General features: G+C 35.8%; 3 protein-coding genes and 1 long non-coding RNA gene across 10 annotated transcripts; 1 reads left to right on the top strand and 3 right to left on the bottom strand.

Moving 5' to 3' along the window:
- The first annotated feature begins 21,561 nt into the window (after positions 1-21,561).
- LOC120082219 (nuclear pore complex protein) lies at positions 21,562-26,177 on the top strand. Its single transcript, XM_039037498.2, has 9 exons — positions 21,562-22,270; positions 22,365-22,418; positions 22,567-22,626; positions 22,736-22,846; positions 24,377-24,442; positions 24,514-24,600; positions 24,751-24,852; positions 25,289-25,438; positions 25,669-26,177. Exons 1-9 carry the CDS (start codon positions 21,848-21,850, stop codon positions 25,783-25,785), a joined length of 1,170 nt encoding a protein of 389 aa, XP_038893426.1. The 5' UTR covers positions 21,562-21,847; the 3' UTR covers positions 25,786-26,177.
- A 4,405-nt stretch (positions 26,178-30,582) lies between these two features.
- GCS1 (glucosidase 1) lies at positions 30,583-52,206 on the bottom strand. 7 transcript variants are annotated; one of them, XR_016530777.1, is made up of 22 exons: positions 51,652-52,205; positions 51,442-51,515; positions 50,611-50,862; positions 49,603-49,789; positions 48,906-48,992; positions 48,691-48,759; positions 48,475-48,571; positions 47,944-48,026; positions 47,469-47,576; positions 46,886-47,007; positions 46,616-46,723; positions 46,456-46,529; positions 45,538-45,663; positions 45,326-45,393; positions 33,912-34,061; positions 33,730-33,780; positions 33,297-33,353; positions 32,288-32,863; positions 32,101-32,192; positions 31,881-31,990; positions 31,723-31,786; positions 30,583-31,037 (listed from the first exon to the last, which is right to left on the bottom strand). XR_016530777.1 is itself a non-coding variant. In XM_039036159.2 (22 exons), the coding sequence occupies exons 1-22, from the start codon at positions 51,949-51,951 to the stop codon at positions 30,893-30,895; spliced, it is 2,562 nt and encodes an 853-aa protein (XP_038892087.1). In that variant the 5' UTR covers positions 51,952-52,206; the 3' UTR covers positions 30,583-30,892. The 7 variants fall into 7 exon arrangements, 4 of the variants coding, with proteins under 4 accessions (XP_038892087.1, XP_038892086.1, XP_090171865.1 ...); XR_016530775.1 differs by having other exon boundaries at positions 32,288-32,859; XR_016530776.1 differs by having other exon boundaries at positions 32,288-32,859; positions 49,603-49,777.
- Positions 52,207-57,106: 4,900 nt separating this feature from the next.
- LOC120081155 (uncharacterized protein At3g27210-like) lies at positions 57,107-61,244 on the bottom strand. Its single transcript, XM_039035838.2, has 3 exons — positions 60,716-61,244; positions 59,056-59,133; positions 57,107-57,580 (listed from the first exon to the last, which is right to left on the bottom strand). Exons 1-3 carry the CDS (start codon positions 60,906-60,908, stop codon positions 57,219-57,221), a joined length of 633 nt encoding a protein of 210 aa, XP_038891766.1. The 5' UTR covers positions 60,909-61,244; the 3' UTR covers positions 57,107-57,218.
- A 3,434-nt stretch (positions 61,245-64,678) lies between these two features.
- On the bottom strand, positions 64,679-65,681 carry LOC150035306 (uncharacterized). Its single transcript, XR_016530970.1, has 2 exons — positions 65,553-65,681; positions 64,679-65,141 (listed from the first exon to the last, which is right to left on the bottom strand). It is a non-coding gene; the product is annotated as an uncharacterized LOC150035306 (long non-coding RNA).
- Positions 65,682-72,089: the final 6,408 nt, after the last annotated feature.

Here is a 72,089-nt window from a genome sequence, read left to right as displayed (position 1 = left end):
TAAGTTTCCTAGGTCATCGTTGTGAAATAATCAGTCTTAAAACGTAAACAACGTTATAAAGTAAGAGTGAATTATTTCATGGTCTGATCTTGTGCAAACTTATTACACAAGACGTCTTCACTCCTCATGTCATTACTATACGAATCGGGATCACTTCGTCTATAGAACTTTACAACTCCTTGTTGTTGAGGTTGATGTCCTAAATCTCGTAGGGTCCTATAGCTTGCAAACCTTGTATGAACAAATGTTTATATGATTGATAATATTTGATATTTTATTCACTTTGTCTATGAAATATATGATATTTTAGTTGCATTAACCACAAACCAATAAACTAACATCCAAGGTTATTGTTGTAACTTAAACATGTATGTAGAGACATACAGGTGGATCATGTTGAAGTGATAACCTAAATGGTATGTAGTATATGGATAAGGTTGGATTGAAGGAACACTTACTCAAGAGTACCTACGAGCGAAAGCGGATCTTTCCAATTCATTGTGATAGAATTACCGCATATACATTCAAACATACATTAATGCTAAAGTGATCAAGAAATCATACCAGATGAAGATTTCTCAAGTCTGAAGTCCAACCGTCTACCTCAAACAGTCACCACTCAAACAGAAGGAATCGGAGAAGACAACACCACTTAGAGCCCTCAGTATCCTTGGAGTGAGAATCCAAAGTGTGAGCTTTTTTCGGATTTGGTAGAGGGAAGGAGGAAGAGCAACCGTACACAACGATCAAGCAAGTGGGAGATGCGGTTGTCTATCGCATAGACAATATGCTTAATCGTTTAGGTTAGTAAAAGTAAGTGATCGTCTAAACGGTCGTGTAAGAAAATTTAAACTATCATCTACACGATCGTGTAGGAAAAGGGTGAGCGATCATCTAAAACGATCGCATAGGAAAAACTAAGCGATCGTCTATACGATCGTTTAGTAAATATCGAGAGTTAAACGATCGCTTAGGAAAAAGGTAAACGATCATTTAGATAATAGCGTGCGACGGTGTAATCGGTATGCGATCGCTTAGCAATATCGTATATGTAAGCGATCGTGCAATCCTATCGTATAAGCACTGATTTTCTAAACGATGACACTATCTTTTTCACAATACCCGTGCACACCGAGATCAACATACCGTCTGTTATTTATAATGCAATTGTCCGTAATTTTAAATGAAGAGGCGCCTTCCCATTTCCTTTTAAAATCGTCCAATTAATGTGAACTTATCATATTCATAACTTATAAATTAATATCAAATATTAATTATAATATTTTTCCTCTACTAGATATAAATCATATTTATATCCAATTTTCTCCAAATTAATATATCTCATACATAAAGTTAATTATATCATATTTAATTAACTCGTTCAATTATATCATATATAATCAAACTCCCTTTTGTCAATTTGAACATTTCAAATTGACCCAAAAACTGACTCTCAGCTTGTATCCAAGCTACCAAGGGGACCTTATGGATCTATGGCTCAAAGCTCCAACGGTACGTGAATAGCTGACTAAACTCTTTAGTCACGACATCCACTATCCGTTAACTGCCAGACATTCCACTAAAGACCGATAATTGAACTCTTCTTGCCATATATATATTTCTATGTCTATTGGATATAACCAATCATGAGTACGATGACCCTTCATAGATGTTCGTAAGTACAGCCGGCCTTGTAGTTACATCTTACTCTTTAAGTACCATTGATTCCTCTAATGAACAATACAACATAGTCCAACTATGTGTGAACACCTCTTGAGCCATGAAAAGGTGCGTGGGTCCACATCGTTCAAGCCCTGAAATCAGCCCTTAAATGAGCTATCTATCTACTTGCCCCTGCCTCGGGGAAGAAGTGAATTCCATCTTGTGTAGCTGAATTCCCAGCTCCCAAATTAGACGAATCTCCAAAATGGTAGGTTCGAGTCAACGTTTTGGCCACTCGCACCCATGCAAATCAAAGGACCGCCCTCAATGGCAAGAGTTCCCGACTCACTCAGGATTGAGGTCATATTACCTATGGCTATCCTAATGAAGTAAAGTCTCAGTTATAAACGGTGTTATATAACGAGACGTTAACACTTCGTGGTCAGGTCTTATACAAACTCTTTGTATAGGACGTTCCCCTACACGAATGATTAGGATTATATCATCTGTGACAAGTCACAACACTTGTGACCATTCCACAAAGCGGGCCGCATTCGTAGCGTTACCAGGATAAGTTTTTCCTCCTATATCCATATACTACAGACCATTTTGGTTATCGCTCAAGACATGATCCACTTGTATGTCACCACATACATGCTTGAGTCACATACAGATAACCAAGGATTTTATGTTTATTGGTTTGTGGTAAAATCTAAATATGCAAAGTCAAGTAGTGAAATGCCTCCTCCTCCTCCTCCTCCCCCTCCTAATGTTAGCCAAAATCCTAAAAATATACCACATTTACCTCCCAAATCCAATCGAAAGAGACCTAATAAACCAACCTCATCTGTGTGGGATCATTTCACAAAAATGGAAGCAAGTGGTCATGATGGAGCTAGGTGCAAGTGTAACTATTGTGGTAAAGATTACGCATGTGATAGTAATACTTGTGGAACTAGTACTTATGGAAGCACTTAAGAAATCAATGTAAAAAGTACTCATATAAAGAAAAAGAAAAAGGAAAAACCACTCTAACTCTCGTACCTTCAAATGATGGAAAATGAGTCGATGCTTGTAACTTTGTGACGACATTGTTTAGCCAACAAGCGTGTAGACTAGCATGCGCTAAGATGATAATTATGAATGAGTTATCGTTCAAATTTGTTGAGACAGAGGGTTTTAGACACTTTTGTAGTGTTTCGTGTCCTAAGTTTGATGTTCCATCAAGGTCACAATCGCTAGAGATGTATATCAACTTTATCTTGAGGAGAAAAAAAAGTTGAAATCATTTCTAATTAAAAGCTCTCAAAGAGTTTGTCTTACTACCGACACATGGACTTCGCTACAAAATGTGAACTACATGGTCATCACTGCACATTTTATTGATTCTGAATGGGTTTTGCATAAGAAGATTTTGAGCTTTTGTCAAGTTGCTAATCATAAGGGGGAGACTATTGGGAAGATGATTGAGAGTTGTTTGTTGGAATGGGGGATTGAAAAAAAAAATCCATTACCGTTGATAATGCAAGTTCTAATGATATGGCTATCTCTTATGTTAAGAAAAGACTTAAAAGTTGGAAATCGGTTGTTTTAGATGGAGAACTATTACACATGAGGTGTTGTGCCCACATTATTAATCTTATTGTGAATGATGGACTGAAAGATATGCATGATTCTATTGCTAGTGTTCGTAATGCTATGAGATATGTTCGATCATCACCTAGGAGAATGGAAAAGTTTAAAGCTTGCGTGAAACAAGAAAAAATTCAGTGTAAGGCTCTTATTTGTTTAGATGTGGCAACTAGGTGGATTTCTACTTATTTAATGCTTGAACATGCAATTAAATTTGAGAAAGCTTTTAGAACTTTAGAGGAGGAGAAAGAAGACTCAGATTTTGTTGATTACTTCAAGGAAGATGATCGTGGAAATAAAAGATTGGGGCCCCCAAGTACATCTGATTGGTTGACTGTAGTGTGTTTATTAAGTTTTTAAAGAGGTTTTATGATACCACCACAACGATAAGTGGATCTTCATATGTGACTTCTAATGTTGGTTATAAGGAAATTAATAAAATTCAATTTGCTTTAAACAAATGGAGCAACAATATCAACTCTGTTCTAAGTATGATGGCTATAAATATGAAGACCAAGTTTGATAAGTATTGGGGTTCGCTTGAAAAAATGAATAAATTGATGTTTCTAGCTATGGTCATTGATCCTCCGTATAAGTTAAAGTATTTGAATTATTGTCTTTCCAATGTTTATGACAGTGATGTGGTTAAGGATATGGTTGAGAGTGTGAAATTATATTTGTATCGTCTATATGACTTTTACAAATCACATAACACTTCACTTCGAGGTAGTCGTAATACCAATGATTCTCAATAATAAAAAACTGTCAATATAAATGAAAATGATCATGGGGTGGATGAAGATATAGATGATCTGTGGATAACTTTTAAGAGGTTGAGAGAAGAAAAAAGTTCTTTGGAAGTGGAGAATAATTTGTCTTCTTATTTGTCTGACAAGGTTATAGAAGATAAAGATGATTTTGAGATATTGTATTGGTGGAAGATGAATAGCTACAAATATCCCATTTTATCAAAAATTGTTCGAGATGTTTTGGCAGTTCCGATATCTACAGTCACTCTTGAATCTGTGTTTAGTATAGGAGGGAGGATTCTTGATTCCTTTCGAAGTTCTTTGACTCCAAAAACAGTGGAGGTCTTGATATGTACACAAAATTAGATTCGTGGCGGCTCAGTGTTACTAGATCTCCATCCACAACTTGAAGAGTTAGAGACTTGGGAAAATATTGAATCAGGTAATTAAATGAATTTTTTATTGTACATATCTAACCTGTTTAATGCTCATAATTAAAGAGAGTCCATCTCCTCTGGTGTTTTGAAATAAGGAATTGAATTTGGAGCATAATGATGATTTTAGTGGTAAGTTTTATTACCATAAGATCAAATATTATTATTACTTATAAATGATCCTCTTGGTCCTCTTGGTTTAATGTATTTGTAATTTTTTTAGGAATTGAGAAGTGAAGAGACCAAAGAATCAAAGATGAAGAAGAAAACTCAATGGAAAAGTCATTCTTCATGCTCATGGTGCTTTTGAATGATTTGGAATTTTATGTAACAAACCAATAGTTATTATTAAACTTGGACTTTTTATTGAACTTGGAATTATTATTATTGAACTTTGTGTCTTTGAGTAGAGATTTTGAACTTGAACATTTGAATTGAATTATTTGAGGAAGTTTCTTGAAGTTTATATTGAATCAATGAATTTATGGTGGTTGTATTTTAATGTCAATGCTAAAATTTCACAAAGATTACATGTTTTTTATTATTAAATTTTTATTAATTGATTTGATATAATATATTTAGAATTAGTTCACTTTTTTAAATATGAAGGTTTATTGATCCACAAAAATCAAAGAGAGAATGAGAAGAGAACGATTAAGGAAGTAACGGAAAAAACAGTCAAATTTAAAAAAATTTTAAAAAAAACACACACACACACACACAAAACCAGTGACCCAACCCGAAAATTTTGGGTTGGGTTGGGTTGGGTTGACCCTCCAAAAAAGAACTCATAGGGTTCATTATTAGCCAACCCGAATTTTTGGGTTGGTCCACAAAAATCTTCTAATCCGGACTATGTACACCCCTACCAAACGCCACCAGATTTTCGCGTTACCAGATAGTATGAAGACTACGCATTGTAGTTTGTGCTCTTCCGGGCACCTCATAAAACGGAATATTGTCTTGATAGATGACAACCACATTTCTGCCTTGGTGGGGTCCCCCAACAATCCATCAAAGGGGCAAGGGTCATACTTCCGGAAATCCCTCAAAATAATAATAATAATAATAATAATAATAATAATAATGAATAATAATAACAAACATTGATAATACCTACGTATGCGTGACTACTCATATATCCTGGATACCATCGTACCTTAGGTATCAAGGGACCTAGATACATTCTCCTAGTCCTTCAGTATCAGATTTCCTCAATAACACCATCATTATAAAACTTTTCACCTAACTCATAAATCTCATTAAAACGTTCCATTAGAAGCATATAAACAGTAAAGTCATTTAAGAAATGCTAATGCAGGGAATGCTTATGCCTTTCAACATGTTTAAGTTTTCCTAAAGACTAGAGTTAAACACATAAGGGTTTTATGGAGACTAGGTATCACACTCATATTCTATTTACGGCATCAAAGTTTTAGAGGTTGTTAAAGCATGAACTTCTTAATAAAGCTAGATGATGTTTTACCTAAACACATGACCTAGTATCAAACATCATGTTAACCCAAGGTTTGAAGTTATATGAGTTGATGTTCTCAAAGCATACTAATCAATGAGTTAGTCTTTCACGAGCCTTGTGCTTCAAATCTTTAAAGTATGTTTATGTACAAATATTTCTTAGTTGAGCTAGAAGCTCTTATGTTTTCAAACATTTTAAATGCATGAATGATTTCAAAGGGAAACTTATGAACCATGAGTTGGAAAATAATAATTATCTGTTCATTTGCCACGATCATGACCTCGACCTCGACCATGATTATTAATATTTGTAACATTCACTTCAGGGAATGGTGTTGTTCCAGTTGATCAAGATTCATGATTTTTTATCAATAATTCGTTATCTTGTTCGGCCACAAGAAGACATGAAATTAGTTTAAAATATTGTTTAAAACTTTTCTCTCCCTTTCTCTCAACATTGCTAATGCATAAGCATATCCGAAATATAGAAAAATGTCTTCTCTAACATATTGATTTAAAATTTTGGAGCCTCAAGTGCATCCATTTATGACGAGCTTTAGGAAGAAAAGTTGTTTTCAGATGATCACATTTTTATGGCGTCCAGATATATTTTGGCATCAAGCACTAATTATAAATAATTATTATCATTGATATTAAATGCCACAAATTCCAATTTTATAATATTTTCATGGTAACACTATTACAAAATATTATATTTACATTAAAATTTAATATATATCAAATATGTACAATAACATTTAATTTATTAATTATAACGAAGGAGCTCGTGCTGATAACGTGTTATGAACTTGAGGAATACAACGGGAACACAGATACCAATAAAATATAATATTAAAATGAATATAAAATAATATCATATAATAATAAAATAAATAAATATTAAAACAAATTAAACATAATATATAAATAAAATAACAAAATATGAAATAAAATTTTTCTCTAAAGTTTCCATTTTCTCCAATTTTCATGGATTTTGGTTAATGTGTATTCCAAAACCCACCAGATGTCACTATTTATAGGCAATTTGGCAAATAGGGGCGGATTTCATGGATACTAATAATGGACACTAATAATGTATAATGTTAAGATACATGGACAATACCTTATGAAATGAGGGTATGACACATGATCAATGGACACTAAGTATAACATATAATGAGCATCTATTATCATAATCTTTATAATAATATATTCATACTCTTTAAATTCTACCTTCTAAGTTTAAAATTAAAAATAAATAAAAAAAAAAAGTCCTCTACGAAGAATAAGCAGAGTAGGCCGTCTCCTCCCCTTTCACGTCGTTTATGGAGTTCTGACTATTGGGGCACTGAGATGATATAGAATGTGGAGAGTTCTGATGTCTGGAGAGTTCTGATGTATGGGGAGTTCTGATTGAGTACGATCAAGTATGTTCAAGCACAGAGATAATATACGATAAACGGAAAGAAAATTATACAAAACACGTTTCGAAAATAGGCCCACAAACAATTAAAATCGGTGAGATAGGATAATGAGACTCCAAACACTGAGATAATATAGGATATAGGGATATACCATCTCATGTTGGGCCTCCAAATACCCCTAAAAGACGTAATAAAAAATGATGAGAGCCTTGTGAACTAAAATAACTTGTAATTGATGATGTTTCAAATAGCGAATAAAAGAAGTACGTACTATTGTTTCAATTAAATAAGAGTAATATTTGGGTGTGTGGTAAATAAGATGGGTATAAACTATGGTGAATCAAAGTATTTTTATTAAATAATAATAATATTTCATATCAATAAGCTTGAATCTGTTTCTACTTTGTTTTATTTTTTTTTTCTAATAATAAACTTAAGTAATTGATATGAAAAAGTATTATTAAATAGTTAAGAGCCTATTTGGTAGGTAACCAAGATTCTATTTTATGTTTTCAAATTAACTAACTTCAGCAAATATGTATTTGGTTGGCAGCCTGAATTCTATTTTCGAAAATTGTTTTCAGATGGTGGATCCCTCACGTACCGTTGGAGCTTCGAGCTATGAGTCCATGAGGTCCTCTTGGTACCTCAATGGATTCAGTTGAGGATCAGTTCTTGGTGTTGATTTAAAATGTTTAAATTGACAAGAGGTATTTTGATTATATATGATATAATCGGTATGATTTATGAGATACGTCTAGTGGAGGATTGATGTAAATGAGATTTACATTAAGTACTATGGAATAGAAAAAGAACTATGGTTTATATGTTTCATGAGATGAAATATTAAAACTATAGGTTATAAATATAGTATGATAAGTTGGTTATCATTTATATTTATAATAATATTAATTATTAGATAATTAATTCTTTTTCTTTAATAACCAAATGAGTGGGTGGTTATTAAAATCATGGTAACCGTGAGTTTAAAAGGAAAGTGGTTTTCCTATTTTGAAAAGAAGTTTTACAAAAGGTTGATAAAAGTTTTTGAGATTTATCTCGGCGAAAAAAAAAGGGATCTCATAGACTTACTAAACGATGGTTGGGCGAGCTAAACGATCGTGTAGTATTTACTAAACGATCGCATAGTTTTGCTAGACGATTGCTTGCCCTGAGTAAATAATCGTGTAGAGTTTGTAGGTGACAGACCGAGCTAAGCGATGAGCTAAACAATCGCATAGCTTTAGCTAAACGATCGTATAGCTTTTGCTAGACGGTCGCTTAGCTTTATCTAAATGATTGGGCATCGACCTATACGATAGGTTTCCTCCATCTCCCACTTGCTCAATCGTGTACGCGATCGATGTTTCCTCCTTCGTCTGCCTTATACCAAGTCCGAACAGAGTCCACCCTCTGGATTCTCACACCGAGAATACCAAGGTAGTCTTGTTGGTAGTGTCAGACTCAACTCAACACCATCGAGGTTTTCTAGAGGCCGTTCGTGCTGTTGCTGAGGAGTTCGCTACTTAGGCGATCATTGAGGACGAGTGCGAAGAGTTCATGTTGTGTTGCGGTCGTGTAGATCGAGCGTTTGAGGTTGTTGTTGTTCGAGTGGTCGTGTGCAACAGAGCGTGGAGACGCATCTTCAAATGTTCGTAGAGTTTCTCTCTTTGTTCATTTGAGTTTTTCATGTTGTAATTTCTGTATGAATTATAGACCTCTAATTCCATAAATATATGATAGAACATGGGATTGTGTCCCAACTCTCGGCCCTTGGTACACATCAGCAGAATGGTGTATCAGAAAGAAGAAACAGAACCTTGTTGGACATGGTTCGGTCTATGATGAGTTATGCTAATTTTTCAGACTCGTTTTGGGATTATACAGTACAGACTGCATGTTATATCCTAAACAACATTCCTTTGAAAAGTGTTTCTGAAACACCTTTTTGAGTTATGGAGAGGTTGTAAAGGTAGTTTACGCCACTTCAGGATTTGGGGTTGTCCGGCACATATGCTAGCGACTAACCCAAAGAAGTTGGAACTGCATTTGAAGATTTTCCTCTTTGTAGGCTACCCCAAGGAAACGAGAGGAGGATACTTCTATGATCCGAGTGAGAACAAAGTGTTTATTTCCACAAATGCTATCTTCTTGGAAGAAAATCACATGAGAGATCATAAGCCACGAAGTAAGCTCGTTTTACGTGAGATCTCTAGTGAGACTGAGACTGCTAAGGGTTCGACAAGAGTTGTTGAACAGGCCGACAGATCAACAAGAGTTGTTAAGGTCGGAACATCTAGTCAACCAGCTCAAGAGTTGAGACTGCCTCGATGTAGTAGGAGGGTTATGAACCCACCGGATCGATACATGGGTTTAACTGAAGCCCAAAATGTCATTACGAATGATGGGGTCAAGGAATCGTTGTCTTTTAAGAAAGCAATGAAGGATGTTGACAAAGATGAATGGGTTAAGGTCATGAACCAGAAAATGGAGTCTATGTACTTCAATAACATCTGGGACTTGTTGATCCACCTAATGGGATAAGATCTATTGGGTGTAAGTGGATCTTTAAGTGAAAGAGAGGTGTAGATGGAAAGGTGCAAACCTTTCAGGCTAGACTCGTGGCAAAGGGTTATAACCAGGTTGAGGGAGTAGATTCTCCTGTCCATTACCACGTTTTATGATTATGAAATATGGCAAATGAACGTCAAGACTGCCTTTCTTAATGGTGATCTTGAGGAGACCATCTATATGACTCAACCAATGGGATTCATCGTTCTAGATAAAGAGCAAAGGGTTTGCAAGCCTAAAAGGTCCATTTATGGGCTGAAATAAGCAGCTAGATCTTGGAAAATCAGATTTGACACTGCTGTCAAGTCATTTGGCTTTGATCAGAATGTTGATGAGCCTTGTTTTATAAGAAGATCATCAACAGCTCAATAGCTTTCCTAGTACTGTATGTAGATGATATCCTACTCATTGAGAATGGTGTAGGGTATCTGCCTGATATTAGAGAGTGGCTAGCTGCCCAGTTCCAAATGAAAGATTTAGGTAAGGCACAATATGTTCTCGGGATCCAGATCATTCGGTATTGCAAGAACAAACGGTTAGCTCTATCCCAGACATCGTACATTGATCAAATATTGATCAGGTACAGGATGCAGGATTCCAAGAGGGGTTTGTTACCCTTCAGACATGAAATCATTATGTCTAAGGATCAATGTCCTAAGACACCTCAAGAAGTTGAGGAAATGAGACAGATTCCCTATGTTTCTGCTGTAAGAAGCTTGATGTCTGCAATGTTGTATACTAGACCCGACATTTGCTATGCAGTAGAGATTTTCAGTCGGTATTAGTCCAATCCAGGATTTGATCACTGGATGGCGGTCAAGACGATCCTCAAGTATCTTCGGAGAATGAGGGACTACATGCTTGTGTATGGAGATAAGGATCTGATCCTTACAGGATACATGAACTCTGACTTTCAGACCGATAGAAATTCTCGCAAATCGACATAGGGGTCAGTGTTTACTCTGAATGGAGGGGTTGTAGTTTGGCGAAACATCAAGCAAGGATGTATCACGGACTCCACTATGGAAGTCAAATACGTAGCGGCTTATGAAGCAGATAAATAGGTTATTTGGCTGAGGAAGTTCCTTTCAGATTTGGAAGTTATTCCAAATATGGATTTACCTATCACTCTTTATTGTGATAACAGTAGGGCTGTGGCAAGTTCGAAGGAGCCTCGGAGTCATCATCGGGGTAAGCACATAGAACAAAAATATCACCTGATCAGGGAGATTGTGTATCGCGGTGATGTGATAGTCACGAAGATCGCATCGGAGCACAACATTGTTGATCCCTTTACAAAAGCCCTCACAACTAAAGTGTTCGAGGGTCACCTGGAGAGTCGGGTCTGCAGGACATGCGACATCTTGTCTAAGACAAGTAGGAGATGATACTGGGGTATGCCCTAGTTGATTGTATATTGCACATTTTTATATTGTATTGTACATTAGTCTCCTGAGTCATTAGGACAAGTGGGAGATTGTTAGAATTGGTGTCCTAATTCTCCCGGAGTCTCGTTATTTTGTAAAGATACACATTTTTCAATGAATAAAATAAGTGTTATTTAATTCTGGCATTTACTCATATCCAATAAACAAAACTCCTTGGTTATCTTATGTGAACTTAAGCATATATATGTGATAGTGATACACAAGTGGATCATGCCTTAAGTGATAACCTAATTAGGTCTGTAGTATAAGGATTAAGGTAGGATACCTGATCTTGGTAACACAACGGATACGACCCGCTTTGTAGAGATTTGTAAGTATTATAAACTATTACAGATGGTAGATCCTAACCATTCATGTGGAGACGTGCGAGCGGGGGTGTCCTATACAAAGAGTTTGTATAAGACCTAGACCATGAGATGACTAGACTCTGTATATAACGTCGTTGATACTAAAGACTTACATCTCACCTAAACGACCATAGGTGACACCATCTCAATCCTGAATGTTTTTGGAACTTCTGCCTTTGAGGGCGGTCCTTTGATTAGTATGGGTGAGAGTGGCCATATTGCCAACTCAACATGCCTACCTTTTTGGGGACTTATCTGATCTGGGAGCTGAGAACTCAATCCACAAGATGGAATTCACTCCTTTCCTAAAGCAGGGATAAGTAGAGAGATTGTTCCCTTAAAGGCTGATTCTGAGGCTTGAACATAGTGGTCACAGCTTCTCTTTGGAAGAGAAGACTCAGTCATAGTAGGACTATGACATATGTACATTAGAGGGATCAGTGGTACTTAAGGAGACATGTGTAACTACAGGGGCATAACGTTTATTGGCCCAGCTGTACTTACAAGCAATCTGTGAAGGGTTGTCGCACTGTTGATTGGTTAAGTTGGACACATAATATATATATATATATGGTAAGGAAAGTTCAGTTGTCGATCTTTAGTGGAGTGTCTGGTAGTTAATGGATGGTGGATCCCGTGTCTAAAGAGTTCAATCAGTTATTTACATACCGTAGGAGCTTCGAGCTACGGGTCCATGAGGTTTCCTTGGTAGCTCAATGGATGCAGTTGAGGATCAGTTCTTGGTGTTGATTTAAAATGTTCAAATTGACAAGAGGTATTTTGATTATATATGATATAATCGGTATGATTTATGAGATACATCTAGTAGAGGATTGATGTAAATGAGATTTACATTAAGTACTATGGAATAGAAAAAGAACTATGGTTTATATGTTTCATGAGATGAAATATTAAAACTATAGGTTATAAATATAGTATGATAAGTTGGTTATCATTTATATTTATAATAATATTAATTATTAGATAATTAATTCTTTTTCTTTAATAACCAAATGAGTGGATGATTATTAAATTCATGGTAACCGTGAGTTTAAAAGGAAAGTGGTTTTCCTATTTTGAAAAGAAGTTTTACAAAAGGTTGATAAAAGTTTTTGAGATTTCTCTCGACGAAAAAAAAAAGGATCTCACGGTAGTCATCAAGTAAATACAGACTTACTAAACGACAGTTGGGCGAGCTAAACGATCGTGCAGTATTTACTAAACGATCGCATAGTTTTGCTAGACGATCACTTGCCCTAATAAACGATCATGTAAAGTTTGTAGGCGACAGACCGAGCTAAGCGATGAACTAAACGATCGCATTACTTTTGCTAGACGATTGCTTAGCTTTATCTAAATGATTGGGCATCGACCTATACGATAGGTCTCCGCCATCTCCCACTTGCCCAGTCGTGTACGTGATCGGTGTTTCCTCCTTCATCTACCTCATACCAAGTTTGAACATAGCCCACCCTCTGGATTCTCACACCGAGAATACCAAGGTAGCCTTGTTGGTGGTGTCATACTCAACTCGAAACCATCGAGATTTTCTGGAGGTCATTCGTGTTGTTGCTGAGGAGTTCGCGACCGAGGCGATTGTTGAGTACGAGTGGGAAGAGTTTGTGTTGTGTTTCGGTCGTGTAGAACGAGCGTTCGAGGATGCTGTTGTTTGAGCGATTGTGCGCAACAGAGCATGGAGACGCATCTTCAAATGTTCGTAGAGTTTTTCTCTTTGTTCATTTGAGTTTTTCATGCTGTAATGTCTATATGAATTGTATAATCGTTTGTTTGAAGTCAACTGTAAATGTAAATTGTTCATTCATGATTGTGATTTGGAATTATCTTTCTTCCGCTCTCATGGAAATCACGAATCCGATTTCCTTCATCAAGCACTTTTTGAAAAAATTGTTTAAACTGGAATTTAATTTCTAAATATACTACCAAACGTGAAATACAACTTTGTTTTCATTGAATCCTTTGTTTTCAAATTACCTACCAAACAGGCCATAAATTTATGAGTAGTTCTTTTATATAATTAACTTCACATTGACAATTTGAGTTTAAAGGTGATTTACTCAAAATTTATAGTAGAAGGAAATAAGTTAGTCTAACAAATTATTCATATATATAATTTAAATTTAAATATTCATTTCAAACATGTTCATTAATTTAATTATTAAACAATTATAATTGTAAAAAGGTTTGAAATTTGAATCTACATCATGTTAAAGAAATATTATGTTAACGATTCTTAAGACTTGTTTGGAAGTATTTTGAAAACTAATTTTATGCCTTTTATAATAAAGATGTGGTAAAATTATGTTTTCAAATATAGTAAAACGAAGCAATTTATTTATAAATATAACAAAATATCACTAAAAGACAAATGACATATTACTATATTTAAAGAAACTTACTATTTATATAAACTGTGTGTTATTTTTTACAAATTAAGAGTGAGAGAATTCGAGAAAATTAAAGTAATATTATTGTTTTAAAAAGTATTTATAAAAATATTGTTGTTTTCAAACTATTTATAAAAATGTTGTAATTTTTTTTTAAGGTTTCGAGTCTTCAAAATTCGATCTAACCAATAGGTCGAATTTTTAAGATTCGAGGTCGAATTTTGAAGATTCAACCTTCATTATATATTTTTTTAATTTTCCATTAATTCGACCTCCATTTTTTCTTTTTTCTTTTTCCTTTTTCTTTTTTTTTTAATTTTCCATTATGTTATTATTTGGTATATTCAAATTTACATTATTTTATTATTTTATTATTTTTTAAACCATCTTAAAATTTACATTATTTTATTATTTTTTAAACCAAAAATTTACATTATTTTATTATTTTTCAAACCATCTTAATTTAACTTTAAAAAGAAAAAAATTAAAAAAATAATATCTCATAAAAACAATAAAGTGTGAATTAAAATATCCCATTTATATAAAAATAATTATAAAAATCAATGTGTCCCACAAGGCGGACGTCGATTTCGAGCTGGTTGTCGTCATCGACTTCGAACTTGAGGTTGTTCTCGTTCTTCTTGATGTTGCTCTGGTACCTCTACAGGCGCTTCATAATATAAATATTCATTATGCTCTCCACGACCCCAACTGTGTCCATGCACGTATGAAGACGAAGGGCCAGCCTCTAAGTCATAAAGTCCTGTACCAAATGCTAGCATCATCATCAGACTAACATAATCAGTTTGACTCTGCGTCTACATCAAGGGCAACTCTTCCACATTGTGGGCAACCTCATCAAACTCATCCTCTTCCCAAACAAGTCCTCGACGTCTAGGAGCTGGTGGAGGAATAATAGGTATATGGTACATATAATGTATCTCCTCCATATAGCTCTGGTTGTCACTACATATAGCAAGAACCTGGTTCGGATCATTCGCAACATCACGGAGTCTACTATTGTTCAATCTCTGTGAATTATAAAATAATTAGTTAATATTTAAAATAAATTCAAATTAAAAATAATTAAATAATATTTAAAATAAATTTAGATTAAAAATAATTTGATAATACTTAAAATAAATTTAAATTAAAAATAATTAGATAATATTCATTTATTTACTAGATGACTCACAATTGCTCCCGGACGAGTAACGCAGCGCCTTGTGATATTATTATATCAATGAATGTAGTCTTGAGTGACATCCCCGTCAAACTGTTCAATAGAAACCCTCACTGCAATAAACCTTGCACGATAGTGCCATCGCACTACCAAATGTGCAACTTTTTTCGGATCAATCTCCAGTCAAGTCAATATCATGCAGTAGGGGTTCAGTATTAGAAGACGATGGGACATCCTGCTGAAAACTGAATTGTCTCATCACCCTGTCAGGAAGATATCACCCACCAATGTGAAAACATATGAGATGACTCATTGTGACCATTCATACAGAAATGGAGCAAAGTGTGCATAATAATTTTGTAGGGCTCCCAAATAACCTGAAACACAAAATATTATATTAGAAAACATTAAAGACAAATACAATAAAAATGTATATAAAATAATCAATTTGGTTCAGTGTTAATGTACCTAATCAGGTTGAAGCAAATCAAACATGTATCTGTACTGGCTGACTATATGTGTGGTTGTCCTAGTCACACAAAATTTGTCTCTCCACCTAAATTTTCAAATTGACAATTTAGATTCTAAATTAACTAGATCAGTCATATAAAAATTAAATTGAATTAAAATAACATACCAAGAATCGTAGGCTCGTCCAGCTAACTGAGTATCATTTACATGTTGTAGCTGTGGAGCCATTGTTGGAAATCGCTCCCAAGCCTATAGTTGCAAAAGTATGAGAGACCCAGCTATCTCACGAACCTCAAATCTTGTTGCTTTGCATATTTGCCTATACAACCATGCCAAACATGACCCACCCCACGAATACCGCCCCGCATCATAGAGGTTAGCTAATAGTGGCAGGAACATCGAGTGAACAAAATGACCTGATTTGTCGGAAAACAGACTTCCACCCATCATTTGTATTATATATGCTCGTGCATATCTTATGACGGTTTCCTCGTCTGCATCATCTGTGAGCTCACGAAATTGTGTCCCTAACCATATCAAACTTAACCTTGATCCTTTAATTTTATCGGCATGTGGGGACACACTGAGGTATAGTTGACAAACTTGTGACCAGTCATCATACATCACTCCGGTGACTGACTCACCCTTAACAGGTAACCCCAACAACATTTCTATGTCTTGTAGAGTGATAATGTACTCTCCAACACACAGGTCTTCATCTCTCGATCAAGGTTGTGATCAAATGTTAGTCCAACTGAATAAATCACAATCTGGCAACCCTATAGAATCTAGATGTATGGAGTAGCGGTAGTATTTTAGGGTGGAGTGGGATAGTGCATTGGACAACTGTCTCTCGACACCTGCAAGATATTTCTCCAATAGTACGATATCGCCAAAGATGATCGATGAAAGGATTGGTCGTACAAAATATCAGGATCAATAGGTCTTGGGTTTAAAGCCATGATATGAAAGAAAAAAATATTTTTTTCTCAATTAAAAAAATATTTTTTTCTCAATTAGAAGAATAATGTACAACTTAATTAACTAATGGATCAACATAATCTGAATATACAATAAAAGTATCATCTACACTTAATTAAATATACATGATGAAAAAAATTATTTATTTCTCAATTAAATAATGTACAACTTAATTAAAAGAATAATGTACAACTTTATAAATTATAATAAAAAATTGAATATACAATAAAAGCATCTACACTTAATTAAATATACATGATAAAAAAAAAGTATTTATTTATCAATTAAAAGAACAATGTACAACTTTATAAATTATAATAAAAAATTGAATATACAATAAATGTGTAATCTACATTCTCAATCTAACTGTCTGGAGCCCGTCTTAGTAACGAATAACACTTCCTTCGATTATGGCATAATTGATTACAAAATCCACATCGTTGTTGAGTGACTGGTCTATCAGGTTTTCTCAACAACGATGGATCAGGATGTAAGGCAAACATATTAGAGTGCATGATCTAGTAATCTTCATGTGGTACAGGTTAAAACTGAGGAGAGTAACATTTAGCATACGTTGACAATTTATAATAGTCCTCAATAAAGTCTTCGTAGTTCATGTTAAAATGTGAGCAAACTGCCATAAAATGCGAACATGGAATGTCGAACGCTTGCCACTTGTTACATGAACAGTACCGCTCGGACCTGTTTAGCCTAAATATTTGAACATTTCCTCATTTAGCATTGAGACTATGACGTCCGATTTTCACATGAAACACACCTGTCAATCGTATGATTGTACTTCATGTTTACTGGATCTTGCAGCCCATTTATTTATTTTTTCATGTGCATACCTGAATATGCTTGAAACAAATTGTTTATAACACACATATATATAGATATATATATATATTACAAGATGTATTTATCTTGATGCTCCAATGCATTCCTTATTTCTTCTCTTATTTTCTCAAAATAATTCACACACTTGAAGAATGTTATTTGAGCAAGAGCATTTATCGGCAACATCCGAGCTCATTTGAGGACACCATTTATGCACTTTGATAGATTTGTCATCATCCACCCATATCTGAACCCTCCATCATGTGCTTGAGTCCATTGCTCTATACCAATGTTGTAAAAAAAAACTCATACAACTCCGATTTATTCCTTTGATATCTTCGATGAACTTCCGAATTTGAAACTGACACCCGACACGATAAACATAATTTTTCATTGTATTAAATTTGTACTTTTTATTAAAGTTGCAGATGATATGTTGTAAGCAGAAACGGCAGTGACATTTCGGTCCCATCCAACCATTTGCTAGATTATTCACTATTGCGATTATGTCAACATGTCGATCTAAAATTAAACACACCTCTTCATGTATTACAATTTATCTCAAGTGTTTCAGGAACCATCACATGAGTCTGCAAACTCTTCATTTGCAACAACAAATGCAAGTGGAAGAAGATGCCCGTTCGAGTCAATTGATGTAGCAATTGACAATTTTCTTCGATATTTTCCATATTAAAAGCTTCTATACAAGGAGCAAAAGCCCAAAATACAAAAGTTAAAATAACATGGCCTTCAATAAACGTTTCTTTCGCTCTCCACTCTACACATGTTCCGGGATTGGTCTGCTTAATCATATACAACCACCTGGATAACAATTTGTAAGACTCATTCTAATCACCAAATAATTTAGCCAACACTTTTCTTTTGCCTTCCCGTACCTTATGATAAGGAACATGATATCCGATGTCGGACTGCAGTTGTGCCACGCTGATAGATGGTTTTTCTATTACGACATCACAGAACTCTAATGCAATCATTGATGAATCCAATTACACATGACTTTGACTCATTCTGAATAAAACACATGTATGCTGCTCATCGTACTTAGTGATCTCGAACAAGCCATGCAATTTTTTCTTTATTGCACGAAGTCTCCATTTGCAACATTCTTCCCACTTCTTACACCGAATTGTCCAAATTGTTGGTGTCGATTCCACAACCTCATATGGTGCGTGACATTTAATAGCAAAACATTTGACCGCGTGTTGTAGCATTTCTTTGTCTTGACAAATCATCCTTTTATACAACTAAGTATTGTCAACGTCTACATGGGTTATAATTAGGTCATGTTCTCGAATGCTATCTAGTACATTCATATCCAAATCGTTGAATGTATCTGAAGGTAACTCATGTTCACGACCATCGAAATCCAACTCTTCAAATTCATCGTCCGTTTCTGTTTTGAAATCTTTATACTGATTGTTAGTCGTCATATCTTCATTATCACATGGTGATGCAACTGGCTCCGGATTAGGATCAATACATTCGATTGGATCTTCAAATTGACTAAATGGTGCATTCCAGTTTGTATCCAACCTTATCCTATTTACATAAAAAATACACTAAATTTGGCAGTGACATCGCGATTGAGAACATCAAGTTCATAGCTTGTGCATTCGAAATAGGGAATGACATAAACCTTATTGATCCTCATGGTTCTAAGTTAGGATGTCTATATATTATTTCTAACTGATTTGTTCCCATATCTACACTAAGTGACATCCCAACCATTTCAAGGAATTGTAACAATTCACTGTTCACATTTGTACTAAAACCCCTACTTGGTGGTTGGTCATAGTCAACTCCATCAATACCATAAATCATATTACTAGTTGTAAACAACATAAACCCCAAACATTTGTCCGCCATTTTCTTAAAAAAAAAAAAAAAAGACAAACAATACATTACTAATTGTTTTATTAATTATCAAACTTAAACAAAAATAAATCATAATAAAAATCACAATAAGAAATATAAGAAATATATTAAAAAAATCACAATAAAAATCATAGTAAGGTAAACTTTTTAAAACTATTTTTAAACATAACAATAAATTAAACTTTTTATAACTATTTTTAAACATAACAATAAATTAAACTTTTCAAATATCATAAGAAATATATACAAAAAATCATAATAATTTTGTATTAAACTAAAAATATTAAAGTTTTTAAACTATAAACATCAACTTTTTAAACATAACAATGAGGTAAACTTTTTAAAACTATTTTTTCAAATTCAATACAATAAAATAAAATAAAATATTATAAGAAATATATTAAAAAAATCACAATAATTTTGTATTAAACTTTTAAAATTATAAACATCAACTTTTTAAACATAATAATAAGACAAACTTTTTAAACCTATGTTTTCAAATTTAATACTAAAAAAATAAAATATCATGAAAAATATATTAAAAAAAATCACAATAATTTTGTATTAAATTAAAAATATTAAGGTTTATGAACATCAACTTCTTAAACATAAAAATAGATTAAACTTTTAAAAGCTATTTTAAGCTATATTTTCAAAGTTAATACTAAAAAAATCAAATATCATAAGAAATATATTTCAAAAAATCATAATAATTTTGTATTAAACTAAAAATATTAAAGCATAAACATTAACTTTTTAAACATAACAATAAACTAGACTTAAATACAAACGAAAGCAAACAAAATATAAATAAGACTAACATGTTGGTATAGCATAATATAAATGAGATTAATACTAATATAATAAAGAAATAACTACTAACATCAATATCAATATGTAAATATTATTAAATTCAACAACTATTAAAAAATTAACATGATAGATATACTAAATATAGAAAAACTAGTAATAAATAAACAGTAAACTCACAAATTGAATAGTGGTTTTATTTTTTCCCCAAAGTGACAATGGTATGTTATTCGGCAACAAAAACTACGAAAAAAACAAAATATTATGAGAATATGGATCTACAACAAAAACAATGAAAAAAAAACAAAATATTATGAGAATATATGAATTTTGTTAACGTTACCTTTTTTTGTTATTTGTTTCTCAAACAGCAACAAAAACTATAAAAAGAATATAATAGTATGAGAATAGAAACAAAATTTACAATTTTTTTTTTAAATGAAATTTTGTATAGTAAAGGTACAAACCTCACAATTTAATGGACGAATGTGGGAGAATAAGAAGATATGCCGATGAAGAAATGAAGAAGGCAAAAGCAAATTTTTAGAAGTTTTAATTAGGTTCGAAGAAGTAGGCAGAAATGAAGAAATAAAGAAATGAAGAAACGAAGAAATGAAAAAGGCAGAAGCGAGCTGTGATGTGAGAAATGAGAAATGAGGAGGAGAGGGTTAAAAAGTTGTAGGTCGAGTTTTCGCGGGACTTAAATTCGGCACGACGAGCGTTGGGAAATTGAAGACGATGGGACGAGATGCTGACGAATCGCTGCACTTTCTGCACGTTGATGGAAATCTATGCACCCTCTGCCCGCTTTAATGAAGTCAAGGATTGAACCCTCGACATGCGTAGTATGCAAAAAGATGGTTTTAGGTCGATCTTCTTTAATTTTTGTTGGTCGAGGGTCTCTTCTTTAATTTTTGTATGTCGAACGTTCAACCCTCGACATCTTCTTTAACTTCTTTTAGGTTGAGGGTTGAACCCTCGACACACTATTGCAACTTCGAAAACTCCCAAACAATCTTAAATCTTTAAATACTTTTCCTAACTACAATATTTTTTTAAAAAAAAAACTCCAGATAATTTGATCCACGGACCTTTTAATCTTCAACAACTTTTTGTTTGTTTGTTTGTTTGTTTTTTTTTTTTTTTTTGGCAACTTTTAGTACTAATTCCAAGCTAACATTTGCATCATTTTATATTTATATAAATGAAAATGGGGCGGGTCGCGCACTCGCGCTGTTCACCTTTTTTTTTTTTTTAAGGGTCCCAAAAATGCTCTTATAAATTGAGAATTGGACGGGTGGGTCGGGTTGTTCATCTTTATTCATTTTAAAAACAATTCCAATTAATTCGCGGCAAATAGATTCAATGCCCTAGACTACTTTTGTCATCAGTATCACCATCCCCAACTCCAAAAATCCGATAGAATCACCATTTCGTCGAGCACAAGTCTCAGAGTCTCGAATGGCGATTTCGATTTGAGACGTTAGGGTTCCTCTTTGATCCTCCAGTGCAAATACAATGTTCGGAGCTCAACCGTCCTCCTCCGCCTTCGGCACTCCACAATCAACTCCGGCCTTCGGCACTCCGCAATCAACTCCGGCATTTGGCACGCCGGCGTCCACTCCTGCCTTCGGAACTCCATCGGCGTCTCCTGCATTTGGCAACCTTTCCTCAACTCCTGCCTTCGGAACTCCATCTACGTCGTCGTTTGCTACCGGCTTTGGCTCATCGCTTTTCTCCACTCCATTCTCTTCTCAGCCTTCACAACCGCAGCAGCAGTTGCAGCAATCGCCGCTATTTCCGCAACCAGCCGCCACTGGGTTCGGTTTCCAGACTCCGTTTGCTGCGCCTCAGTCCACTCCATTTCCAAATGCTCAACTGACTACTCAGATGGCCCCGGTCGCACCGCTTCCTTTCTCCCTCGCAGATCGAGATATTCAAGTATGTTCCTAAAAGTAATCGGCAAGAAATAGTAATATCTCCTTTCTCCGTTTATATCCGCGCCTATTTATTTTGTTTTTATTGAGTGCACCAGGCAATTGTTGAGGCTTACAAGGACGACGCAGGAAACCCTAAGTATGCTTTCAAGGTTCGTTTCCCCAATCTTGACTGGAAATCGGAATGCCTCGTGTTTTTACCCTCACTAACACTTGAGAATTGTTGATAATCGTGAGGTAATATACGATAAGCTTTCTTGTCCAGTTGCTCCAATGTTAACGCTTGTGTTTATTTTGCAGCATTTGTTGTTCAGTGTAACTGATCCTCAATATAGGGTGAAGCCTGCTGGTGTATCGGATGTGAGTTCAATATGTCGCGTTTTTACGTCTGAAGAATTCTCATCTCCTTGTATGTATTTTCTTTTTCACGGATTCTACACTAAATGCGGATAATAGTTTGCATTGCCAGATAATGTGGGCTGAGGCAATGGCAAAGCTTGAAGGCATGGAAAGTGCTGATAGAGAGCGATTGTGGCCGCAGCTTGTTCAAGGTTTTAAGGATTTGTCTCAGCGCTTGAAGGTATTTCAATTCACTGCAAAATGTGTGGTTAAATTAATTGATTGTGTTTTAAGATATTTGTCTCAATGCATGAAGGTTGTGTGTCATTCGTATTTATGCATATTCAATTATGTTGTATGATTTTTTGCATATCTTTTGTTATAGCTTAAAAATTTGTTATTCGTCATAAGCATTGGTGGATTTGCAGGCGTGTTCTTTAGCAACCTTAACCATATGTTAATTAACTTAGAGCTGCTATTTAACGTCATGGATCTAATTTGATGCCTTGAGCTTTTGAATATATGGATATGAGTGGGTGATCCAAAGTTACATTAGAGAAATGGCACTCATGAATATAGAATTTTATGTTTAGTCTGCCTGTTTCACAATTTTAAGAGTTAATTTTACTTCAAACTGAATTATGGTATTGCCTGTATTACATCAATTTCAATTTTCCAGAAATAGAATTTTAAATGAAGAAATATTTGTCTATCTACACAATATTCTAATGTTTGACATTCCATTTGAATTAGATATTTAAGTTCTACAATTATTGCTTCACGTATTATTTTTCTTTTGATGATTTATTACCTAAATAATAAATATAAAATAAAATGAAAGCAATCAAGTCAGTACTTGCTGAATGGTTAAAAATTATTATTATTATTATTAAATAATGAAAATGTACTTTCAATTGTGATGGTGAAAAAAAGATTAAATTTATGAAAACTATACAATAGAGAGTAAGCATCATTAGTGAAATAAAATTCAAACAATAACCAAGATTTTCATAAATGTTTGTATATATAATTTTTTTCCCCTTATGTATATTGTTAAATTTCAAATGTCTCGAGGACATTGCCTCCTCTGTGCCTGTACTGTGTCGACCCCTCCGGGATGTTATTTATTGTGACAAATGCTAATGCACGCGGTTGGGAAGTAGTCTTTTCTTTTCCCTTTCCAAATAATGATAATGCAGGGTATGCCAGTCTCTAGTCCATATATTATTGCCATTCAAAACTGTGAAGTAGGAAAACACAACTTATATTTGATAGGATGGCAATTATGTTTTGTTCCATCTACCAATGTTGGTGAAACAAATGCAATAGCCTAGTGACCAGTTTTATGTTTCCATTTAAGATTATTAATATGTTGTTCTTCGGTAAATATAATCATCTTTATGTCCAAGTTGTGAGAGTACATAAATTGAGAACATCCATGATGTATCAATATCACATATGCTGAAACTGAAAGTTATAATCTGCTGAGCCTTAATAGCTTCTGCATTTGCTTCCAGCATTCCTTGTGAATGTAAATGTTCCGGAAAGTTGTCACATAAAGAATGCGTTTTGTTTCAGTTATTGTTTATAAAAATAATTTTAACAACTCTACGTATCTTAAATTTCAATGACATTAGCTCATTTTTTTGTTGTTGCTGCATGCTTTTCTGCTTTTTTTTTTTTTAAAGTGATTTTCTTTTTCACACGTTCTGGTATTTGCGAGTGAAGTAACACAGTTTCTTGCACTGACGCTCCAGTGGAATTAATGCAGATTCAAGATGAAGTCATTCTCTCTGATTCTGATAGACTTCGGATGACCCAAAGCAATGTCAAAATGGTAATCTTATGCTTCCTTAATGATATATTTTAAATTTCCTATTTCTAATTGATGCTTGATGTATTTTGCAGCTTCAAAGGCATTTTCTAGCCGATACTCTACCTTGGGTTCAAAGATTGAAACAGAAGGAGCAAGGTCTTCAAAGGCGTCTGTTGAGAGTATGTTTTTATTTTTTTAAATCAGTGGACTAATATGGAAAAAAAAAAGTGGTATGGATGTGATCTTCAAGCTTTCTTCCCTCTTGCCTCCTCACCCCCTACCGGTTCCAAACTGCTGCTATTTTAATTTGATGTTTTCTTCAATAAAAGGTTATGAGAATTGTGGAAGCGCTAGAAAGTAAAGGTTGCCGAGTGCCTGTAATGAAAGGAGAGGCTGAATTGGCAGAGAAGTTAGCTTTGATAACGAGGCAGGTACGTATCATTCACCACATTTACTTTAAATGGAGGAAGAGATACTGAAGAACCTCCTCAGTTCCTAGGGCCTTCCCGTCTAGTTCTACTTCTTTATCCTAATTGTCAAACATATAAATTATTTCAAAATTTAAGTAACTCGATACAAAATTTTGAATTATCATTTTGGAAGAAGAGAAACTTTAATGATTGTAATGAATGCTTATTTTTCCTTTTAAAGAGCATCACATAAAGATTATTATCATCATCATTATTTTTCTTTATTTATTTTTTATAATATGATATTATTGTCATTTTGCCTGTGTTGAAATTTGAAAGAATTTGGCCATGTGCACATTCTGATCGACGGGGGAAGAATGAACTAAACTTATAACTAGGGAGAAATATCTTACATGTCCCAAAAAGTTGCATCATAATATTCTTCAACGATTTTCAGTTGAAAGGATCTGGAGCAGAACTTTCAAGGAGGGTGCAAAATTTGCTTACAATTACTCGTGGTCAAGCAAATGGCTCCAGTGCTGGTAACTCCATCTATCTTCAAGGATCAGCAAAAATACACGAGCAGAGTCTTGCTGATATGCAGGAGGTGCGAACATATTTGTGTTTGGAGTCTGCTTTTTGACTTGTAGTTTTGCTGGAAATGAACTTTATGAGATTTACCAAAATTCTGTTAACAGTCTTTCAAAAAGGAAAAAAAGACGTGTAATAATTATACAAGCGAGAATTTTGGTAAATGCAGTTAATTTTGGTAAGTGCAGTTATGTTATTGTCAAATTTATTAACCAACTTCCTCTACGTCTACACGTCATGTGCCAGGTTTTGCAGCAACAGACTGAGGCCATTGCTAGACTTGGAAATGTTTTAAAGCGGGATGTTAGAGACATGGAAATCATAATGGCTGAAGACAGAGAAATGACAGATGATGCGAGCTAAATGAAATTGAGTTCACATTTCTAGCCATTGTTCTGTTTGTTATTAGATATACTTGGCTTGATTTTTCCAAATGGAAAAATTAATATTCGTTTTCAAAACTTTTATGTACTGCTCAAGGTGCTAGCCGGGATCTCTTTTGAGAGACGTGGGTTAGTACTTGGTTAAGGTCAACTTTTAACTGCTTAATACCTATACAATTTTGATTTGATGCAGTGTTAAAGGCTAATAAGGCAGCATGAACAGTTGCTATGTTGGTCTCTTAACGTAGCCAGCATCATCAGAGAAAGGCCTTGGACTCATCTTTTCCTCGTCAGGTGAATGAGGTGGTTCTCTCACTTATGAATATACTTTACCTCTTAGCATTTGGGGATGTTAGTCCTCTAATTATAAAAGCTCATGCGAGTTGTTAGGTATGCTTTATTTATATATAAATATATACATATAGTTGAGAAATATGACTTTCATTAATAAGAGTGATAATACAAAAGAGGATAATGAGTTGGGCATAGTTTATAGTTGTTGGGGCTGGGGCAATATTTTAGAGAAAGGACAATGATCACAGATGCACCTTAGTCATCAAAATTTTTGTGAGAATTTGACTTCGTATATCCATTGGGGCAGTGTTGTTGAAATATCGGTGTAGTCACAGGTTATTTAAGCTTTCGTACAATTAGCATTAGGGGTTTAGTTTTATTTAGGGGTTAAAAGTTAAAAAATAATGTAAGTAATGGCAAAAATAGGGTATCTAAGAAAGAAATTTCAAAAGTAAAGTGGTTAAAGAAATAAATCGTGTACTCGGTACACGATTTTCATTAATATAGTCATCAGCCTCATGGTCGGTAGATAGCTGCCATGTTAGCATATGCGTAGGCTTGATCAGTGAAGGAAGACCAAACTTTGTGGACATACTTTTTTTTTTACTTCTAATGAACAATTTTCTTCCTTACCTGTTTTTTTTTCTTATTCTTTTATATCATATTCATTTATTAGATTTAGTGTCAAGATAAAATATAATTTTATTAGTTTTTTATTTTTTTATTTTTTTTATTTTTTTTATTTCAAGATAGAAGTTCATATGGCGTTAAAAGATTGAATTGCAAATCACTCAAGATTTCATATGATGGTCGTCTTCATGTTCCTTTGGATTAGTTTTGCCTTGTTGGTGTTGTCGTTTTGACGAGTACATCTTCGATTAGTGTTAGCAACATTGAGTTGTGTTGTCTGCTGAATAATATTTTCTATATTTACTAAGTTTTGGTCACATATTGAGTTCAGCTCTGGTAAATTGTGTATTGGTGTACATCTTGGGCAAAATTATTGTGTGATGAAAAATATTAATATTAAATAATGTTCATATCATATATTTGAAAAATGTAAGATAATAAAATTCTTACTGTGTAGTAATGGTAAGTGTCATCAAGTGATAAATTGTCTCATGATTTAATTGTACTAGGAAAAGTAGTTATGTTGGCCCATTTGTTATTTCTTCTTGTGCACAATGACCATGATGTGCACGTCAAACGATATACATTATGCATGACTTCGATGTCAATTGTGTTCGTGCTTATCTCAAATCAATTCGATTTAGTGTCGAGAGAATGGCACAAGGGTATCGTTTGTTGCAAACAAATTGGTTCAACACACGATTTGGTTGATGCCATTCTATGATTAGGAGGGCTAACCGTCAATCAAATATCTTGACCGTCACAACAATAATCAGATAGTAATAACAAAATATCGTGTGTATGACATCCATTTAATCTGAAAAAAAAAAAGATAATTTGACATCCAAAAAGTATGTTATATTCATTTGTATATTTGCTGATTGTGTATCAATTGGTCAAGTATTAGTCGAAATTTATTAACATATTTGTTGACTGGTCAGATGTAGTTTATACACCACTTTATCTAAAATTTAAAAAAAAAAAACAAATAATATATTTTATTACATAAAATAATAACAAAATAAATATATAAATAAAATAATACATGATATTGAGTGAATGATGATACGGAGTCTGTAATTGAGAATTTGTGGTGCTACAACTATTTGTAGCAGTTATTTTAATCTCAGTTTGGTGTTAAAATAATGAGCAATCCTAAACTCCAGGGAAATATATGCAACTGGGTACTGTTATTTAAGACTATATAGATTTAAGAAGACCTATTCAATAAAGAAGATAGAGTGTAGATCAAGTATGTCACGCTTTTCCTTGGTGTGAAGTAGTTTGTAGCAGTAATAACAAAATGGTGACCATGACTAGAAGAAGAATTGGATGATTGAAAGCGGTTGTGAAAGAAAAGCTAGACTTCTTGAAAGGATAGCCAGATTTGTTGATAATCTGACAATTATTGATGACTCAGAAATAAAGTTGGGCTAGGTCTTCTTCCCTGAGCTAAAAAAGGAGCAATTAGTCTCGAGGTTTTTCATCCACTGGTAATTCAAACTGAATTGCAACGTAATTAGGCATCCCCACAATATGTTATGCAGATGTCTCCCTTACCAAGATCCATGTTGCACCATGACTGAAAGAATATAAACAAAATTAAATAACAAAATCCATTACATAACAAAGTCAGTTACATAACAAATATAGTTACATAACGAAGTCAATTCCATAACCAAATCCATTAGATAACAAAGTTAATTACATAACAATCTTAAAACAAAATTTCAAATCCAATCTAATGGTAAAACAAATACTAGATCTTAGACAAAACAAATTTCACACTAGATTTTCAAAATTTTCAACAAAATAAGTTCAAAACAATAGATTTTTCATCGATACATCTAAACAAAATACTAGAACTATGGATATTCAAAGAACAATCTCATATACTTGGGAAAAAATTGCCTAGGGTCAACTACGGTATGGTAGGGGCAGCAGCAGCGGAGAATGACAAGCAATAGAGAACACGACGGGCAGTGAATTAGAAGAGAGGAATAAAGAAAACTGGAAGAGTGAGGAAGAAAGTGATTGGAGAGGGTGGTGGGAAGAATTTTGGAACCACTAACTCGTGTACCGAGTACACGAGTATGGTGGACCCAGTCCACGACTTTTTGGTCAATACAACATGTTAGACGTGTAAAAATTGCCAGGTGGCAGGTCAGCATCAAGTCAGCATCAGGTCATGTGAAGCTGGTGATATGGAGGGAAGTTGTGAATTCCATCGTGGCTTTAAATCATGGATTAGGTACACGTGTTATTTGCTTACTCATAACTCATGCACCCGGTCCACAATTTCACTACCTTATATTTGTCATTTCTTTCAATCCAACTTTATTTTTGTCAGTAAATATTAAAACAACATTATTTTTAAAAACCATTATTTAGGTTAGAAGATAATTAATCAGAAGTTCTATTAAAATTCATTAATTAGAGCCTCGTAGAATAATATAATTATTTATTTTGGTCATTGGTGTTTCTGTTTTTGATCTCTAGTCTTTTAGAAATAATTTTATTTTTTTTAAAAAAAATCAGATTTTGCATCCATTGACCATTGTTTTATTCTGTCATTCTTGAGGATTGTTTGATCATCTTTTATATATATACATATAGTTGTAAATGAACTTTTTAAATTAAAAAAATATGAATTATTTTTGGTTCAGTATAGGAAACGTCGTTTAATAATAAATTGTTTGCTTTTCGATTTCTTATTATCTTTTCTTAATCATCCAGGCTTGGTTTTAGTTTTTAGTTTTCTATTGATGAACAAAGAAAATGTTTTTAAAACTTGTGAAGAATTATAGAGAATAGGGTAAGGAAAGGAAATGTTATTGAGTGAAAGACATTATATATAGAATGATCTAGAAGATTGTAAAGCAGTGGGCTTTTCAGAGACAATTATGAGGTTGAAAAGTCAGATGAAAGATCTTTTGAAGAGAAGGATGGACTCGGAATTTTCTCAGATGAAATTGTGTTCTTCAAAACTTGCATTATAGATTTCTTTATATTTTAAAAATATCCCAAAATTTTAAAATAAGTTATCTAGCTAACCATGATTAAATAGTTTTCAATTATTTCTTAAAATAAGGCATGCTTGTTTTAAATGGCAAAATTATTGAAAGTATTTTTAAATATAGCAAAATACTTTTTTTTATTGATAAATTTTATTAGTGCCTATTGCATTTTGCTATTTTCTTTTCTACAAAATTTGTCTTTCATTAAACTGGATCCAACTTTTTAACACATGCAACTTTCACGTAATCCTATTTAACAGGTGCGGGTTTCATTTTCTACTTTAAAAACATAGAAACGAAAGCTCATAGTCCAAAATAGAAGTAATTGGATTAGTGTTGTACTAAGATGTTCGACAATTTTTATTATATTTATACAATAATCAAGATATAAAATAGTTTGGAAGACGAAGGTTAAGACGAGAGGATTGGATTTAATTTTAAATTTAGACGATTATATTAATTTCCAAAACTAAACAATCAAAAGACGATTAATTTAGATTGAAAATGTGGTTGCAGTGAATTTTTAAAATTTAAGTTCAAATTGAACGCCATTTGATTCGATTTTTTCCTATTATGCTCATCTTTTCACAATTTTATAATCATCATTTTTATTTTTATTGTTCCCAAGTAAACAATTAAAATTTTAGCTAAATTTAAAAAACAAAAACAAATTTATTAAAACTGCTTTTCCAAATTAGAATTTGAAATTATTTTTAAAATGTAGAGAACAAAATGAAGAAATTAATAGATGCAAGTAGAGTATAGTATCTATAAAAGGCTACTTATGAATCAAATGATAATAAAATGAAACAATAAATTTGTAATACGCTCAATACTAATGCTTAAAGATTAAACTTGTAGGTTAGTCCATTAAATAAGATTCGGACAAACACGTGATAAATGAAGTCACAATGTACCGAGATGAATCCGTTATTCCACTGTAAGTACTCTCTTCTACACCATTTATTAAAAATGTTTCCTATACCCAGTTGAGTGCTCCAAGTTCTCTGTTCATAAATTATATGATCCACCGCAGATAATGAAACGCAAGGGAGAGGGGTTAAACAATAATATATATATATATATATATTATGAACATTATCTGAGAAGGGATGGGATGGGATGAGGATACCCAAAAAGCTCCTCCTAACTTTCTGTATAGGCTTCTGCCATGATTAAGAGCACTAAAGATGTCCAACCAGTAAATGGGTGTGCGCCTTTTCCTTTACCCGTTTTTTGATTATACTGTTCCCAAATGTATCCAGTCTTGTGATAATTGCCAACCACATTTCTGCGCCAATAGTGAACTGGTGTAAAGCTTTCGGCATTCTAGATATGTTCATGGTTTGATTCGATTTGGTTTTGCTGCCAAACCAAACCAAACCAAACAAAAAATATGGGTTCGGAAAATATGTCAAACCAAATCAAACAGTTTGTTTGGTAACTAAACTGCAAATATTCAGTTTAGTTCGGCCTTTGGTTTCATAATATATAATATATATGTAATTTGTTTGGTTCGACTTGGCTTTCGGTTTTACATAATATATACATATATAAATACTTCAATTTCATATATAACATAGGCTTGGTTTTTGATTTTCTATATAATATAATCAATTTGATTTTGGATTCGGCAAATCCAAAACTGAACCGAATTGAAAGATTCAATTTTCTTATAATTTTAAACCCAACAAAATCGATGCTTAAACAGAAACTGAATTTTCAGTTCGGTTTTGTCATTCGGCTTGGTTTGGTCGGTTCTAAAGTTTTCCAAGCTAGCCATGAAACAAATAACTGCAGCAGCTTGTACGGGGGTGTTTGAAAATAAGTTCACAAAACTCACTTTTTCTTTGTTAACTTGTTGAAAATTTGCACAAGTTATAAATAAAAGAAAATGATAGTGAAAAAGCATAATCTTCAGAAAACGGAACGTAAAAAGAAGGTAAAAAAAAATTGTTGAACGGACTCATAATTACCTAATTATATTGCTTCTCAACTCATCACGAATATCTTTGGCTCTTTCTCTATACGGTCCATGCTCTGTAATCCAGGTCACATTAAGGTATTATCGAACTAAAAACAAAGAGGCGCACATGAGATACCTTCCAGATAGGAGGCGATGGATTGAAAATACCTGTGGCATAGTGGTTGAGAGCTGAAAGAATCAAGTAATTCATGTTCATCCAAATTGTACCTCTCCAATAAGGTGCCTCATGCTCCGTATTGTACTTCATGTATAATGAGCTACAACGTGCAATTTCAAAGACGGAATTAATCCACACAATAATACACCACATGGTTTTGGGTTCGTCGAAGGACAGAGATTAACAGAAATTATGATACCGTACACGTACCTTGTTTTAGATAGGGAACGGAGCCCATAATTTGTCCAGAATATGCTTCGATTTGAAATAAGATCAAGCTGTTTTCCAAGGATCGGAGATTCCTGTTGGAGAGTTGAAGGGAAAAAAAGATTCAAGCCTCTTCACGACTGTAAAATAACACCACACGAATCAATGGTTTCACGTTGCCAGCACTTACAGGTGGAATGATTCTCCCCATGAGTGGAAAAAGACTGACATAACCGATATGAGGAACCATTCTTAGCCTTGGCGTTTCCGACACTTCCCGGATAAGTTGTCGAGTTGTAAATCCCTGCTCTCCCATCACCTCTTTCCAAATTAAACGTACCTACATGAAATCAATCCTTGCATTAGGGGAAAAACTGAAAAAACTGGTTAAACGGATCGAAATTGCTATTTGGTCGGATTGGGTTTGCAGAAAAACAAAATTAAAAGGGGAAAAAACAAACCGTTAATATTTTATTATATATATAAAAATTCAAAAGTAATATCAAATAAAAACGTTGGACATGTCGGTGTGAACGATTTTGTATTCTTTAGGTCCTCAATTTGAGCCTCAGGCAGATTGTCCCCACCCGTCACCAAACCCAGACCCACACACACAAGAAATCGGCAAACTGCGAGCCGAACCAATCAAACCACTGGTTTAATCGGTTTGGTTCGACTTCGGCTTTCTGTTTTTCCTTCACCAAATGGTTGGTTCGGCCCTGGTTTTGCACAGTAACCAAGCTGAACTGATCGCCTGAACCCCTACCTTGCATTAAAAAACACAAGAATGGACTCTAAACACACAGTACCACCGCAAAACAAGCTTTTAAGGTAGAAATTTCCGTCAGTGCAATCGAAAATACACACATTTCAGAGCGAGTAATGTACTTAATAGAGTTTTGGAGCCTTCTGTTCATTTTGTAATTTCTCAAACAATGGTGGATCTATTAATAAAGGAAACAACTTTATAAACTCATAAAAAGCCAAATTCATATGTGGGAACCATCAAGAAAACCAGGAAAGTGCAAAAGAGCGAACGAGAAATCAAGGGAGTGTTCCGTTGACATACATAAAATAGAAAATAATACAGGCATTTGGAGAATAAAAGTTCGTATCCCACACATTAAGAGTTTATTTCAAGGAGAAGATTAAATGAAAGTCGAATTGTAAAGACAATGATGATAATACAGAGACCATACCTTTTCAGTGTGATTTCCAAAATCTAAGTAAGTTCCATAGGCGTCATCAAAGTGCATCTGGTCAGGCATCAATCATGGTCAAATTAGAGGTCGAGAGCTTATTATCTATTACTATTTCAAATGTTCTACAAAAAAGACCACGTGCATAAATAATCGTCTCCATATATTATAATTATGAAATAAATTTCCAGCAGAGATGAAAGTGACAACCAACCTGATTTTTTATTTATTTTTTAATGAGAAACATGAAACATAATTTTATTGACAGTATGAAATTACAAAAGAGCAAAAGATGTCGTGAGGAGTTACATAATACTATTCCAATGTGTAATGAAAGAAGTAAGGTCGTAATCACAAAAGAGAGGGGTGAATTTACACCAAGTTAAAGGTGTATAAAAAAGGTGTTCAAAGAATTGAAAATTTGACAACCAACCTGATTCAGAAGCTCAAAATCCGAAAGAATTTTTGCTGCTGAACTATAAACCTGCATGATATGAATTCTTCAAAAATTCGAATGGAAATAAATAATAAAAAAAAAAAAAAAAAAAAAAAAAAAAAAAAAAGAAAGAGAAGAAAATCTATGAGATACTAAGTTGATCTCTCATGACAATTTACCGTTTCAACTCTCTTTCTCTTCACGGTTAGCTCCGAAATAGCATGCATGCAATCTGCAGCAAGAAGCATCCAGCATCGGAGGTCCACATGACGCTCATCATCAGTGGGGTGCGAAGCACGAGGATAATCATCCAACCCAGACATCAGTGCCTACAAATGTGAACAATTTTAGATCATGGGGAACTTTGTTGGTAAGGCATAAAAGAGAAACTTCAACGCCATTATTTTGATACTGCTTAGAGAAACGTGCTTTTGTAACACTGACAACTTTTACACCAAATAAAGTGTAAGGATTCTTCCTCACTTAAATGGTATTCACGTCAAGATAATTCCAGAACAGGGGAAAATAGAGTTCAAGATGGAAAACAAACAACGTATTCCCACCTACAGCCAAGATAACCAAGAGGGTTGCCCTCTCCACCAAGACTTCTGTTCATACACAAAATACAAGATAACTAACCCTAGCACAACAAAACGTTTAAATACCAACATTCCCTTGCTGGCCGTACAACGGGCCCACTATAAGCTACCCCTCTGTCGATGGTGCAAGCCCTTTTTTGCCCCTCCTTTTGTACACATACTTGATAGGTGGCCTAACATTATCCCCATGGAGATCAGGGAATTGTTCGGTGAAGGCTGCACAAGACTCCCAGGTGGCTTCATGCTCCGGTTGGTCTTTCCAGGTTACTAAGCATTCCCATTCCCTCTCAGCTTCATTCCAGCGTACTTGTTCAACTTTGCTGGGTCCAGAACCCATTCCAACTGGTCATTCAGCAGCGAAACATCAGGCTGTACTACTTGGTGATTTCCCACAGCTTTCTTCAACTGGGAAACATGAAACACCGAGTGAATTTTGGCTGTCTCCAGTAAGTCTAACAGATAAGCTACCTCGCCGATTTGACCCCTAACTCTAAATGGTCCAAAGAATCTCGGGGCTAGCTTTTCACAACGCTTCTTGGCTAGAGTCTTCTGTCTATAGAGACGTATTTTCCGATAAACCCAGTCCCCTGCTTCAAACTCTACTTTCCTTCTATGAATGTCCGCAAATTTCTTCATCTATCCTGTGCACGGGAGAGGTGGTCCTTCAAAATGGCCAAGGTCTCGTCTCTATCTTGCAACTGTTTTTCCATGGAATCATTCGCCGTGGTACCCGAATGTCCGTAAGAAACGATCAGCAGCGGCGGCTTCCCATAAACTACAGCATACGGAATAATTTTTATGGAGGCATGATATGATGTGTTGTACCAAAGCTCCACCCAAGGCAGCCACTCCCTCCACGTTTTGGGCTTTCTTGACAGAAATAACTGTTGAAATTAGGATTTTGAGCCCTAGGGGCAATTTTGTCTTTTTCATTGTACCCTAGGGTTCCTTGTTCTCTATTTAAGTTGTTGGTCTACTGAATTCCATTGTATCAGTTTCTAATAATAATTCCCTTATCCCGTGATTTTTCTCCCTAATTAGGATTTTCCACGTAAATTCTTGGTGTGTTATTTTTCTTTTCCCTACTCTTTTTTTATCATGGTATCAGAGCATGGAGATGAAACCCTGGCCACCATTGAGGAAAATCCAATAGGAGAATCCCAAACCAATAACCCAGATATAACCACTGTTATCCAAAAAGCCATTGATAGATACTTCCAAACTCTTCCCCACTTCCGTGAAGACCAGCCGCCGCCGCCCTACCCACCGCCGGCCGTTTCCGTCGAGCCAACCGCCACCGCCATCCCAACTTCCGGCTCCCTCAAAGACCTAACCACCCAACTGCACCCGCACGCTACCTGTTCGAACCAACCGCACACGAGCGATGGAGTTTTTCTGGCTCAGACACGTGCAGAGGAGGTCGACCAACGACCAGCCGCGCGAAACTGGTCTGACCGGTCACAGACGATGCCGACCGAAGCTGTGGAGCATCGATCTGCTATTTCCGACGCCAACTGGACCCGATCTGCAATACCCGAGCTCCGATCTGCTATTTCCGACGCCGATTGGTCCAGATCTGTGATGCCCGGTACCAATCAGTCAAGTTTCCGTCCTTCGGGAGTACCGCCGACCTTCTCCTCTCAGATCAGAGCCTCATCCCAGTCTTTGCCGCACCAAATGACAGATGAAAGAGGTATGGGTATTTTCCAGCTAGGTATGAGCAACCAAAGGGGGCAGTTTTCGCCGAGTATGGATGAGTTTGGAGGGGGCGAGTCTTCATCTTACCACCAGGACCAAGGAAATACAATCAAAGATCGAGTTACCCAGTTGCAGTTGCAGATTAAACAACAGAATGAGATGTTTCAACAGTAGCTTGCTGCTATTGGGGACGCCATGGGATCAAAATCCAAGATCCAATCAGATCTAAATCCATACCCTGAAAACTCGATAACTTCGTTCCCTACTTACTCCTCAAATTTATGTTCTGGAACTATAGGCAACTCTTCTGGAATTATTATAGGGGAAAAGTTAAATGGGGATAATTACTTCTCTTGGTCCCAATCTATTAAAATGGCTCTTGGGGGCCGTCATAAATTTGGATATCTGACAGGTGAAATACCAAAACCAAGGATTGGTGACCCTTAAGAGCGAATGTGGAAAGGAGAGGATTCTTTGTTGAGATCAATTTTGATTGGTAGTATGGAACCTCAGGTTGGAAAACCTTTATTGTATGCAGCTACAACCCGTAATATTTGGGAGGCAGCCCAGAAACTCTACTCCAGGAGACAGAATGCCTCACGTTTGTATACTCTACGTAAGTAGAGTCCATTAATGCAAACAGGGAACGATGGACGTTACCGCTTACTTTAACAAGCTATCTCTATTATGGCAAGAGATGGATTTGTGCCGTGAAATGATCTGGAACTGTCCTTATAGAGGAGTGTTACATTATCAATCTGAAGAAACGGATCGCGTGTATGACTTTCTTGCAGGTCTAAACTCTAAATTTGATATAGTGCGCAGTCGTATACTGGGGACCAGACCTATACCATCCCTAATGGAGGTCTGTTCTGAAGTTCGCCTGGAAGAAGATCAGTCGAGAGCCATGAACAGTACACCTATAACACCAACAGATTCTGTTGCGTTCAAAACATCAGGCCCAGTACAAGATAAACAGAATAGTAAGCCGCCCCCAATATGTGAACATTGCAAGAAACCTTGGCACACTAAAGATCAGTGCTAGAAACTCCATGGCCGACCGCCTAATGGTAAGAAACGACAGCCAAGTCGAGCTCTCATAGGTGAATCTGTTACTAAAGATACTCAGACTTAGAACCAGGAAATTACTCAGAATACTACTACAGTGGGTGTAAGTGCAATCGCCCATACAGGTACTTTTCAATCTTTTGGTCTTGTGAGTAAAACTGGTAATAAACTGTGGATATTAGACTCAGGAGCCACAGATCACCTCACTGGTTCCTCTAATCAATTTTTATCTTATCAACCTGATGCTGGAAATGAAAGGATCCGAATTGCAGATGGGTCCTTTGCTTCTGTTGCTGGAAAAGGACGAGTGTCACCCTTTGCCGGCTTAGTACTCCAAGATGTGTTGCATGTGCCAAAAGTGTCTTACAATCTGTTATCTGTTAGTAAGCTAACAAGAGATTTGAAGTGTTGTGTTAGTTTCTCACTTGATGATGTTATGTTTCAGGATCTGACCTCGGGGAGGACGATTGGCACTGCCCGACATGACAGGGGACTCTATTTCCTTACTGAAGAAGCTTCCTTTAGGTTATGTGATAGGACTAGTTTGTTTTCTTCTCATTTTTCCATTTCTGAAACTGATTATATGTTGTGGCATTATCGTCTTGGCCATCATAATTTCCAGTATATGAACTATTTGTTCCCTCATCTTTTTCGCAATATTAATATCTCCAAATTGAAATGTGATGTGTGTGTCCAGGCGTAACAGCCTCGTGTTTCTTTCTCTTCTCCGCCCTATAAGCCGTCTAAACCATTTACTCTATTCCATAGTGATGTCTGGGGTCCTTCACCAGTCACTACCATAACTGGGAAGCGTTGGTTTGTAACCTTTATTGACGATCATACTCGTCTAACCTGGTTTTCCTGCTGACAGATAAATCAGAAGTCACGTCAGTTTTCCAACAATTTTACAATTCCATAGAAACCCAGTTCAACGCTAAAATTGCTATCCTCAGAAGTGATAATGGTCGATAATACCTTAGTAACACCTTACAGAATTCCTTACCTCCGAAGGTGTTGTCCATCAGAGTTCCTGTGCGTACACTCCTCAACAAAATGGAGTGGCCGAACGGAAAAACCGTCACCTAGTTGAAGTTGCCCGCTCTCTTATGTTGTCTACCTCTCTTCCCTCTTATTTGTGGGGTGATGCTATTCTGACAGCAGCCCATCTCATAAACCGCATGCCATCCCGGGTCCTTAAATTCCAAACCCCATAAGACTATTTCAAAGAGTCTTACCCAAACTCCAGACTTCTTTCTAATGTACCCCTTCGTGTCTTTGGCTGTGTGGTGTTCGGCCATACACACAGACCTAACCGAACCAAGTTTACCCTTCGAGCACAAAAATGCGTTTTTATAGGATACCCTCTACATCAGCGTGGGTACAAGTGTTATCACCCTCCTTCCAGGAAATACTTTGTCACTATGGATGTGACCTTCTTCGAAGATCATCTATTCTTTCCCAATGGTTCTCTTCAGGGGGAGCATTCCAGTGAAGAAACCAATTGGTGTCCCAGTCTTTCTACCTTACCTGAACCTGAACCCATCCTTGATGTCAGTGTCAACACCAACGCACCCATCCTCCCAACTGTACAAGTCCCTTGGATCACATACTATAGAAAGAATCTCAGGAAGGAAATAGCACCACCTGTCATCTCTCCGGCTCCAGTTCATGAGTTTGAACAGAGATCAGTTCTAGGTACTAGTAGTCCTATCCTTGATCATGATAATAAATGTGATAACATTGATGCTTGTGTTGAAAATGTTGAGAGCAAAAGCAGGGAAGATAATGCCAGCAAGGATGTGATTGAGGTTGATGATGGTGCAGAGACAGATGAGTGCATGACTCTTAAGGACATGGTAGAACCTAGAAAAGAAGCCTCTCTTATTCCCACTGAGAAAAATGTTGAGAGTGGGAAAATAACAGAACCGGAGGGAGAATGCAGTATGTCAGAAGAAAATAAAGATAGAGATGAATCCCTTGATCTTCCGATTGCCTTGAGGAAAGGTACAAGATCATGTACTAAATATCCGTTGCAAAGCTACTTGTCCTATAGTAATTTATCCCCTAAGTTCAAGGCCCTCCCTACAAGCCTAGACACAATGGTGATACCAAAAAGTATACACACCACATTGGAAAGTCCTGAATGGAAAGCAGCGGTTATGGAAGAAATGAAAGCCCTCGAGAAAAATCATATGTGGGATAAGTCAATCTTCCGAATGGTCATAAAGCAGTCGGATGTAAATGGGTATTCACAATAAAGTATAAGCCTGATGGAACTGTTGACAGATATAAAGCAAGATTAGTAGCCAGGGGTTTTACTCAGATATTTGGGGTTGATTATTCAAAGACCTTTTTGCCAATTGCAAAGCTAAATACAGTTCGGGTCCTCCTTTCTATTGCAGTTAATAAGGACTGACCCCTTCACCAGCTTGATGTGAAGAATGCTTTTCTCAATGGAGAACTGGAGGAAGAAGTCTATATGAGTCCTCCCCCAGGATTTGAGAGACAGTTTGATCACCGAGTTTGCAGATTGAGAAAGTCCTTATATGGGCTAAAACAGTCACCAAGGGCGTGGTTTGACAGATTTACTATGTTTGTAAAATCTCAAGGATATAAACAGGGTCATTCTGATCATACTCTGTTTACTAAAAGGTCTGTATCCGAAAAAATCGCAATTTTGATTGTTTATGTTGATGACATTGTTATTTCAAGTGATGATACTTCAGAGATTGACCGATTGAAGGCAAAGATAGCTGAGGAATTCGAGATCAAGGACCTTGGAAAACTAAGATACTTCCTCGAAATGGAAGTAGCTCGATCAAGAGAAGGAATTTCAGTTTCCCAAAGGAAGTATACTCTGGACCTGCTCAAGGAAACAGGTATGACGGGATGTAAACCAGTTGATACCCCTATAGAAGCCAATGCAAAGTTAAGTAATATGAGTAAAAGTGTTCCAGTGAGCAAAGAAAGATATCAGCGACTTATTGGGAAATTAATATATCTTTCTCATACTAGACCCGACATCTCTTATGCAGTAAGTATGGTAAGTCAGTTCATGCAGTCACCATACGAAGAACACATGACGACAGTGGAGCGCATTTTGAGATATCTAAAAACTTCCCCAAGGAAAGACTTGATGTTCAGGAAAACTGAAAAACGATGTATCGAAGCTTACACTGATGCTGATTGGGCAGGATCTGTAGTAGACAAAAAATCAACATCAGGATATTGTACCTTTGTGTGGGGCAATCTTGTTACATGGAGAAACAAAAAACAAGGTGTTGTTGCCAGAAGCAGTGCTGAGGCATAATACAGAGCCATGAGTCAAGGAATCTGTGAAGAGATCTGGCTTGAAAAAGTCTTGAAAGACCTTGGTCAAGAGAATACCAGCCCAATGAAACTCTACTGTGATAATAAAGCAGCCATAAGCATAGCAAACAACCCTGTTCAACATGACAGAACAAAACATGTGGAGATTGAGCGGCACTTTATCAAAGAAAGACTCGATAGTGGCAACATTTGTGTTCCTTATATTCCCTCCAATCAACAAATTGCAGGTCCTAACAAAGGGGCTTTCCAGACAGTCGTTTGACACTTGTGTGAGCAAGTTGGGACTTATTGACATCTACGCCCCAACTTGAGGGGGAGTGTTGAAATTAGGGTTTTGGGCCCTAGGGGCAATTTTGTTTTTTTCATTGTACCCTAGGGTTTCCCTGTTCTCTATTTAAGCTATTGGTCTACTGTATTCCATTGTATCAGTTTCTAATAATAATTCCCTTATCCCGTGGTTTTTCTCCCTAATTAGGGTTTTCCACGTAAATTCTTGGTGTGTTATTTTTCTTTTTCCTACTTTTTTTTCATCAACCACGAAGATACATTTCCAAGCATGTGTTTACAGCCTCAGTCTGAGGGTGGTATGCCGTGCTTCTCTTCAACTAAGTGCCTTGTAAACAAAACAGTTCCTGCCAGAAGTGGTCAAGGAAAACGTGATCCCAATCCGATACGATGGAACGAGGATATCCATGGTGGCGCACCACCTCTTTAATAAACACTGTTGCAACCATTTTAGCCGAGTACGAATGGCCCAAGGCCATGAAATGAGCATATTTACTCATACGGTCCACCACCACAAAGACTACCTAAAATCCCTTCGAACAGGGTAGCCCTCCACGAAGTCCATCGAAATATCCTCCCATACTCGATTAGGAATCGGCAAAAGTTGTAATAGTCCGATGGGGGATAATGCTTGAATTTTGTTTCTCTAGCAAACATAACACTGTTCCACATATTGCTTGACATCCGATCGCATTCCCTCCCAGAACAACTCAGCTACTATCCGTTTGTTTGTCCGCAAATACCCTGAATGCCCCCGATCACCGAATCATGGAAGGTATGAAGAATTGTGCACAATAAACTCAAGGAACGGAAAAGGACTAATTTGCCGTTATGAAACAACCTCCCTTGATATTAAACAATCAGCGAATCAATTATGCATACAGGCTATAATTGGGAACGCTCTCGCTCTCGCTCTCTTGGGCTACCTTGTTAAATATGGCCTTGAGTTTCGGATCTTCTTGTACTTCTTTATCAACCACACTCAAATCAATCAGATAGGGAACTGCTATCACATTTAGCTGGCTCCACCCAACATTCTTGAGAGAGCCGTTTTGTTCTCAGGTCCCACTTTATAAATGATCTCAAAATCATACCCCATCAACTTGTCACCCATTTTTGAACTCCCTGTGGAATATCACACTGTTCTAAGATGTATCTCAGAGTCTTTTGGTCTGTGTAGATCGTGAACCAGTGACCTAACAAATAGTGGCGCCATTTTTCCACAGACAACACAATGGCCATTAATTCCCTTTCGTAAACCGACTTCTTCCTGCCAGCCATCGATAAGACCTGATTGAAATAGGCGATGGGGTGTTGATTCTGTGATAACACTGCTCCCAAACCCATCCTTGAGGCATCCGTTTCTATGTCAAATGGGAGGTTAAAGTCGGGTAAAGCTAAAACCAGTAGTGTAACCATGGCCTTTTTTAATGTCTCAAACACCCTTGCCGCGTCCTCTGACCATACAAATCCATTCTTCTTAGTCAGCCGCATCAACGGAGCTGCTATGACTCCATAATTGGCTACGAACCAGCGATAATACCCCATTAGGCCTAGGAAGCCTTCTCAATTCTTTGACGTTTCTTGGTAGGGGCCACTCCGCCATGGCTCGGATTTTCCCTTCATCCGTTTCCACTCCTCCCGCTAAGACCCAGTGTCCTAGGTATTCAATTCGAGTTTTGGCTAGCTGACACTTTTTCTTGTTTGCAGAGGAGCTGGAGTACCACAATTAAATGTTCCAAATGGGAAACCATGTCCCTGCTGTAAACCAAAATGTTATCGGAAAACACAAACGACATGATTCATAAGAAATTTTCGAAGATAGGGTCCAAAAACCTGATTCATAAGAGCTTGAAACGTCGTTGGTGCGTTAGTCAACCCAAACGACATGACCAAAAACTCCTGATGCCCCCTATGGATCCGAAATGTCGTCTTTGGTATATCTTTTTCTCAAACCCTTATCTGGTGGTATCCGAATTTCAAGTCAATTTTGGAAAAAACACAGGCCCTATGCAGCTCGTCTAGCAATTCATCGATCATCAAAATAGGGAATTTGTTCGGTACCGTAACCCGATTCAGTGCTCAATAATCCAAACAAAAATGCCAGTTGTCGTCCTTCTTAACTAATATGATAGCGATGGAAAACAAACTTATACTCAGAAGGGTGTCGTCCTTCTTCTTAACTCATTTACTAACCTCTCGATCTCATTCTTCTGCGCATGCAGGTGTCAGTAGGGTCTCACGTTGATCAGGTCGGTTCCTGCTTTCAATTGGATCTGGTGGTCAATCTACCTTACTGGAGGTAAGCCCTCTGGCATGTGGGACACATCTTCGAACTCTTGCTGGAGTTGCTCTAACTCAGGTTGAAGTTCCTCAATGGTTTCGCTCATCAACAGTTCCCAATCCTCCTGAGGTACACCCATCGCCTCCCATCGCCCGGAGATCTACTAGGAACCCCTCATCCTCTGGCTGCCACGTCTTAACCATCATTTTCAAGTAGACTTCCATTCAAGCAAGACCTTCAATCCCTCTACCGTAAGGGTCATTGTCAATTCCTTCTAGTCGACTGTCATTGATCCCTGTTTTCTTAGCCACTGCATGCGTAGCACCATGTCTAAATTTCCTAGCTTCATTGGTAGAAAATCATCCATAAAAGTTATCATGGGCAGGTCGACCGTCACCCCTTTGCACGTGCCTTTTCCTGGGACAACTTTCCCAGAACCCATGATAACACCATAGCTAGTTGTCTCCGTCACGGGTAATTTCAAGGTCTCTACCACGCGCTGCCCTATAAAGTTGTGTGGCCCCACAGTATACCATAACCAAAATTTCTTGCTCCTCGATCATCGCTTTGAGTTTAAAATTACCTGGTGTGGTTACCCCACTACCGAATTCAACAACAACTCGACCACGGGACTCACCTCCAACATGCAGTCCTCCACCTGCATTTCTTCCATCTCAATATCCTCCACATCATTAGCTACTACACAAAGGCGTAATTCTTTGTTTTTGCAACGATGACCCTTACCGAATGGCTCGTCGCACTGATAACACAAGCCCTCTTCCCTCTTCGCTTGCAGCTCAGAGTCTATCCATCTGTGAAGAGGATCTCGTCGATTTGTTCCAATGCCCGTACCTGGGGATTGTACCTTCTCGGCCCATGTGATCGTACGGGTCGTACTACCCTTTGTATTTTTTACCATTGGCTTTTGGGCTGGTTTCCAATCCTACCCATACGGGTTGTGGGCCATACGCATACATCTATACGATCTTCAACTAATTGGGTCGCGTCCATCATCTCTTCCAGGCCCACTGCTCTCATGGTGAACACCTCAGTCCGTATCACCGGATCCAACCCATTCGTGAATGTGTTGACTAAGACATCTTCTGCCAATTCCGGCAATGGTGCCAACAGCTCTTCAAACCTCTGTAAATATTCCGTGATGGTTCCCTCCTGCTTGATCGCCAAGAACCAAACACATGGTGTTCCCTGCTCCCGTGACCAAAAACGAATGTAAATCCTCTGTTTGGGCTCCTTCCATGACTTAAATTTCCAACGATTCTTTGCCCAGTGAAACCAGTTTAACGCCTTCCCTTCCATACTCACGATCGTGATTTTCAACTTCTCCTTTTCAGTCGGCCAATACAACTAGAAGTAGTGCTCCTCTCTAAAAAACCAACCATCTGGATCCTTCCCGTTGAAAACAGGCATCTCGAGTTTTTCGAACTTAATCCACTCTTGTCCTCCCCCATTTTCTTTCCTTAGGGATGATTCCCCTTCTTTGGCTTCTTTGAATTCCTCGAACTCCTCTTCCGGTCTCTCTTTTCTCTTCCCCGTGGTGGTACCAGTCACCTCCGACGACCCCTACTGTCTTTGGCGGTCACCATATATCTTAGTCAACATTACTTGAATCTTCTCCACCGGCTTTTCCAGCGTCGGCAGCCTCTGCAACTCCTGCTTGATAATCCCAATGTCATTTTCCGTTGCACTCAACCGTTCCTCAATCAGTTTCTGTGTCATCTTCATCCACTTCCCTAGGTTTCCGAACATCTTTGGTACCACTTATAAGAATTCTTCCTCACTTAAATGGTATTCACGTTAAGATAATTCCAAACAGGGGGAAATAGAGTTCAAGATAGAAAACAAACAACGTATTCCAACCTACAGCCAAGATAACCAAGAGGGTTGCCCTCTCCACCAAGACTTCTGTTCATACACAAAATACAAGATAACTAACCCTAGCAGAACAAAACATTTAAATACCAACATTCCTCTACTGGCCATACGGCGGGCCCACTATAAGCTACCCCTCTGTCGATGGTGCAAGCCTATTTTTTGTCCCTCCTTTTGTACACATGCTTGATAGGTGGCCTAACATAAAGAGCCACAAAAAGAGAGGCCTCAAGGACTTCTTATGAAGATCTTTCCTTATTTCTTTCATTCCAAATTTTCCAGATCACCACTCTTATGATGTATAGCGTTTCTAAAGAACAATCATTAATGAAGGAAAGTTAATAAATGGATAAATATGTACAAAGTGATGAAGGGAGCACTGTTTTCTCGGTCACCAACAGAGCAAGGCATAGAGAGTTCAGAATTTTAAAAAAAAAACCTTAGGGTTAAGTTCCCGAATTGTAGAGCTGTCTCTTCCATGCCAGTAAAAGCTGCTTGCCTCTTTCCCTGTGTTCCACAAAATGATATTTTCAGTCAATGAAGGGGAGAAAATGTGAAATTCCAAATGGCTTACTAACTAATATGAACTCAAGCATAGTGAAAGAACCCATTGAATGCCCAAAAAAATAATATAACACAGGATGCAGACACCTGGCTGTGTAGTATTGAACCACTGGAACCAAGCTTCCAAGCGGACAAAAGCCCGTTCTAAGAATGAAGATATCTTCGAGCTTTCTGTCTCCGTAAATGCATTTTTCTTTAGGCCATGAACTAATTCTACAAGAAGAAACAAATCTAATCACCAACATCGCAACTAGAGATTCAACCAAATGATTTGATATTTTATGTTACGGACCACAATGGTCTACTATTACCAGTGTACTGTGAGTTCATATTCGCTGGTGACACTACATACAAAAGCAGAAAATGTAGAGCTAGTTAAACAGCCACAGTACCCATGAATGCTCAGATTTCTGAATGCACTCAAGTGTAAATGGGAGTGTGTAACCAAATGCCGAAGAGATAAGACTCCAAGAAATAAGTTCTCGTCAAATAAAATAGCAGGAATTGCTAGCAAGGTACTCATTATCTCAAAGGATCCATAGAAGTTGTATGAATCCTTCGATCAATGGCCAACAACATTTTTTTGTCTCTTATTCAGATAATAAAGCAAAAAGAATTTCAGAGTTGCTTACTCTACAATACATTGTATCTTTTGTGTAGCAGACTTATTAGGAACAATCCACATTATTAACAAATTTTCCTCCATCAGAAATACATTAAAAAAATTATTGGAGTTCAAAACTCGAGTTACTACATCTCTCAACAGTCAACACCATTGCACCATCACAATTTCTCTGTTCTCATTGCCCTAAAATTATATTTTAAAAAAACGCCAGGCATGGCTACTTACGTTCCACTCCTAGCATCATTGCATGGTTTATCACACTAATTCCCCAAAGTCACCTCTTTTAATATCTATAGACGCGATAATAAGATGTTGGAGGGAGAGAAAAGAATCATACACAGAATACTATGACAGGGAATTGAGATAAAATTAGTAATTACCACGCAAGACTAGAAATAATGCTGGAGGGTTAGCATTGCTTGGATATTGAGGAATAAATTCTTCCGGGATCTTGCTGCATTGAGATTAGAAAACAAAGTGGAAGATATTTCAGTAGAGGTTAACGGTAATTTAAATTCACATATTTGAACAAGCTGTCACCTGAGAGCTTCGGCCCCTAATATTTGTTCACGTGGAATCCATCCATCAATATTCATTAGATCCAACCAGTGACCAAGAATATCTAAGCTAATATGAATATCCCATCGCCTGTTCAACAATGGATAGGAAGAAGGTACGGGGTCAAGAATGAAAGCTCAGCCCAGTAAAGTCTTCATAACATGTGAATCTTTCTTATCCAAAAGACGAATAATCTACCTGCACTTGAAAATATAAAAATGAACTGCACGTCTAGAAACAATAAGCACTAACCAGATCAGCAGCTGATGAAAGCCTTCATCCCACAAAAATCCCCTAGGGAAGACGGGACGGCATGGAACAGCAGTGTAAAGCTCAGCAGGCCAATAAAAAAGGAAACTATCACGACTTCCGGGCTGCAATAAATGTAGTGTTGTGTTTCCTCGGTTGCAAAATTAATAACATACAACAAAACATTCACAGGTTTCAATGCAAAAGGAACAGAATAAATATGCTCAAAGACTGAAAAATAGAAAAGGAAAAAAAGAACCAAAAACTACAAAATACAAGATTAATAATCTTGGAGCAAATAGAAATTACGTTAATTCCTCAGGCCAATAAGAAAACAAAAAATTTTACATCTAGTAAAAATGGAAAATTTAAAAAAAAAAATTGAGTATACTGATGAAGCATCTCCTACGATGAGAGGTATACATATATCATTAGATGGAGATTATTTAATGATAAAACAATTGAAGAATTAGTAGGCTAATAAATTGGGGGAGGGGGGGGGGGGGGGGGGGGGGGGGGGGGGGTGTGGGTGTTGTCTTCAAGACATGCCAACAAGGAATGAGAAGAAAAGGCTCCAACTACTTACATGGGAGGCACCTGGGAGAGCAATTTTAGACCGGCCATAGAAATAACCAATGCCACCTAATAAGTTTGAAACAGCAGCCTTACCAACAGTTGTGGATTCTAAATCAAACTGATCATAATTGCAAAATTAGATCCATCAAACACTAATTACAAGTTTAAGGACATCAACAGAATATAATCTAGAATCAAAGAAGAAAATATCACTTAGAAGTTGGAAATATGTTTTTTGCTTCAGCCAGTTTTTAGAAGAACTCGGTACATATTGTATTGAACACAAACTAAGGAAGGATCACCAAACATGTATTTTGTCTTATGGAGTAAGCATCTGACTTTTGATACTTTGATATAAGCATCCAGCTAGGTGCTATACTATATTCAACAGTTCTCGTTACTCAGTTCAAGCAAATCTTTTTTTTTTTTTTTGGGCAAAATATAGAAGATGAGATGATGAACAGATGTCTCCAAACTATAAATACCTTGTTTGCCAAACTAAAGCACTCCTCAAATCTGGTATCAAATTCTAATTCTTTCTCCTTTAATCGGTCCGTTAATGATGAACCTAGTTGAAGTGGGAACAAACACAATATGTGAAGAACAGAAGCCAAGAAAAATAATAACCCTTCTTATGAATAATTGACATCTCCAAACAACATACATAAGTAGAAACACGATTTAGACTCTGCATCACATACATAAAATGGATTTTCTTTAAGGATACAGACAAAAACTTCAAATCAATTCGATAACTTTTTTATGCTCTTCTTTGGTTCATTGTTGAAGCAAATAATTCAGTAGCCTCACTTCTAGTTTCATAACTTTTTATAACGTACAGATGTTTCTTATAAACATAAAAAGCACACAAAAGCTTATGGCAGATCAAAATTCCAATTTTTTGTGGTAGAAGTGTACCAAAAAGATTTGTCTTTCCTCAACTCCAAATTTGGCAGTGCATATTGCCAACTACTAACTGGATCTTATGGATTCAAAGTGGGATTCACAGTAAACACCTGTAAGGCTGTTGACACGTTCCTCTTCTCTAGAACTTGGGAAACCAGTTCCAGAAATGAAAGCCAAATCTGTTCTAAATGGAATTCTTCCGGAGATCTGTGAAACAAAAATAAACAAATCACACAGAAAAAAACAAGAAAATGGTGCCACTCATATGGTTTAGACATTCCCACTTTCTCCATGATATGGAAACTTTCATCTGCATTCAAGCATACCTGGAAAACTAAAATATTTGAAGAGTCATCAGAAGTGTCAGAGAGCTGCAGTCGACCAAATTTTCTTGCCTGGCAAAAAAGATAATGCAAAGACGTGCTGGAGTCCATCACAGCACAGATATATAAACCCCAAAAGATTATTCAGGGGGAAAATCAGACATCACGAGGCATCCAAATGCATTTAAAAAGAGTAATAAAAAGAAAAGTCAACCTACTTGTGCACCAATATTTTCCTGAACAAGTTCAGATAAATTGTGAAAATGCTCGGTCTTAAAGCCACTAAAATGGACTTCCACATCATCCTGCAGGGGAAACCATATGAAAAGAAAAATGATGTCACCAGATTAACAACAATGGTTATGTAAAAAGAAAATTCCAAGCAGTCTGATCAAAGAAAGCACAGTATGTCAGAGGCAATTTCTATTACAATAACGACACAAACTCTAAGATTATAACTGAAGATTTTAATTTCAACAAGCAATTATGGAAAAAAAAAAATCTTAGGAAGAAGGATGGGGTAGCAGATGTTCAATTAAAATGTTTGATTGAGATGTGAGGGGTTGGAGAAAGAGACTACAGCAGAACAAATGATCATGGAGATTTGTCCTTCTGTGGTCCCTTAAAAGTGTAGAAAGTGCAGAAAATAGACAGGAGGGTGGCTAAAACAATATGTAGCTCAAGAGAATCAACAGATATAGGATGGGATGGGCTCAAATTACTACTTGCAAGTTCATTTAAAGTAGTAAATGCCAACACTATCCCATTGGAATTCATATAAATCTAAAATAGAAAACTTCAATTCCTCACTTAAGAAGAATCCAAAGAGAAAAACTGAGGGAACTAATTCATTTAGAGAAGACATTTCAGAGAAAAAATTGGAGAGGCATCACACTATTGCTTTCAGGAATTTACCCTAGATTCTAAATGTAACTGCCAATTTCCTATATCTCTGCGTGAACCTGATGCTATGAGTGAAGTCTCATGAATGTTCATGGCATCTCTACTCAAACGTAAAGCATTTCCATCTTCATCTGCCAAGTAGAAAAAAAGATGTCCAGTTTTCAACAATTCCTTGACCTCCTCAGATCTGCAAAACCAGCTAGAAATAAGAATGTGTTTATCCTCACAAAAGAAACGTGATAAAATCAACCACATTCTCAAAAGGGGAAAAAATCTATTACAGGCCTTAAGCCTAGGTCTCATGTAAGTAACAAGGTAAATGGGATTGAAAAAATATTCACGTAGTTCATGACTCAGTTAAACTAATAGTCAAATTCTGAAACCCACATAAAACCTTCCAGAACAAGTGGCTCAATAAGAACAGATTACACCAAATGAATGTGGTACATGACATAACTACATAGTCAACAATACAAGATTAAACCGATCTATATGCTTCAACATGAGTAAACTTTTCAAGGGAGAAATCTCACTTTTATCCTATAGTACCCTCAGATCATTTATACTTATTTTACGGGAATGATTTTCAATATAGAATATATATCACTTTTGATACTTTCAGAATTCCTAATTCTCTTCTGAAAATGGATCGACAAGGAAAATCCTGCACTAGACATTATTCGACACCGGTGAAAGAGATTTTTACAGTTTCACATGGCAGTCCAATCATTTACCAATTTGTAAAACATATGCATAAAGTGAAATATGAATCCTCGGTCAAAGGAGAAATAAGAAGTCAAGAAAAGTTCATCTAGAAGAACTTTACATGGAAAGCTAGGTCTTTAACCAGACTACCAACGATCGCTGTGCCACAAAATAAGTTCCAACTCATTGTCAGAATCCAGTCCAGTTATGCTACATCTACTTTCTATCAAGTTACTATTTATGGACAGCCCTTCAACATTAAAGCCACGTTAATGGAAAGAATGTTTAAAATATCCTTGTATTAAAGGCATTTACGTTTTGCTATTAACTTCAATGCGAACACTCCAATCTCCACCATAGCCACTACCACTCTCCTTTGTTTTCAGAAAACTTGTTGCCAAAGTCAAGTCCTGGTCAACAATAACTTGATGTCCAAAATCACGTGCATTATGATGAGTCCAGCCGTATGTGCTTAGTTCATCAGAATCTTGGCACACATGCCTCATGACATATCTTCCATTCTGAACACCTATCCACATCAAGCCAGCAAGCAATGAACGTGGAGTCCTGAGATATAAGAGAACTACTTATCAGCTAAAAACTAGGTATTCGTATAAAGCATTTGATAGAGTGAGTAAAGAACAAAAAACAGATATAGAAGAATTGGCTGAGGTCAAGACTATGATTACAGTGACCAAAGTTACATATCGAGAATCACAGAGATTGAACTCTAAATACCCAGAAAATTTTTATGTTCGGTATTAAAAACTCGCCACGGAAAGATTGCAACTACCTTGTGAGGTTTGCATCATAAAAATTCATTTACCAAAAATAATCTAACAATATACACTAAAAATACAATGTCTTGAAGAGCACAAATCTGACTTTCAAAACACAACTCAAAGAATCGAGTCACTCCAGCCACCAAGTATGCTCAAGTTATCAATACAGAGTTTGTATTCCTGACAATACACATTTTGTAAATGGACGATAAGAACAATGTGGTAGTTAGCAAAGTGTTTCCTGCGTACTCGTTGAATAATTAAGCATCTTGTAACTTCGAAAACACAAGTAAATTCAATTGTTGAAAAACATCCTAGATCGTGCAAATATACGACGAAACTTATTTTCAACTCAATGAAGTACCTAGCTCGGATTCCAAGATAGAGATGAGGTCGATAAGTTCCCCAATACAGGCTCTCTTTATGTTCACCTTGAAACTGTCTCCACAACCAGCGAATATAGGCGGAATGTAGGCAGCGTAAGATATACAATTAATATATATACACACATATATATAGCGGGAAAAAAATGATGGAGGAGAAAAATTAACAAATAGTTAAAGCAACTCTCTACCTGAGGAAGGTCGATAACTTTTGGAGCAGGAAATGGCGTAATAACCCTAGGAGTCCGATGGTCTCCGACTACGACTAGGCTTCTGATCAGATAAAAGATGACGAAAAATGCGACGAAGCAAAAACCTACCATGACCTTGAGACTAACATTGAAGATGCGAATCGAAGGACGTAATTTGCTTCTATCTCTGTGCCGTCGATAAGTATCCGGACCTTGACGGACGGCGGTGTCGTCGTCGCCGTCGACGGCGGAGACTGATTTGTTTCGGCTTCGAGGATTCCGTCGACTATGTCCAGTCATATTGAAATCAACGCCCCTAAGACAGTACAAACTGAAGGAGCAAGAGGACCTGCGGTTAACGGTCGTAAGAAGAAAGGAGGAGTGAAGTGATGGAGAGAGGGAGTATAAGATTCCTAATTCTGACTAATCTCCGGCGATACCTTGACTTGAGGCGCGCGTGGGTGAAAATGATATAAATAGTTTATTTTCGCGCTAAATACTCGATTGGAGAATAAAATGCGTCTTCGTGCACCTATTTAGTGTTCTCCGATTATACAGAAAGGGGCAATTCTACAAATAATGTATTTTTAAAGAGAGCGAGGGACATAGGGTGGTGATAAAAAATTCCCTGAAAATAATGTTGTTCGAAAAAATAAATGTCTCATCCAGGGTCCGGTGAGAAAATTGTGTACGGAATTCACGATTTTTTTCGATGCAACTTTCCTCTATGTCGTTTGTCAAAAAGGCAACTATGTTCACGAGACCCGTGGACCAAATCCATGAATAAGATAAAACTTGTTGGGAATAACTTTGGGTTTTTGGCTCATAGCAAAAGAAAAAGTAATTTTGAGAGAAAAGAGATAAGAGTTATCCTATTTTGAAGATTTAGGCTTGACAAGTTGGTATATATATAAATGTTTAGAAGGAAGCTTCTAAAGTGTGGTGGTGGTAGAAGTATGACCCTTTCACCACACATGTTGTTACCTATCCTTTTTAAAATGTTATAAAAAAAAATTACTGTTTTACCGTTCGTTAATCCTTAAAATTAATTCCAAATCTAAAAATATTTTTCTTCCTCTTCTTAATTTTTTTTTTTTGACAACTTGTGTATACACAGAAAAAACTCTAGCTTCTCAGTTTTACCGATCTTTTTTGTTTTCGGTTGTCATCGACGTTTTTGAGCTAATTTTTTGATTGATTCCAATTCATTATGTGACGAGTGCACGTTAAAGTTCGGATGTTGTGTGAACCTTGGGGAGCAACGACTTTTTGTGATATAGCACCAAGGTCACGTCATTCTTGCTTTAAAGGCAGTAGGTTTATCCACGACGCAATAATCTTCATTTGGAATAACAAAACTTGTATACCTTTTATTTAATTTAAATTTAAATGTTATCTAAAAAATGAAGTTTATTTTTTTGTTTGCGTTTATAAAACATTAAAACATCATAAAAATTGATTAATCAAATTATATTCAAATAAAAATATATCTAAACTTATAAACTCACCTATTACTTTTATTGACCATGAGGGGTTGTTTGGGGGCTCGTAATGTAATGAGTTTGGATTGTAATGTAATCCAAAACTCATGTTCGAATTGAGCATTTTGGACCCAATTTATATTTTTTAACTCATTATGATCTGATAGCTTTTAACCCAATCCTCTTTCCCATTGTTTCACGTTTCACGATTCTATTTTTATTCCACCTTTGATTCTTCACGTATTCCAACACTACTCTAATTCTCAATAATCCTTATTACATCTCAGTCTCCTAAATAGTATTTTCTCATACTTTATAAAGTCTATTGGAATGTAGATTAAGATATACACTTGTTTTTTTGGAGCACACCTAGATGTTCAACTACAATTCCTCATACATGATTTTTTCTCAATATTTTCAAATTTTTTATGGGGTGTGATTGAAACTTTGAGATAGACTCTGATAATTTAAAAATGGCACACCCGGCCCCATACCACTTTTAACCATCTAATGACATGGCGTGCTTGACAATAAATCCTAACATGTTGCTAACTCTTTTAATCACATTAGATCTCACAAAACTTAAATAATTGAAAATTGAGCAAGTTTACTTTGAAAAATGGCTAAAACACTTGTAGGAGAAGATAAATATTTACGAACATGCTATATGGAAATACCAAAAAGGTTAAAAAAAACTTCACAACCTGAAACCAATCTACAACCACATACATTCTGAACCTACTTTACTCAGCCCAACATTCCATTACGAAACATTTTTACAAACTACTAGTCCATGCAACCATCTTATATATAAAAGTATCACCCCAACAAAATACACATACAAGAATGTTATTATGCACAGACTCAAGTGACAAGCTGCTTCTAGTAGGCTCGTTGAAGCTCAATGGCTACCTGGTAGAAAAAATTAAAGAAAAAGAATGAGCTAACAAGCTCAATGAATAGCGCTCACTTGTTATATGAAAGTAATATTTCGAAATTCATCATTTATTATTATTGTTTTAGCGGAGAATCAATATAAAATATTCAAAATCTCATATGTCAATTCAAATAATGCTCCAAAGATCATAATACAATAACTCTCTTTTTAAGACAATTAAAAGTCCATAAAACTTGTCACCAATCCTGTATCCTATAATCAGACATAGAGCGTCCTCAAATGCACAACAGCGTTAAAACTCTAGTCACACGTGTGCGCACAATAGCCCATTAAGGTTGAGCACCCCAACACACGGTCCTCGACTTATGTGCAACCTAGAGTGGGTCCCAAAGACCTCTCTCTATATATATTATGGAAACATATTCACATGGGTAATCATCAAGGGTACATAAAACTAGCGATTTTGAAAAATACATTTCAACATAAATAACATGATCCACTAGCTTCTTAACAAAAGCAAAAAGTTCACTGAACTTAAAACTCTTCTCTAGAGTCGTGTTTAGCTATGGTTTTCACAAATACTATAAATGTAGTACTTTTTAATAATATAAAATAACTTAAAAAACAATCACTCACAAATACTATAGATGAGATGCGTTTGGGTCATAAACTGTTCTAATCTCTGCACCCTTGGAATACTAATTAGCCAACGTATAAGTTACCATCTAATTTAATTATCCAACAAGTAAGAACACACATAAAATAATTCGAAAAATTTAAATTTCTCCATGTCCACCTAAAGTTTTGTCATTATTTCCATTCAAATAATATATATTTCCATTATCCAAACAATACCAAAATGAACCATTTGTACCAACTTTCCCTTTTCTCACTCCACCTTATTTTATTAATTTATTCTCTCTCCTTAACTTCATCTTCCTCCTCCCCGATTTTCTTCCTTCTTCAACAAAACCCACAACTTCCACCATTAACACACATCTTCTCCTTCTTCTTCTTCCAAACAAATATCTAACACCCAACTTCTTCCTTCTAGCATATTCCAACTATTCCCCAAATCTCTACAACAATTTAACCCAAAAGCAAAGTAACAAATAACGACGGAATTTTCAAAACACGACTTACCAAATTATTGTAAGGGAAAGTCATGGTTGAGCTATCTTCACAAATCCAACTTCCTTCCCTGAAATTTCCCTTCTCAACAAACCCCCTTGTTTGATGGTTCCAACTTCTCTCCCTCTCATATTCATTTGTTGTTAAAAAATGAAAAACCAGCATTCAGCCGTCGTTGATTACTCCTCACACCACACACCCCCAACCGCCCCAACCTTTTTCCCCCTCTCTTTTAAATAATAATAATACACTAAATGGGTTGGGTCTTACACAAAACTACCTCATTTTGAGAATTTCGTCCTCAAAATTCATCCATTTTAATCAAGAGTAGAACTGTATATTGAGCTCACATTTCATTTTTACTCTTCCAAGTTGTTTCTAGGGGTATACATGGACTAGGTTGGGAAATTTTTTAGACCAACCCGAAAATTTGGATTGGTTGGTTGACAATTCGAATAACTTAAATAAAGTCCAACTCGACCCCAATCCGACCCGACCCGTAAAACCATAAAAAATCAATCCAATCCAACCCAAAATTAAAACAAATCCAATTCAATCCTTACAATTTGGGTTGGGTAGTCCGAGTTGTTCGGGTTGTCGGATCATTTGAATACTCTTAATTGTTTTGTACACTTGCATGATTTTCCCATGAAACCTTAACAAGTGGAGTGGTTTTGTTTCGTAATAGTTCTTTCTTATTCAGGATTTTATTCAACTCTTCCACATAGGTTAGATCCTCCTTCAATTGCACTAGTTGAGATTCCAACATATGCGTTGGATCCGGCACGTACTTACGCAACATAGAAATATGGAATGCATCATGTATTATGGATAACTTTTCTTTCCTACCAAACTTCAACACATCTTTTCAATGAGACAACCGGAGGAAAACTTACCATAAAGTTTAGATCTTTTCCACGCTTATTAGCCTAACTTTTTCTTGTCAATCCTGAGCCACTTTCAATCTTTTCCTAATTAATTTCACCTTTTCTGATGTGATCTGAACAAGCTTAGGTCCCAACAACTTTTTTTCTCCAACTTCTTCCCAACAAATTGGAGTTCTGTCTTTTATGCCATACAAGACTTCAAATGGTGTCATTCCAAATACCGGAAATATAACAAATATTTCTTTTAAATAATAATAATAATAATAATCTACTAAATGGGTTGGGCCTTACAAAGATACAACCTGACATGTTTAGTTTGACATTTTCTTTTGGATTAAATTGTAAATTTGGTTTGAAGAAAGTTAGAATGTAGTCCCTATAATTTATAATTAGAATTTAATTCTTATGATTTGATAAAATTCTCATAAATAGTTCATACGACTATTTATGAAAATTTTATCAAACCATAAGAACTATTTATGAGGTTTGATCAAACCATATGGACTAACTTTTAATTTCTGGGATCAATTTTAGCATTTAACGTTTTTTTTAACCGTGAACTACAATATCTTCATTAAGAATTACAAATTTCTTCACAGTGAATTTGATCAAAAAAAAAAAAAAAAAACATAGAAACAGAAATAAAGGAAAATTGATTAAAAGACCTATTTCTCAAGGCTCAAAATGATATTTGCAATACTTTTTAAAAGTTAAGAATTTTGATTTTTTGCTTACCTTATCTTTAAGCAATTTTATAAAATTACCTTTATTTCTCTCATTCTTCTTCTAGTGCCACCAATTTCAATGATACCACACACTAGCTCTGGCGAGACCAAAACAGTGAGTGTGTAAGAGTGAGACATGGGAGCACAAGAGCTAGAGTGCAAAAGCAAAAATAAGAGAACAAAAAAGACCATTCTATGAAACTGTTTTTTTTAGTAATTTCATCCAATTTTGACGTCAATCAATAGTAAAAAATCTCATTTTTAGAAGGTCAGCAAATCTCTCTCTTTTTTTTTTTCTTTCTAAGTTTGGATCATCCATCCGAGATCCCGAGAAAACGCCAAGATAGAGATAAATATTATTGAAGCAAATTTTATGAAGTTCAAAAGCATTCACAATTTAGAAATTTACATACAGATTCATACATGGAAAACAATGGGCTTGGGCTCATTGGTGCACTCGTCCACCGCCGTGGCAAGGGCTGAGCAGCCTCTTCTTTTTGTCGCCAAGGCTGAGGCTCCGCGCCAATTTTGGAACCGGAATACACCACGGCGTCGTTGACTGCGCCGATTTTTCATTCACCGATCTAGAAATTGGCTTCTTATTATTGGCCTCCATAATTACGACCTCAATATTGTGACGATTACTTGTTGTATTTGCAATTGATCTTCCATGATCTCTGTTGAAGCTTTCCTGAAACAGCTCGAATAGCAGTTTCTTTGTTTCTTTGGGCGGTAAGGGATCAGCCGGCGGTGCTTCTACGGCATTGGGACGCCATACTGGAGTGCTGCCGCACGACGGTGTATTATCTGCATGTATACGAGGCAAGCCACTCGAAAATTTTAGCCCTTGCTCTGTTCAGTTACTGGTTTGTTTTGTTTTTTTAAAATTTTTGCTCTAATACATAATTTTTTGTTTTTTTTTCTATCATCATTTACATATTCCCGAAATAAACACATGAATTATTAATAGGCGTTCAAATGACCCGACAATTCAGACTATCCCATCTAAATTATATTATTAATAAAAATATTTTTTAGTTGATATTTTAGATTGAGTTGGGTTAATTTTTCTGGATTGGGTTTAGGGTTGAATAAAAAAAATTTACTTTGACCCGGTTAATCCATCTTGACATATAAATTAATAAAAACAAATTATATATTTCTTTTAGAAGGGATGAATTTGTGAATTCTTTATTTACTTTGGTGGAGATTTTAGTTATTAGATATGTTTTGTTAATAAATTTAAGCATTTTAAATTAGGAAGAAAAAGTAATAGTAACCGGACAACTCAATCCAATCCAATCTGGGTTGGATTGGGTGGGAGATCTATGTTAGGTTATTTGAGTTACCAATTTGACCAACCCAAATTTTTGGATTGGTCCAAAAAAGGGTAACCCAATTTGTACACCCCTAATTCTTACCTAAGTCTTTTTTTTTAAAAAAAAAATCTTAGTTTTGATTTTAAAAACACTCCTAGAATGTAAATGAGAACATATTGAAACTAATAGATGATTGGAAGTGATGTTTATTAGCTTAATTTTTTAAAATAAAAAACTAAATGGTTTCTAAAATTAGAATTTAAATATCAAATTTCATTTGTGAAGTTTCAAAATTTGTAGGTAACAATTTAATAAATTCATAATAATTCCTATAAGTTGTCATTTTTTTAATTATTCATTAACCTAGTATTTTAGTTTATAAATAAATACATCTAAGCCTTCAATCTCAATTTATCAATCTATAAGGACGATGAATTTCTATAATGCAGAAAAATTTGTTACACCATTCAAAATGAATTAATTCCTACATATCAAGTCCTTTTTATCATTGTTAAGCTTTGGTCAATTTTCACTACTTTGTTCACTCCTCTTACAGTTTTTTACTTTAATTTAACCTTTTTGTTTTCAACTTTCCCCACCTTGAAATGTATTTTTAACAATTTTTTAATTGTAAAAAATGTTTGAATAAAAATGATGTTTTTGAAAACTATTTTTTTCTTAAATCAATTTAAACGAATCAATCTTTTAATAGATTTTTAAAATTTCACCATCTTCGACCAGCATTAAGTCTAATGAAATGCGGAGAGAATGGACATATTTACTAATCTTTTAAATTTGCTTATGTTTCTTATAATCCACTCATATGAAGCAAACCATAGATTAAAGAAAAAAAATTAGAGAAGAAGAATTGAACTTATCCAAGCTTAAAATTCGCTAAGGTTAAAAATTGATTAGTGTTCGAGTTGAGAAATGAAAAAATTGTGAATTGTTTATAATTCTAACCTCCATTAACGCTGAAGAAATCATCGTTATCGGAATCCAACCAAGCCTGTGAATCGAAGAACATTTCATCGCCTTTACCTGCATTGACACGAAAACTAAATGGTTAAGCGTTCTGTTGAAAATGTTGAAAATATGTAATTAAACTCTAAATTTGAATGGGAAGGACTAATAGCAAGTGCAAAATGTTTGGAAATGATTATCAACATCAAAATAATTTTTAACTATTTTAAAAAGACACGTTAAAATTATAATATGATACGATAGAACCACTTTTATTAGATAATAAATACGATGTTCATCTCGAAACCAATGATACTAAAATGAGTAACACTTCTGCTTTATATAATTATATGATATTTCATAATGTGTGTCTCAACATGCCTTTTCATGATAGTGCTTTCCCAATTTTGAGTTGGTTTTTTTTTTTTTTAAAACCAATGGTCAGTTTGAGCTTTATTACCTCTTACTAAATATAAAGTTTCGTCTAAAAATCAACTAACACTAATAAGCACAACATATATTTTATAAAGATTAGAGCAAATATAATTTATACCTCTAAACTTTGAGGCTTGAATCAATTAAAACACTTAAGTAACTAAGAGATTTTTAAAAATATAAAAATAATGGAAATTATTTACACAAAATAGTAAAATTTAATTTTCTTTGATATAGACTCATAGAGATCAATAGAAGTCTATCAATGTCTATGAGTGATAGAAATGGATAAAAGTCTATTATTGATACTATATGATAGACGTTCATAGAAGTCTAACCATGTCTATCGGTATTTTTTTGCTATTTATGTAAATAGTTTAAAATTTTTTTTATATGTGAAAATTTTGCTAATGAAATTGTATCAATTTAAAATCTAAACTTTCATAAATATATTAATTTACTCCTTCCTCTAAATTTCATTCTATTGTGTCAAACTTTTAATTTAAGTCCATTAAACTTTTAAATTTTCATAAGTCAATCAATTTAGACCTTCGTTTTCATTACCTTTGGAAATCATCCCTACATCAATTATCAAATATGTAGACTTTTTAAATGTCAGTTTTACAAAACGGATGATTAAAATAAATGTATAGACAATTTTTAAAGAAAATTTAGTTTAAAGGTCTAAATTGAATAATTAATGAAAATTGAGAAATTTAATTGATACAAAGATTTTTTTAGACAGAACATAACCGAAGGTGAATTGGTGAGGTTACAAAAAAATTGAGAATTTAAATCAATATAGATTTTTTTTCAAACAGACTATAAGGTTTCCAAATCTTTCTAAATGTAGAATCGTGATCAAACAGCTGCGCGGCAGACAAGTAAGACCATCAAATGGGTTATAAAAAAAGAAAAATTATATCAATTCTCAACTCTTAAATGATTATTGATCTATGCTCACAAATAAATGAAATCTAACATTATACTTACATCAAAGTTCACTAGGGATGATCATATCTATTGTTAACATGACAAACATCGCGTTAAAATTACGATAGACATGATCATCTCTAGTGTTATATAAAACGGCATAGTATACTTTGACGTAAAACATAAGGTTATATTTCATTTGTTTTGAAGGACGGATCATCAATCGTAAGAAGTTGTGAATGATCACCGTACAAAATTCTCTAAAAAAAAAAGATGGGGGCAGGAATCAAACTGAATTGTGGAGAAGAGGCTAGATGTGAAGAGAGAGGACTGGAACAAAGCCTCCCGACGATCTCCTTTTCCCAAACGTTGGCTTTATTGGAGTCAGTTGGAAGATCAACATTGACGACCGTCTCAGAACCGACCGACCACTTGAAATTAGAACAAGATTTTTGGTCTCTACGAACAATAACACAATTTCCCATGTCGACCGAAACAAGCAGCTAAAAATGTCCACTACCGAGATCGTCTTTCATCGGCGATAGAAAGAGGGAGACGGAAATTTTGTTAAAGGAGGGTTGGATTTACATTTCAAACGGGAAGAGAGGAAAAGGAAAGAACTTGTTTTTGGGCAAACAAACCAAAAATCTGGCGATCTGGGTTCTGTTGGGAGTGGGTTGTTTGGCCTTCAAAGTGAAGTAATGGCATTTACTGGAAGTGGGTCCTTACTTTTTGTATATTTATGCTTTGAGGAATGGGAGGTTGCTTCTCGTCTTTGTGGAGCTGTATTTTAAAAGACTTATGACTTAAGTAGTTACCTTTCACTTTGTTTTAGTTCATTTGGGTTTTGTATCTTTCATAATATTCATTTTAATCTACGTACTTTTAATTTTAGTCTATTTTAAACTTTTTAGTTGAATTTCCTTGTCTCGTGGTGATTAATGAGTTGAACGATGTTGATGCCAATATTTCTGAAGTTTCTTCCTTCATTAAGAAAGATAAGGATTTGGCTTGTGGTATGAGGATGGTCTCCCTTTCTCATGTTCGCCACGGTCAAGATGAATCGGCGCACTTCGCTGTGCGTAAGGTTTTTGAGTCTTTGATTCTCGATTCTCCTTTTTCAGAATCGTCTGTATTGATTTTTGTCCCATGACGTATTCATTTAGACCTTTTTGGCTTTTGAATGTATTATTGTGTAAAAAAAAAAAAAATCTTTAGTTCATTTTACTTATGTATTTTTAAAAAATGATTATTTTCGTCATTTAAAAGTGAAATGAAAATAAAGATATCAAAATAATAATTTTTTAAAAGTATAGAAAATAAAATAGATATTTTAAAAATATAGATACTAAAATAAATTAAAATGATAAAAATTTAAATAGACAATCTAAAAATACATGGACTAAAATGAAATAAGTTTAGAAAATACAAGGAACGAAATAATTTTAACTATTTGGTACACACTTTGCTCGGAATCCAAGAAATAGAAATCATTGCTTGATCAAATAGTTTCTTACCCACTCTAGCTTTTTACCACATATATTACAGTTGCTTTTCCTACACTCTAGTTGTTGACAGCCCAATAGATTCGACTTTGGTTTATGCAATAAATTATGGTGGGCGAACAAGTGAGAAGTTAAGATACTCTATGTAGATATAATAGGAGTAAAGGAATAGTCTCTCTATTTTATAAACATGATAAGGTACTTGATTTATTTATTTATTTTTTAAAATTGAAATCCTCATTAGTATTCTATTGTAAATTATAGGTTCAAATATTCCTATCACAAATAATATTGTGACGAGGTAATATATAATATATCGGAGAGAGAGAAAATACTTGACTAATAACTAGCTTAATCGAATAAAAAATGAATGCAACTCAATTAACAACCAAGTATTACTCTTGGGCAGATAAATTAGAGGTCAAAACATATGCACTTGACTAAAAAAAAAAAAAATATAGTGCTTGTGAATAAATTTAGGATCGATGGTGAATCGGAATTTCCTATATTTTATAGATATTTGTGTAATCGTCCAGAATCAAATTTTTATATTGGATGAGTGGCCCTACGTCGACAAGTGACAACTACAACCTTTCAAAAGAGGTAAAACGCATCAATATGTCCAAATTCATAAGTTTACCTATCAACGATATTTCAACTAGTAAAATTCGCTTGAATTTCGATACATTAAAATCTTCTCCCTACATGTGATTGTCACTTTCATGTTCATTAAATATATAAAAGATGATAAAGACAAATAAAACATCAACCTATCTCTACAATGATTCAATATTTGTCCATTTAAACATAAATCCATATGACTACTTTTGGAACCATCTAAAAAAGATTAATTGAAATGGAGATAATTGTCTTCAATATACCTATGATAACTTTTTTTTCGACAAAGGTGGAACTTTGTATGCATTCCTAAACAAATGGTAATGTGTATTTTTTTTCTTCGAAAAACCATATTTTTAACCATAAGAAAATTGCGAGGGCAACTATTCAATAACAACCATTCTAAATAATTTCACATGTCGGTGATTTCCTTGACGTTTAATTGCTATTGATTATAGCTATTTGAATTTGACCAGATTAAGTGCAAAGAGGTAGTCTTGTTAAATATAAAAAAATATTTACACTTTATAGAAAAAAGTTCAAAAAATACAAATACTTTTGGAACTTTTTACTATAAAGTGTAAATATTTTTAGAAATTTTCTATTTATAAGAATTTTTCAAGTGCTAAAAGTATGAAGGTTTTTTTTAAAGAGTAAAAAGTCGTAGAGTTGGACAACTATTACAAAAATTAGTTTTTGTTTTTTTGCTTATTGTTTTATGTCTCTTGTAATATGCAAATTACTAGACAACTGTGTAAGTGTTTACTTCGTCTGCTGACTGAAGGTACACGATAAGTTAAATGTCGTGTAGTTAGTTACTTTTTTGAACATAAATAATCTAAGGGGGAAAACCTTACTTTTGCATTTAGTTTCTTATAAATTCATATAACATATCGTGCAACCACCGAGAGTTAAAAATAATATTTAGAAAGTATGCGGTAAAAAAAACTTATACACAAGATACGTAAGAGGATAATCAATTTAAACATAGTTAACTAATTAAAACATATGACATCCACAAATCAAATCTCCACCCTCACCACCATTCCACTGGGTGTTAAAAAAAAAATAAAAAAAGTAAAAAGGGTTTTATGAAAAGAAAAAAAAAAAGAGAGACTAAAGTTAAAATTTATCTTAGTTGAATAATTTTAATTATTTAGTGTACTCATGGTTTAACATAAGTGATAATTAGGTCGTGGTCCCATAAGAAGGAAAAAAGAAAAATCCATGATATATCCAAAAGTAAAAAGTGTATATAATATGATTTAAACATCCTTCTTAAACCTCATTAATTGCATTTGCGTCCCTTGAATTTCACGACTTCCAAATACAAGTGCAGTGCAAACTCTAGCATAATTCTAAAGAGTATGGAGATTCCATCTCACGCACGCTATTGACCAGTCAAACAACTTCACTACCAACAGGGACAACCCAAGTGACTATCTATCTATATCAAAGTCATTATTAAATAGATAATAAACAATAAAGCCCTTTTTGTTAATTTTTTTTTTAATTTTTAAATTAAATCTCTTTTAACATTCTCCTATCTCTAAGTTTCTTATTTTATTAACTACTCTTTATCCATATTTTAAAATATCAAACCAAATTTTAAGAATTAAAAAAGTAATTTTTAATGATTTATTTATATGATTGAAATCTGATAAAGAATTCAACTTTTATACTTAAAGAAAATGCAAAACGATAAGATAAAAGAGAGAGAAAATAGATTGAATTTCAAAAAACTAAATAATGAAATAGTTACCCAACAAGCCTAAATAAACAATTAGAAAAATCAAACACTGGCACGATCAAAATAAAGAAAGGTATAAACCCTAGACAATAAAATAATACATTTTATTAGAATTATGCTTTTAATACAAATAACACACCCTAAACACACCTCTATAATAATATAATATTGTCCACTTTTGACATAAATTTCACAGTTTAGCTTTTAGAATCCAAAAATTATTTCATATCATGAAAATATTATCTTCACTTGTATGAAACGGATCTCTCATTTTCTTAAACAATATGAAACTTTATTTGTAACTAACGGCTAATTTAGCTCTCTTCCTCACTCAATCACTTTCTCTCCTTTTAGTCTGGATTTATGTATATAACTATGTAAGTCAACAGCAAAAAAAGCAACTATTGAATATTTAACCAACTCTATATAAGTATCAAAGAACTACATCATACACATCACTTTGAGGACCTAAAAGGAACCACCACATTTAAAACAAACCTCCATAATAAATGCAGAGAAACTTTCAACCCAACGAACAATAAAACAATCAACATTCCCATTTCCCATTGTAACTTGTAAGATATCCCAAAACTACAAAGGGCTCAATAATTCACCTGTTCCAACGGCCATAGTACGGCGAGTCAGATTGTAATGAATGCTGGAAGAGATAAGGAGGAAAAACACAATAGCCGTCGATCATAAATAATTCACGAACATGTGGGCATAATTCTTGACGTTAAATCAACTTTGATCATCAAATGAATGAGTTATGTGGCGTCCCATAAAATGTGTACTCCATAAGGTAAAACTCGAATACATCATATGAGTTTCCACCAATACTTAACCTGCACATACAAACACTTGTGAAGCACAGACAGAGAAACAAAATAAAAGAAAATATGACAAACTAGCTGCCGAATACTAAAACGAGCTTAGCGTAACAGTAATTGCCTCGACATTCCTTCTAAAAAGTTAGAGATTCGATTCCCTTTTATTGTTATACTAAAAAGAAAAAAAGATAAACCAGCTGATGAATCACTTATGGACTGTTTCAGAATTGTGTCAATATCTAAGAAAAGAATCCTTCTAGGAAAAGCAAGAAACCTACAGGCTGCAGACATGGGGGCAGTTCGCGGTTAAAGATGAATGTCATCACCGGGAACAGAAAAGAAAACAGAAGCAATTATTGATAATAATGAAAAGATCTCCTTCCCTATAACAATAAAAATCAACATCATGATATATTATAGACGTACACAGTTAATTCTAAATGTAAAAGGATCATAGAAAGAGGTGGAAACAACTGGGCTATGAATTCCATCTTCTAGCGAACAAGAAAATTCAGAGCAAGTAAAAGCATAGCAAAAATGAGCTTGAAAGGTAAGTGCCAACTGCCATGAGTGCAGCTTTTCTAAAGCCAAAGTTTTATCATTAAAGTGAAAGCAAAGTCAGATGCTCTCCCTAGAGTCAAGAACAAAGGGACCCTAGAAAGCTTTGAACACAGTTATTAGCATGGTTGCTACAATCACATAGTCGACAATTAGAAGTACATGTATAAAAGAAACATACAAAATCTCATTTACAGCTTTGATAGTTTCATTAGCATGAGATCCAGTCTATTACTATAGCCCTATCAGAAGGCTAAAACCTTTCGCACTTGTGAACAAAAGCCAGAGGGATAGTTACAATTTCAAGTAAAAGTCACATTACTCACAAGAGTCTAGAACAGATGAAGCATTTGATAGTTTGATCCAGTACAAAGTTTATAAAGGGGAAAAAAAAACGTTTTCTCACGATGACAACTTGCGTTGATGCAATTCGATAAACTCAAGTATAGAAAGGTGTAATGGGACCATCAATACAAGTTAATAACTCAATCGTTATATATTTAACTTCCACCATGATTGATAAGCCAAATTTAGGAATAGGAACAGGCCAGTATGATGTCTGGAAATAGCGAAAGAGAGAGTACGGACCCTTACACTCGATTTAGTTTAGATGTGGAATGAATGTCTTTTACACTATAGGTTGTGTTAAGCGTGCTGTTTTGACAGAAAACAAACTGTTTTTCTATGACCAGCAAAGGTTGAGGTGCATTGATCCGACTACAAAATATATATTTCCACATGCCGTTTTTGATGAGGCATCATGATGGTGGTCCTCCAAAAATCTAATACTGCACAGTTAGCATGGGAATAATGCAGGAGTGCCTACTCCCTTTGTTCACACTATGTTTTAGCTTTTATAAATCATTCTTTAATCCAGTGTGCAAACATGGCATGCAGATTTCAAATGAATGAAAGAAGTATCCATGCTCCATAGTACCCGAAATTTTCCACAGCCAGAATCAAACATGCAATCATTTTAATTGTGAAGAACTGCTATGCAGAAAGAAACTCAACTGAACAGACGGGAACTATACCATGTCGAGCTGAAATGAAAGACTATATTTGTTCAGTAATTAAAAATGTAGAAGATCTTGGACATATAAACGACGATAAGAGCTCCATTGGTACAAACCTTCCTGTGCAGAATCCATGTAGAGTGAACAAAATCATATCAAAATATGAAGAAAATAAAATGCATATACTAAAACTAGCTTAAGAGAAAAGAAAAATCAAAACAATACAGTTCCATTTCTAAATTAAATTCAGGCTGGAGACAGGTGGGGTAGAAACTAACAGCTTGAAGCATCAAGGGGAATGAACATAGTGTCCAATTTGTAGGTTGGGTTTCCGGCCCATTTCAGAAGAACTTCTCCTTCCTTCCCAGATAATTCGGTTACAGTATAGAAACAAAATGCTAAATCATAGAGTTAAATCAAAACCCTAGAATTTGAGACGTTAAATTATGTAACTCTCAATCCAATGGTAAATTCACAATGGAGAACATTGGAAAGAATCTGATAAATGAGCGCATTATCAATGAAGGAATATAACAGATTTCATTCAGTTTTTTTCTGTAATTTTCTTCCTCTGCTTCATGTTCCACTAATATGTAATTTCTTTTTCATGATTGTTATTGTAAACCATTAACATTTGCCATGTGGCACTGTTATGCAAATAAATATCCCTACACGACAATTGTCATCAGTCGTGAAGGCTAATCGTCTTACTCAAATTCTTCTGTCGTTTGTACTCTCTACCAACCGTGTAGTAATTTTCCTCTATCGTCTAAGTCCTATCGTGTACTCTCCTTCGTGTACACTTCAACCCAATCATCTACTTTCAATCGTGTACTTTCTGTCGCCTACACGATCAACCTAATCGTGCAGTCTTCCACCTATCATCTACACGCTTTCCCTTATCATGTAGACGCCTGTCCTATTGTTCACTCTTTTTTCAACGATCGTCTAGGTATTTGACCACGATCGTTTAGCCTTCTTCACCACGATCGTCTAGCTTTTCTCTCTACGATCGTCTAGCCTTTCCCTTAACGATCGTTTAGCCTTCACCTCTCAACGATTGTTTAGTCTTTGACTACGATCATTTACCTACCCTTTCTTCTTCATCCTTACATGGTATCAGAGCTTTAAAGCATCCTGGCTTCTTCTCTCATGGCGCCGAGCTCAGGTACATCAGAAGAAAATTCTACCCTCCCAGTAACATCAAACCCAGGCATACATTCAACTATTCTACCTCCGACCACCATATCTATATCATCTCCGTTTTCACCCCACCCGCTACTCAGTACGCCCCTCCCTTTGCTCGAAATCAATTCTACCCTCCGCAATATGGCCCTCCACCACCACCCCTTCACCCTCACTATGCCAGTATCCCTAACCATCATCCATTTCAAAATCCGGTACCGATTAATCCCTTCCCCACTCTTCCTTTCCCACAATCCCCAGTCGCAAATTTCCCTCACATGTCTCAATCCCTCACCGTCAAGCTAAGTGATTCAAACTACCTCCTCTGGAAGAATCAACTCCTTAACCTCATCATGGGCTATGGCCTTAAAAGCTTCATTGATGGTACCTAACCTCAGCCACCGAAGTACCTCGACCCTTAGCAAACTCAAATCAATCCCCATTTCTCCTACTGGCAGAAGTGTAATCGAACAATCATGAGTTGGTTTTATTCCTCCCTTAATGAAGATAAGATGGTAGAAATCGTTGGATATGAATCCGCGTTGGAAATATGGGAAGCCTTCTGCACAGTCTATGAATCCTCTTCCACAGCCCGAATAATGGGCTTGCGTTCTCAACTTCAGAAGATAAGAAAAGATGGCATCAGTGTTTCTCAATACCTTTCCAAGATAAAGGACATTGTCGACAAGTTTGCCGCTATCGGAGAACCACTGTCCTACCATGACCACATTGCATACATCCTTAAAGGCCTTGGCACTGAATATAACCCATTCGTGACCTCGATTCAGAACATGACTGATCGCCCATCTATCGTCGATGTCCGCAGCCTCCTCATCGCATATGACTGCCGGCTCGAATCCTAGTCTGCTATGGACCAACTTCAACAGATACAAGCCAACGTCGCGTAGCTCTCACTCCAACCTCGACGTCCTCATTGGCTGTAACCTACCAGGTCATCTTTCCATCCTTCTCAAGCTCTTCCAGGTATTCTCCCTAACCCTCATTTCTCTGCTATGCCTACTACGAACTATACACCTCATCGACCATCCACCCGAACTCCACGACCAACAACCTATCAACCATCCCAATCCTCCAATCGCCTGCAATGCCAAATCTGTAACAAGTTTGGCCATACAGCTCTGTCATGCTACAACATTGACAATCCAAAGTATAGAACCATCCAACATCCTTAAGCTCACTTTGCTCAAGCCACACCAATCCCACCACAGCCGCTGCCCTATATTACTACCCCCCTGCTCCAACAACCAATCACCCCGATGAAGGCTGGTATATGGATTCCGGCGCCACTCATCACATGACCCCTGACCTTTCCAACATCCAACAACCTGTCCCTTATTATGGTGGTAAACAAGTTGTCGTAGGAAATGGTAAATCTCTTCCCATCTCTCACACTGGTTCTGCTTCTTTCCTTTCATCTACATCGCACACTTCTATTCATCTTCACTCTGTTCTTAATACACCCTCATTATCTCGAAATTTAATTAGCATCAATCGTTTGTGTTATGATAACAATGCTTATGTCGAATTTTTCCATGATTCCTTTGTTGTGAAGGACCTCCAAACTAAGAGTCCACTCCTCCGGGGCACACTTGATCGTGGCCTATACAAGCTCTCTGTCAATCCATCGGCTACACGATCAGTTCATCCTTCATCTCATCCAACTGCTTTCATCTCAACACTCACGGATTTCTCTTTGTGGTACCATCGCTTAGGACATCCCTCTCCTCCAGTAGTTTACTCTGTGTTATCTAAATGCAAACTGAAGTACAAAAATAAGTCCAATGTATCAATTTGTGAACATTGTCAAATGGCCAAGAGCCATCGTTTACCTTTTCAAACATCTAATTCTCGTCCACCCTTTCCCTTCAACTTAGTGTATGCCGATGTATGGGGTCCTTCACCAATCAATTCAATTAATGGAGATAGATTTTTCTTGCTTTTTATCGATGCTTTCTCTCGTTTCACTTAGATCTATACAATGAAAACTAAATATGAAGTTCTGCCCTATTTTCTTAAATTGCAAGCTATGATTTCAAATCAATACTCCATCACCATTAACTGATGGAGGAGAGGAGTTCAAAGCTCTCTCTTCTACTCTAGACAAACTTGGCATAATCCATCGTCTCTCCTGTCCTTACATACCCCAACAAAACGGCACTGTCGAACGAAAGAATAGGCATGTCGTTGAAGTTGGTCTAGCCATGCTTGCTCACTCCTCTATTCCACATAGCTTTTGGCCTTTCGCCTTCCATACCGCCACCTATCTGTTCAATCATCTACCTACGCCTCTTCTTGACAATAAGTCACCCTATGAAACGTTGTACTCCAAACTTCCTAATTACCAACTCCTAAAAGTCTTCGGTTGCACTTGCTTCCTTTTCCTTCGACCGTTCAATGACAATAAACTACAATATAGATCACACCCGTGTGTATTCTTAGGCTATTCATCTCTGTATAAAGGGTATCTTTGCCTCCATCGCACAACCGGTCGAATTTATGTCTCTAGGCATGTCATCTTCAATGAAAATGCCTTTCCTTTTCTTGATAACCTTCCCTCAGTCACTTCTTCCTCACCCTCTTCCCCACAAGGTTTTTCCATTCCTATTCTAATTGGTCCTTCTTCCCCACATCAAGTTCCTGCCAATTCTAAAAGCAACGAAGTTCATCACCATCATTCCCCTCACCTACATCCTTCTACACCAATATCCTCTCCTCATCCCACACCTTCAGCTACACCTCTTAACTAATCACCTGAACCACCAACCAATCCACCAGGCCCTACTGTTCCCTTTCCCTCACCACCACCTGCCTCTACTCTCCTTGCTTCTCCACACCCCATCCCCACTACCTCTGAACCAACACCACCCCTACCCCTCACAACCAATAGCCACCCCATGATCACATGGTCTAAGATGGGAATCTTCAAACCAAAGGCGTGGCTATCTGAGGTTACTGACTTGGAAAAAACAGAACCAAGATCTTATAAGGAAGCTCTCCTTCATCCGAGCTGGAAACAAGCAATGCTTGAGGAATATGAAGCACTCATAAGAAATAATACGTGGTCTCTTACAGCTCTGCCCCAGGTTCGTAAAGTCATTGGCAGCAAATGGGTGTTCAGACTCAAACAAACTCCATCTGGTGAGATTGCTCGATACAAAGCTCGTTTGGTTGCTCAAGGCTTCAACCAAGACTATGGTATCGATTACTTTGAGACCTTCAGTCCAGTAGTCAAGCCTACCACCATTCGACTTGTTCTGTCAATAGCTTTGTCTCGAGACTGGATCATTAGGCAACTTGACGTCCATAATGCCTTCCTCAATGGTGATCTTTCTGAGGAAGTATACATCAAGCAACCTCCTAGTTTCATTAGTGACAAACACCCTGATCACGTATTATTGCTACACAAGGCACTATATGGTCTCAAGCAAAGCCCTCGCGCATGGTTCTCTAAGCTCAGCTTATGCCTGACACAATGGGGTTTCTCTAATGCAAAGTCTGATACATCAATGTTTATTTTCCGCAACTCCCACATTTTAATCATTTTCCTTATCTATGTTGATGATATAATTATTACTGGAAATAGCCCTGCCACTATTCAGCACTTCATCACTTGCTTGAATACTTAGTTTGCACTTAAAGATCTCGGTGATCTATCTTTTTTCCTTGGCATTCAGGTGCTTCGCTCTTCAGACCACCTACACTTGTCTTAGACCAAGTACATTCATAGTCTTCTTGATCGTGCATAACTCACTGACTGCAAGCCAATTCACTCTCCAATGGCTGTTGGCGCCTCACTGTCCCTCACTGATAGACAATTGCTGGACAACCCCTCTGAATACAGAAGCCTAGTTGGTGCTCTTCAATATTGTACGCTGACCAGACCAGACATCAGCTTCAAAGTCAATAAGCTTTGCAGTTCATGCACGCCCTAACATCTTCTCATCTTCAAGCAACAAAACGGCTCATTTGGTACCTCAAAGGCACGACCAATCATGGTATTCTTCTAACAAAGTTCCTTGTTTTGGCTCTGACTTGCTACATAGATGCCGATTGGGCTAGCTGCCCGGATGATAGGCGAAACACAAGTGGTTTCTGTGTCTTCCTTAGCTCAAGCCTCATTTCATGGAGCTCCTCTAAGCAAAAGGTCGTCTTTCAATCTAGTGCCGAATCAGAATATCGTGGC

This window comes from Benincasa hispida, chromosome 7, assembly GCF_027475165.1.
Source record: "Benincasa hispida cultivar pf3 chromosome 7, pf3_genome.v1.1, whole genome shotgun sequence".
NCBI lineage: Eukaryota > Viridiplantae > Streptophyta > Magnoliopsida > Cucurbitales > Cucurbitaceae > Benincasa > Benincasa hispida.
The sequence above is the reverse complement of the archived record's forward strand: the minus strand, read 5'-3'. Positions and strand labels throughout refer to the sequence as shown.

Bases quoted from the DNA above. Each gene is read 5' to 3' on its own strand.
- LOC120082219 (XM_039037498.2), top strand. From the start codon at position 21,848: ATGTTCGGAGCTCAACCGTCCTCCTCCGCCTTCGGCACTCCACAATCA. The intron at 22,419-22,566 runs GTTCGTTTCCCC...TTTATTTTGCAG, and splicing joins ACCCTAAGTATGCTTTCAAG to CATTTGTTGTTCAGTGTAAC. The intron at 25,439-25,668 runs GTGCGAACATAT...GTCATGTGCCAG, and splicing joins GTCTTGCTGATATGCAGGAG to GTTTTGCAGCAACAGACTGA.
- GCS1 (XM_039036158.2), bottom strand. From the start codon at position 51,951: ATGACTGGACATAGTCGACGGAATCCTCGAAGCCGAAACAAATCAGTC. The intron at 45,664-46,455 runs GTAATTACTAAT...TTCTTCTTGTAG, and splicing joins ATTATTTCTAGTCTTGCGTG to AATTAGTTCATGGCCTAAAG. The intron at 31,991-32,100 runs GTACGTGTACGG...TGCACGTTGTAG, and splicing joins CGTTCCCTATCTAAAACAAG to CTCATTATACATGAAGTACA.
- LOC120081155 (XM_039035838.2), bottom strand. From the start codon at position 60,908: ATGGGAAATTGTGTTATTGTTCGTAGAGACCAAAAATCTTGTTCTAAT. The intron at 59,134-60,715 runs GTTTGATTCCTG...GTGTCAATGCAG, and splicing joins AGCCTCTTCTCCACAATTCA to GTAAAGGCGATGAAATGTTC. The intron at 57,581-59,055 runs GTTAGAATTATA...GTATACATGCAG, and splicing joins TTTCTTCAGCGTTAATGGAG to ATAATACACCGTCGTGCGGC.